The sequence below is a fragment of the Nicotiana tabacum genome, chromosome 3 (assembly GCF_000715075.1).
Source record: "Nicotiana tabacum cultivar K326 chromosome 3, ASM71507v2, whole genome shotgun sequence".
NCBI classification, from domain to species: domain Eukaryota; kingdom Viridiplantae; phylum Streptophyta; class Magnoliopsida; order Solanales; family Solanaceae; genus Nicotiana; species Nicotiana tabacum.
The window spans coordinates 160,947,323-161,019,411 of record NC_134082.1 but is presented as its reverse complement, the minus strand read 5'-3'; the positions used below and the strand labels follow the sequence as shown (position 1 = coordinate 161,019,411).

At 37.9% G+C, this 72,089-nt stretch overlaps 2 protein-coding genes across 2 annotated transcripts; both read left to right on the top strand.

The window, feature by feature from the left end:
- Nucleotides 1-28,212: 28,212 nt before the first annotated feature.
- LOC107775739 (protein ANTI-SILENCING 1-like) lies at nucleotides 28,213-49,672 on the top strand. The gene is made up of 17 exons (XM_016595499.2): nucleotides 28,213-28,530; nucleotides 28,787-28,832; nucleotides 29,770-30,162; nucleotides 30,256-30,424; nucleotides 37,161-37,310; nucleotides 37,405-37,566; nucleotides 37,648-37,716; nucleotides 37,818-37,949; nucleotides 38,027-38,103; nucleotides 38,521-38,547; nucleotides 41,609-41,701; nucleotides 46,722-46,800; nucleotides 46,893-46,983; nucleotides 48,806-48,914; nucleotides 49,001-49,117; nucleotides 49,245-49,324; nucleotides 49,438-49,672. The coding sequence occupies exons 1-16, from the start codon at nucleotides 28,460-28,462 to the stop codon at nucleotides 49,302-49,304; spliced, it is 1,845 nt and encodes a 614-aa protein (XP_016450985.2). The 5' UTR covers nucleotides 28,213-28,459; the 3' UTR covers nucleotides 49,305-49,324; nucleotides 49,438-49,672.
- A 10,963-nt stretch (nucleotides 49,673-60,635) lies between these two features.
- LOC107796457 (strigolactones hydrolase CXE15) lies at nucleotides 60,636-61,861 on the top strand. Its single transcript, XM_016619229.2, has one exon. The coding sequence runs from the start codon at nucleotides 60,715-60,717 to the stop codon at nucleotides 61,720-61,722; it is 1,008 nt and encodes a 335-aa protein (XP_016474715.2). The 5' UTR covers nucleotides 60,636-60,714; the 3' UTR covers nucleotides 61,723-61,861.
- The last annotated feature ends 10,228 nt before the right edge of the window (nucleotides 61,862-72,089 follow it).

Here is a 72,089-nt window from a genome sequence, read left to right as displayed (position 1 = left end):
ACAGCGAGCCCGGGAGGATTAGCGTTTGGCTCACATGCCTGATTATGTGGAGCCAGATCAGTACGAGCGAGGTCTTGGTGTGGTACGAGGTGGTGGTGCCCGACGAGGTGGGGGTGCCCGACGAGGTGGTGGTGCCCGACGAGGCGGGGGTGCCGGACGACGTGGTGGTGGGCGGAGAAGAGGTGGTCCCCAGCAAGGGGGAGTTGAGGCCCCTGCTGATTATGTTCCTACCGATATGTCGGGTGGCCTTGGGACGGATCTCACTCTAGGGACTTCGCAGGTGACCCCGTCAGGTTAATTATTGATCACGGGCATGCACCTTTTTGGAGTGGATTGGGTTACATACTTTCCAGGCCCGTCTACCATTGCTGAGGACCGGCCGACCCGAGATTTAAGTGGTGGGCGCCGGCTGAGTTATGGTTCATCATCATGTTCGCAGGTATGGTTTTCATAGCGTATTGAATTATAATTTGTCTTTTTTTTCATAACTTTGTTAATTTCCTTTTTAAGGCTGAAGGCGATGTTGACACGGTTGCCACTGATGATTACATTCAAGAGCCCTAAGAAATAGTGGTACGACAATTCAAATTGTTCTGACGAATTATATACTTTGCTATTCTGAGCTTTTGACTCTTATGTAGGTTTCTACTAGACTAACGACCTCTTCTACTGATCATGTCAGCACCACTGATGATCATGCAGCGGCGCATTCGGCTATAAGGCGGCGATTTGATGATGACGATTCTGATAGCATCCCTAGGCAGGATGCGATGCGCCTCAGGCCAGCGGCTGCATTGAGGCACACTGGATGCGGGATGCACTAATTTTATTCATTTTTATTTGGAATTATATGTACATTTAAAACAACTTTTATATAATATGTGAATTACTTTTTGATTTCTCCGTTAAGTAGCTAGTTTCGTACTGCAATAAAAACACAAGTCGTAAAGAAGTAAAATTCCATTACAATGACTGAAAGAAAAGTTCATTACTAAACACATAGCACAAACACAAACATAGCAGACCAACCTAATAAAAATACATGAAATATGAAAATTACACTAAACACATACATGCCAATGTTTACCCCTGGTTGCCATTTATTCTCCTCTCCAACCACTTAAATTGTTCTTCTAGTTGTTCTTTTTCTTCTTCTACCTCTTTTAGTTTCGCCTTCACCTCAGCAAGTTCCCATTAATATTTTTCTTTACGCTCCTTTTGTGCATCACAATTCCATTGTGTTTTCCATTTTTCTTCTCCCACCTCCTTCAGTTTCGCCCTCAAATCTGCAATAATTCTATCGCTTTCTTTTTGTACTTTCTGTTTTCTTAAACACATATTATGAAGAAACTACAGTTGTTCTCTGTAACAATCCTGATAACATGGTTCATCAACCCATTCCTCAAAATCACAAATAGGTTCATCGGTGACCTTGTAAAACTGATTCATACAAAGCCAGTAGCGGCGTCCAACCTCACCACCAACCCAACAGTTTTGCATCAAGCATGCTTTTCCACAATTGTACTTTGGTGGACGAAGAGGTTGAGCCATTTGGGAAATATTTTCTTTTAGTAAAAAAACCTTACTTTTAATGAAGTTTTTGCTTTTAGTAAATTTTGAGCACACAAAATAACTACAATGAACCCGTTATTTATAGGCGAGACAACACACATAACGTAGTGTTCAACCGCGCTAAATACATAACGTACTATGTAATAGCGTTATATTTTGCGTGTTAAATATCATGATATTGACAAGACAACTTTATGTCTTGTCAACTTTATTTCAGACAACTTTATGTCTTGTCAACTTTATTTCAGACAACTTTATGTCTCGTCAACTTTATTTCAGACAACTTTATTTCTTGTCAACTTTATGTTATTATGTTGACAAGACAATTTTAAATTAAATTATTATTTAAATAGGTAAAATGGAAAAGTACAAATCATAATTAATAAGCATAATTTTATTTCATAAATTATGCAACATAGGCATAACAACTAATTATTACAATATCAACTCATGGATAGTTAGGTACACTAGAAGAACACTCACCCCGAGCTTGATTACTGTTGCTACCCAAAGGACATTTTCTACGGTCGTGTCCTGTTTGCGAGCATATTCCACATCTGCGCGCATACACGGTTTCACTAACATCCATTTGGTTTCGTATACGCATTCTCTTCTTCACCTGTATTCGACGCAAATAGGACTTGTTACACACCATTTTAAATGGTTCAGGCGGCCAATAATGCTCAACACCCACTGGCTGCAACTGCCCACTATATGTGTTTAGGTACTTCGCAACACTATATTGTTGATCAACATAGTTGGTTACATCCAAACCAAATTGTTGAAAGCACTTGATGGCATGTGAGCAAGGCATGTGGTAGATGGACCATTTTCCACAAGAGCATAACCTTCTAGATTCATTTACAGTATGTACATTATTACCTCGATTTTGATGGATAGCGGTGCGAACTTCAAAAACATTTCTTTCGTTATCATACTGAAAAAATGAATGTCAATGCGCTCGTCATCTATATTTCTCAAATCTTTTCATAGGCACTAGCATAAATTCAACACCCTTTTCCATCAATGATGTTGCAGCTGCAGACCTTTCAACAAATCTCTTCGCCATATGCTTGAACGATAACCGCACCATGGCTGTGACATACAATCCTCTTGCAGACTTCAATAACCCGTTGAAAGACTCTGACACATTTGTAGTCAGAGTTCCCCATCGTCTACCACCATCCGTATGCATCATCCACTTTTCAGGGTCATGTCACATTAACCAACGATAGACTGCCTCATCTTCTTGCCTGATATATTCCATGTGCATCCGGAATTTATGTTGTTGGTGGTCTGTTGCTGCCATCCACATCAAATCATGGAGATCCTTGTTGGGATATGCATTCTGAAAATTAGCTTTAAAATGCCTAACACAGTAACGATGATAGACATAAGGTTCTTGCCATGCAGGCAAGTTTTCCACAGAACTTAAGATACCACCGTGCCTATCGGATATTAGTGTCGCACCTCCTTTTTACCGTACCCGCGGGGCGCGTGGGGAGTTTTCTCCAATTGAAGGACAGTTGAAACGGGATTTGTTTATTTGTTTTAAAGTCGCCACCTGGGAATTTTAAGGCGTCCCAAGTCACCAATTATAATCCCTGAATCGAGGAGAATATGACTCTGTTTATTATTCTGCGAACCAGAAATCCTGAGTAAGGAATTCTGTTAATCCGGAAGAAGGTGTTAGGCATTTCCAAATTCCGTGGTTCTAGAACAGTCGCTTAACTGTTTTTATTATTGGCTTAATTATCTTGATTTTTATTAAATACTTTTTGTTACGTGATTTTTCTACCGCTTTTACTTATTGTGATTAAGGACCCTTCTTTGAATCGAATTACGCGTACGTATACTCGTGTTATAAATTTTAAAAAAAAATGCGGAATTGTGTCACGCGTACGTGTACACAATAATTTTTTTGGTAATATATTTATTAAACAATCATTTTTCGAAATTATTGTCGAATCGAGAATATTTGTTTTTCTTGAATAGTGAACCGTACATCTCAGGTTTTTATGAAATTGATTTAACGCCTTTGGAAAAATCCTTTTATTAAATATTCGCTCGAAGTTGCGCGTACGCATAATCCGAATTATGCTTTTAAAAATATAATCAGGGTACGCGAACGTATCCCTAATTGCGCAAAATATTTGTAATGATATTATGGATTTTCCACAAATTGTTTATTATATCCATACATTTTATATGAAAATACTGAAAAATTCATATTCAAGGGGTGTCTTTAAATTCTTTTAAAAGAAATTCACAAATTTTGAATATTGCCCGTTGACTATAATTTCCGAGTATTAATTATGTTCATCCCAAGACTATTCAAACTCTCAATGAAAGGATAAAAATATGATTAATGCTTTTTTTTTTTTGACAATTATATGCTAAAGAATGAATTGTATATAAAACTGAAAATAAATTATAAAGGAAAGAATATTTTCAAGAACTTTTACTATTATTAATTAGTGCAAGTTCTATTCTAATTACCATTGATATAAAGTTTTGCAATTTGTATCTTACTCTTATATACTTGTTTTGATCCAATAGGCGAAATTAACTTAATTAATTATGCCTATGATTGAATTATATATGTAATCAAACCCATTTGATTCTAGATCTATATGAATTATTACAACCATTAACTTTCGCATCGTACAAGTTCATAAACCCTTTTATTATTAAGAACGAGAACAAGTCTAACTGACTAAATAAAAATGAATATTTCATACAATATTACTTACCATATTTGACATCATAAACATAATGGATTATACTAACTCGTCTTTCAACTATAGATTATGAACACAACCAATGTTATGCCAAAAGATAACTAATTGCAACCAATCATCATCTAGCTTTAAACAACACTTAATTAACTAACAAAATAAACTGATAGCATATTTTCCTTGATATTTCAGCATGTTCTATACCTGACTAACAATGTCATAAAACTTAACTAATAACCAACTTTCTGTCATATTCCTTACCTTAACAATTCAATCATAACTATACTTCAATGAAAATTTAGAAAATTAATCTTATTACAACACTTATACAGTCTTCAATGAAGGACATTTAACTTACAGTCATCCTATCAACATATATTTCTTATTTGATCAAGAAACAAAACTGAATTTTTAATTAAAGAGCTCCAATGAATAACAGACATTATTACAATTCAAACTTCATTTATCTGTCATGCTGAAACTCTTTCCAACATAGAATTTAAAAGGATATATATACCTGAAAATGAAGGTAGAAGGAGTAAATTTCAGCAGTAGCAGCAGTAACAAATTCAGCAGAATATACCAGTGTTCAACAGATTTGGTCAAACAGAACAAGGCCCGAGGAACTCAGAAACACAGTACAAGACTTCTTTAAAAGTTTCAGATTTTAAAACTGAACAATCTGTCTGATTCTAAAACTTTAGAAAAAGGAAAACTAAAAAGCTTTTAACTTCAAAAATCAGCCTTAATACTAGTGTCTGATGTAGAGTTCTTTTTTACTATTTCTGATTTTCTTTCTTTCCTTCTATCCTATATCTGATTCTGTTCTTCTCAATTTTCAGATTTCTATTTCTGATTTTTTTTCTCAATGTATATCTCTCAGTTTTTCTCTCAAAAGCTCCTTAAAAAACTCTCTTAAAAATTCTCTAAGGTCTGTCTGCAAAACTCTCTCTATCTTTTCAGGTCTGTCCCAATTCCCTTTCTTTATACAAGTTTTCCTCCCCTAATGCTGCCTGGACCCCTTCTTTCTTTTAAAATCAGAAAATCCCATTCAAAATCTGCTTTACTACTTTAAATCCCATTATGTAAAACCTTTTCCCTGATTTTCAGCACTCCCATTACCCTTTGTTTCCCATTATCCCATTAAATTATAGCCACTAACATTACATTATAATACACTAGCACTAACACCCTGTTTTTACTGTTTCATTCCCAGAAATGCCCCTGAAATCCTGATGTTATTACTGAAAAAATCAGAACCTACTACAAAACAGATTCTAAAATCTGTATAACTTAATTATCCTTCTGATTTACAGCTATAACCAATCCTATTAACCTCCTAATACAATTGTATTTGACCAACTTTTGTAAACTTGAATTCAAACTTGACATTACAGCAATATTACACTGAATTCAGAACTAACAACATATTACTGAAATTATCATAATAATTCAGACTGGACTTAACATTGAACCAGAATCAAACACACACAGGATCATTGTCAATACTGACAATGCCCTGAAACTTTAATGTTTAGATAATAACATATATACAACCCTTATTTTGACAGATTCATATAAACCAGGATGATTTAACTGACAAGTATTAGTTAAAAATGATTATCTACAATATCTGTCAACAAACAGTACATAATAATAGAAACAGATTGTTTCAATCAGTATTATGAGAATTCGTAATATAACTAATCGACGAACTTAATCGAGTCGATTACACACATTGTAACTAAGCACAATCAACAGAAACAATTCACATTTAAAATCAGGTAGACGGGTAGGAGACAGTATGATAATAAAAGATGGGAAAATTACACAGACTAAAACAAACACAAAAATACATGTATAATACACAAAATAAATAGAAAAAATACCTTTGAATCTTCAATTTTATTCCGACTCGAACTCAACTTGGATTTCGGATTTTTTGTTTGAAATCAAACTGACCTTAGTCGAAGTATTTTCCACTGAAAATACTTCGACTAAGGTCGATTAAACCTCAATCTTCATTTAATATGAACGGAATCCAAAAGTTTGGTATTTTTAGGGTTTCAGGTTCTTGGATCTTAAATCCGATCATTTCCGGGCAGATTCGAAGGGAACCAAACATGATATAAGGGTGAGGGTAGCCTAGGGGGTCATTTGGTGTTAGTTTGAAACGGATCTGAGTTTGTTCTTGTTTGGTCCGAATCTTCAAAAGAAGATTCGAGAAGTTCAGAACTGATTCGAGCCAAACTAACTTCAGATCCATACTCAGGATGACTAGGGGAAGCTGTGGTGTTGACTAGGTGCTGTTTGGTTTAGATCTGAACTTGGCTCGAATCTTCAAATGAAGATTCGAGAACCTTTAGGGAGATTCGAACCAAGCAGATAACATATTTGAATAGAGGGTGTTCAGGGGGTTCTGGGGTATTAAGTTGGTGACCGGCGGCGTTGATGCCGCCGGGTTTCAGGCGGTGGAATCCTAGGGCGGCTAGGGTTAGGAGTGGGGGTTTGGGGGACGATGATGAACAGTGTAGGAGGGGGGTGTTCAGTTAGGGGCCGGGGTAAGGGTTATGGGTTTATATAGGGGAATGGTGGGTGGATATTGACCGTTGGATTAGGCAGGATGGACGACTGAGATCTATTCACTTAACCAAACGGTGTCGTTTGGTTTAAGTTAGGGGGACGGGTTGAACCGGGTGTTGGATCGGGTAAAGGTCTCGGGTTAGGGTGATGAAATCTTGGCCGTTGGATGGACTTAATCCAACGGCCCTTGACGAGAGGTGACCAAACGTCGTCGTTTGGTTCTGGCTTTGAATTGGACCGGACAGGCTGTTTTGGATTGGGCTGGGGGGGGGAATTAGTTCACTTGGGCCTGGATTTTAATCCAGGTCCAATTTCCTTTCACAATTTATATATATATTTTCTAATTTTATTTAAATTATAAAAAATCCTAATAAAAATTATAAAACAATTTTTAACCTTACACAAAAATATTAATTACTTCATAACAATTATTTAACACATAGTCAAAACATTAATCACACAGTGGGATATTTAAAATAGAACTAACGCATATTTTTTTTATTTTATTTAAATTATCTTTTAAAATGCATAATTATATCCTATATGCATGCAACATGTATTTTATTTTATTTTTCATTTTATCATGACAAAGTAAACATTTACGGACATAAACAAATATTTAACACCACGCAAATTCAGAAATTACACAGTAAAATAAATTTATTTTATTTTTGATTTATTTTGGAGTAGTTTTTCGTAAGGCAAAAATCACGTGCTCACAGCTGCCCCTCTTTGTGCGGAAACTCGAAGAGTTTTCGTACAAAGATAAAGTGAGCGGACACGAGCGATTTTTGCCCGTTCGAATACTCCGTGGGAAAGATTTGACCGAACCTCTGCTTCGAAGGTTTCCTACATATCCTTGGCTATAAAGGAATCAGGTCAATGTAGTTCGGGTAGCTGGGACTACCGTGGGACTGTGATGTTACTGCTGCTTCGTGCTGTTTTTACTGCTTGTTGACCTCCTTATTACACCTTACTTTAAAGGAAATACAAAAAGCTAAACTAGACTACGGTACATGACTTATAAAAATCTTATCTAGATCATGCCCTTGCGTTTCTTGTTGTCTTGATATCTTGGTGACTCTTGGGCATTTGGCTTATTCCGTATTCCTTTTGGAACTCCTGTTGTTTCTTGCTGGGGATTCTGTTGGACTCCTCTGTTTTATCGGTTCTAAGTGTGCTCCTTTCTCATATGAGCGGGCTTTTGATTTCAATACTTCAATTTCATTCCCTCGTTCTTCAGGTGGGTGCCTTGACTGCTTCTTTTCTTTCTTCATCCTCATTCTCCAGGTGGACGCCTGACTTCTTTTTTTCTCATCCTCATTCTCCAGGTGGACGCCTAACTTCTTCAATTTTCTCATCCTCATTCTCCAGGTGGACGCCTGATTTCTTTAATTCTCATCCTCATTCTCCAGGTGGACGCCTGACTTCTTCTTTTTCTCATCCTCATTCTCCAGGTGGACGCCTGATTTCTTTAATTCTTCATCCTCATTCTCCAGGTGGACGCCTGACTTCTTCTTTTTCTCATCTTCATTCTCCAGGTGGACGCCTGATTTCTTTAATTCTTCATCCTCATTCTCCAGGTGGACGCCTGACTTCTTCTTTTTCTCATCCTCATTCTCCAGGTGGACGCCTGACTTCTTTTTCTCATCCTCATTCTCCAGGTGGACGCCTGACTTCTTCAATTCTTCATCCTCATTCTCCAGGTGGACGCCTGACTTCTTCTTAACTTCATTCTCCAGGTGGACACCTGATTTCTTTAATTCTTGATCCTCATTCTCCAGGTGGACGCCTGACTTCTTCAATTCTCATCCTCATTCTCCAGGTGGACGCCTGACTTCTTCAATTTTTCATCCTCATTCTCCAGGTGGACGCCTGACTTCTTCTTTTTCTCATCCTCATTCTCCAGGTGGACGCCTGACTTCTTCAATTTTCTCATCCTCATTCTCCAGGTGGACGCCTGACTTCTTTAATTCTTCATCCTCATTCTCCAGGTGGACGCCTGACTTCTTTTTCTCATCCTCATTCTCCAGGTGGACGCCTGACTTCTTTAATTCTTCATCCTCATTCTCCAGGTGGACGCCTGACTTCTTTTTCTCATCCTCATTCTCCAGGTGGACGCCTGACTTCTTTAATTCTCATCCTCATTCTCCAGGTGGACGCCTGACTTCTTTAATTCTCATCCTCATTCTCCAGGTGGACGCCTGACTTCTTCAATTCTCATCCTCATTCTCCAGGTGGACGCCTGACTTCTTCAATTTTCATCCTCATTCTCCAGGTGGACGCCTGACTTCTTCTTTTCTCATCCTCATTCTCCAGGTGGACGCCTGACTTCTTTTAATTCTTCATCCTCATTCTCCAGGTGGACGCCTGACTTCTTTAATTCTATCGGGTATTCCCTGACACAAATATTATACTTGCCCCTGTTTTAAATCAAAGAAAACTTCGTTAGTTTAAAGCAGGGTGGTTTGCTGTGGTATTCTTGCAGATGGTGATGCTTCTCTTTGTCTCTCTTTATTGCCTCGGAATGGTTGAAAAGACTGTTTTGTCTTTGTAATTGATCATTGACTATAGGATTCCTCTCTGTATGTTTTCCTTCAAAACCTTTTAACTGTAATCATATGCCCCTTCTGACTTTGCTGATCCATTTTTGATTTCACCTTTCTTATACCCATATTTTATCTCCCACCTTTCGTGGCTGTATCTTACAACCTTGAATCTTGGTAGTATACCTCGACATGCCTTCTTATTTGTTTGGAATAAAACTTATCTCAAAGCTTGGAGAAAGTAAGATTATTAGTAGCGAAATACGCTGATTTCGACAATTATAGAATGAAAAGAAAAATCCAATTTTTGGATGACTGTTGGAAAAGGAATAAAGGACTTATCTGATTGGAATTACTGGCACCAATGATCAGGGTATGCATTTCGGATTAATCAACCCAGTCTTTTAATCAATCTCTTTTCAATTGTCTCAAGGAGTTTTCATCGATAAATTTTCCTCATTTTCCACTTCTTCACTTCTTTTTCGCCTTATGGTGCCTGCGAAGGTTTTCACCAATAAGACTCTCTCATTTTACTTTTCTCTCAACTTCCTTCGCCTTATGGTGCCCGTGTGGGTTTTCACCTATAAGACTCTCTCATTTTACTTTCTTTTCTTGTTTGTAACGGAGTGTTATGAACCATCTTCATTTGCTTGCCTCAGCATTTTTCTAAGATTGATCGAAAGGTCTTTTTGGTATGGGGTTAGAAATGAAAGAGGTATTAAAAGCTAAATAGCTTTGGTATGGGTTTAAGATTACAACTCTTGGAATCTTTTCTTATTTCCAACACAATTCCTGCCCCATTTTCTTGATTGGGGTCTCTTAATGTTTCTTTTTGTGCACATTGTGTATGTTGTGCACCCTATGACCGAGCCGTGAGGCGCCTACGTATCCTTCTTTTGAGGAATCAGGTCAAACGTAGTTCACTAATAATAGTGATGATTTTTTTTTTTTTTAACACCAAGAGAGGGTAGGAAAGAAAAAGTATGGCTCAAAGGGGAAGCAAATGGTATAGTGTTTGGATAGCAGAATAAATTACCTTTATCATTTCAATCTTCGAAATAGTGCTAAATACAAACATTCAAAAAGTTATGCATAATATCTCTTTACCGCGTCAGAATTGATCGCCATATCTATGCATTTGCCTTCAATATCTGTTAAACATAGTGCACCATTCGATAATACTCTGGTCACAATGAATGGTCCTTGCCAATTCGGGGCAAATTTGCCTTTTGCTTCAACCTGATGTGGAAGAATACGTTTCAGCACATGCTGACCTACTTCAAACTTTCGGGGACGTACCTTTTTGTTGTATGCTCTTTCTATTCTTCTTTGATATAATTGACCATGGCATACTGCGGTCAATCGTTTTTCGTCAATCAAGTTTAACTGTTCTAGACGGGTTTTGACCCATTCATCATCATCAATCTTTGCTTCGGCGATGATCCGAAGGGAAGGAATCTCAATTTCTGCAGGAATTACTGCTTCAGTGCCGTATACCAACAAATAAGGAGTTGCTCCTACTGAAGTGCGAACAGTAGTGCGGTATCCCAATAATGCAAATGGTAATTTTTCATGCCATTGTTTTGAACCTTCTACCATTTTCCGAAGTATCTTCTTTATGTTTTTGTTGGCTGCTTCTACTGCTCCATTCGCCTTGGGCCGATATGGGGTAGAGTTACGATGTGTAATCTTAAACTGTTGACATACTTCTTTCATTAAGTTGCTGTTAAGATTAGCGCCGTTATCTGTGATGATCACCTTCGGGATTCCGAATCGACATATGATATTTGAGTGGACAAAATCGACCACAGCTTTCTTGGTCACTGATTTGAATGTCTTGGCCTCAACCCATTTGGTAAAATAATCAATAGCTACCAGAATGAATCTGTGTCCATTGGATGCTGCCGGCTCAATTGGTCCAATCACATCCATGCCCCAAGCAACGAAGGGCCATGGTGCTGACATTGTGTGCAACTCGGATGGTGGAGAATGAATCAAATCTCCGTGTATTTGGCATTGATGACACTTGCGCACAAAACTGATACAATCTCTCTCCATGGTAAGCCAATAGTAACCAGCTCGGAGGATTTTCTTCGCCAACACATATCCACTCATGTGGGGTCCGCAAACTCCTGAATGTACTTCAGACATGACAGTTGTAGCTTGTCTGGCATCTATGCATCTTAATAATCCAAGATCTGGTGTTCTTTTATACAAAACTCCTCCGCTTAAGAAGAATCCATTTGCCAATCGCCTAATGGTCCTCTTTTGATCTCCTGTGGCTTGTGCGGGATATATACCCATCCTGATATACTCCTTGATGTCATGGAACCATGGTTCACCATCAAATTCTTCTTCAACCATATTGCAATAAGCGTGCTGATCGTGGACTTGAATATGTATTGGATCTACATAAGCTTTGTCCGGATGGTGCAACATTGATGCTAGGGTAGCCAATGCATCGGCAACCTCATTATGGATTCTTGGAATATGTTGGAATTCCACTGATTGAAACCGCTGACAAAGATCATGTAGACATTGCCGGTATGGGATGAGCTTCAAGTCTCGGGTTTCCCATTCTCCTTGAATTTGATGTACCAAAAGATCTGAATCTCCCATGACTAAGATTTCTCGGATACCCATGTCTGCGGCTAGCCTTAACCCCAAAATGCAAGCTTCATATTCAGCCATATTATTGGTGCAATAAAATCGTAATTGAGCCGTAACAGGATAGTGATGCCCTGTTTCAGAAATGATTACAGCTCCTATTCCGACTCTTTTCATGTTAGCGGCTCCATCAAAGAAAAGTTTCCAGCCAGGCTTTTCAATTTGCTCCACCTCGTCGATATGCATTGTTTCTTCATCAGGAAAATAAGTCTTCAACGGCTCATATTCCTCATCGACCGGGTTTTCGGCTAAATGATCGGCCAGTGCTTGAGCCTTTATTGCAGTTCGAGTCACATAGATGATGTCAAATTCTGTGAGCAATATCTGCCACTTTGCAAGTCTTCCTGTTGGCATAGGCTTTTGAAAAATGTATTTCAATGGATCCAACCGAGAAATGAGGTAAGTAGTGTAGGATGACAAATAGTGTTTCAATTTTTGAGCTACCCATGTTAGGGCGCAACATGTCTTTTCCAGGTGAGTATACTTAACCTCATAAGCTGTGAACTTCTTGCTAAGGTAGTAGATGGCCTGTTCTTTTCTGCCAGTGAGGTCATGTTGCCCCAATACACAACCAAATGAATTTTCCAAAACCGTTAAGTAAAGAATCAAAGGTCTTCCTGGCTCTGGCGGGACCAACACGGGTGGGTTCGACAAGTACCCTTTTATTTTATCGAACGCTTCTTGACACTCATCGGTCCATTTGACCGCAGCATCCTTTTTCAACAATTTGAAAATTGGCTCACAAGTTGTTGTGAGCTGAGCAATAAACCTGCTAATATAATTCAATCTTCCCAACAAACTCATTACTTCAGTTTTGTTCCTGGGAGGTGGCAATTCTTGGATGGCTTTGATCTTTGATGGGTCTAGCTCGATGCCTCGTCGACTGACTATGAATCCCAGCAACTTTCGGATGGAACTCCAAATGCGCACTTGGCAGGGTTAAGCTTGAGGTTGTACCTGCGAAGTCTTAAGAAGAACTTCCTCAAATCCCCAACGTGGTTGGCCTGATGCTTTGATTTTATGATCACATCGTCCACGTATACCTCAATTTCCTTGTGTATCATATCATGAAACACTGTGGTCATTGCTCTCATATAGGTTGCTCCGGCGTTCTTTAGACCGAATGGCATTACCCGGTAGCAATAAGTTCCCCATGGTGTGATGAATGCCGTCTTTTCTGCATCTTCTTCATCCATTAGAATTTGATGATACCCGGCATAACAATCCACGAAAGACCCTATATCATGTTTGGCACAATTGTCGATCAAAATATGGATATTGGGTAATGGGAAATTATCCTTTGGACTTGCTTTGTTGAGATTGCGATAGTCGACGCATACTAATTTTGCCGTCTTTCTTTGGTACAGGAACGATATTAGCTAACCAAACAGGATATCGAGTGACTCGAATGACCTTTGCTTCCAATTGTTTGGTGATTTCTTCCTTAATTCTCACACTCATATCAGGCTTGAATTTTCTCAGCCTCTGCTTGACAGGAGGCATTGTTGGATTGGTGGGCAATTTGTGGACCACTAAATCAGTGCTCAAGCCCGGCATGTCGTCATACGACCATGCAAAAACATCTTTGAATTCCATGAGTGCTTTAATTAACTCCTCTTGGATCTTTGGTTCCAGATGGACACTTATTTTAGTTTCTCGGATATTACTCGTGTCCCCTATATTGATGTCCTTGGTATCACTCAAGTTAGGTTTGATTTTTTCCTCAAAGTGAATTAACTCTTTACTAATCTCTTCAAAAACCTCATCTTCATCATATTCTGATTCATAATCACAATATATTTCTTGAATTAATGTTTCGGAACCAGATTGATTTTTAAGACTGGGCTGAGGATTCCTCATGCATGTCATATCACTAGAGCCAGTGTAAAAGGAACTGTACAGGAAAGAAGAAAAAGAAAAGAAAACTATTAGGAATGATAATAAAAAGGAAACTGCTTTTTATTGGATGATGAAAGATAACAAGGTTTGCACACTTCAAACAAACTGTAAGATAAGCTTTGGGATTACAACCTTGAAATAACCCAAACAAACTGAAAGAAAATCAAAATAAACTACCAAGACTCCTTTCGAATTGGGAGAGGAGTGGCTTTCCAATTATTGAGCTTTGTCTCTGGTCCAACGAATTGAACTTCTGCGTTGCTACACCCTTCTCCGCCTTCCAGCATATTCACATCACTAAACAATTTCTCGAACCTTTCAATTAATTCCTCCTCAGGATTAACCCGGGATTTAGGAATTGTTGTTATCGGGCGATTTTTAGCACCGGTCTTGACAAAAGACTTTGACAGATGTGGTACTGGTTTTGGAAGAACCCATGCTTGGTGTTTCAACTTCCTGGCCCTTATCACGTCATTGGCGGTGGGTATGAACCCTAAACCGAATGTTCCCCAGTTCTCGGGGAGAGATACTGGTTGTACAATTCCTTGCAAAGATAAGCCCAGACCTTTGCCGGGTATAAAGCCATTCTTCAGCATTTCATAAGCTACCATGACTGATGCAGAGGATATATTTGGATTCGAAAGGTATTTCCCTTCTGGAATTTTCTCTACCGACACTGTGTCGGACACTTGGTATACCCATGGTCCTTGGTCAATTTCTGTTCCCTCGACCGGTACAATGGTATTGTTGTGAGCATTTAAACTTTCTTCTCTATGCACGACTATTTCTTGATGGTCCCATTCAAACTTGACAGCCTGATGTAGTGTTGACGGGACTGCTTTAGCAGCATGGATCCATGGTCGACCCAACAACAAGTTGTAAGAAACAGTTATGTCCAACACTTGGAATTCCATTGTGAATTCAACTGGCCCTATAGTTAGTTCCAACACTATGTCGCCAAATGAATCTCTGCTTCCACCGTCAAATCCTCGTACGCAGATACTATTCTTTTGGATCCTCTCCTCTTTAATTTTTAATTTGTTTAAAGTGGAGAGAGGGCATATGTTTGCACTGGACCCATTGTCAACCAATACCCGGGTTACTACGGAGTTTTCACATTTCACGGTGAGGTAAAGAGCTCTGTTGTGCTCGGTACCTTCCACAGGTAATTCATCATCAGCAAGTGTAATTCTGTTTGTCTCAAAGATTCTGTTGGCTATTTTTCCCAAATGATTTACAGATATCTTTTCAGGAACATGAGCTTCATTCAGGATTTTCATCAACGCCAGACGGTGTTCCTCTGAATGGATCAGTAATGACAACAATGAAATTTAAGCGGGGGTCTTCTTTAATTGATCCACCACAGAATAATCATGGAGTTTCATTTTTCTTAAAAACTCCTCCGCCTCTTCTTCCGTCACAGCTCTCTTTGTTGGCATTGGATTGTTTTTAGTTTTTCTCAGCTCTTCGGGAGTAAAACATCTTCTCGAACGAGTCAAGCCTTGCACCTCACACACTTCTTCCTTGATTTCTTTGACCTTGTACATTACGGTCACCCGTTCATAGTTCCATGGGATGGTTTTGTTGTTGATGATCGGCAGCTGGATTACAGGTGCAATAATAACCCGATCTGTACGTGCTCCTTCCACGAATACAACGGGTTTGTTAGCAACCCCTGGTACTATCACTTTCGGCCTTTCTTGTTTTGCGGCAACTTTGCTCGATGACCCCTCATCGACTATCATAGACGGTTCATCACCATTTTTGTTCTGTTTAGTCACCGGCTTCTCCTCCATCAACTGCTTATCTGGCTTGGTTTCATGAGACTTGATCATCATGACAGTTTGTGACGGCTTCTTTGTCTCTCCATCAGCTTGTATGATTTCTATCATGTTAGCCTCTTGATGGGCTGGCATTGGATTTCTATTGATATTTGGAGCTTCGGGGGTTTGAACCTCGATTTTATTAGTATCAATCAGCTCTTGTATTGCATTTTTCAAATGCCAACATTTCTCCGTATCATGGCCTGGTGCACCGGAGCAATATTCACAGCTAATGGTGTAATCCAAATTCTTTGGAGGAGGATTGGGTAGTTTGGATTGTATTGGTCTCAGCATGTCTAGCTATCTCAACCTGTGGAACAGACTAGTGTAAGACTCTCCCAATGGAGTGTAAGTTTTCTTTTTCTGTTCCCTTTCTCCCCTGAATGCTGGCCTAGGCCTGAAACCTGGTCCGGGATAAGCTCGGGGGTAAGTATTTGGTGTGACAGGAGCACGCCAATTGGTGTGAACAGGTGGCTGATTGTATGCTTGAGCATGGTTAATGGCAAAATGAGGCTCTGAAGGGTGATAGTAATGTTGGGATGAATCATGGTGGTAAGCTGATTGGCGAGGTCGTTGTTGAATTATAGTAAAGTGGTGAACCTCTGGGTCCCGGCCAAATTCCTGAATCAACTACTGCTGCTTCCTCCCTTTTCTTTCTTCCGATTCCTCCTACCCCGCCTTGAATAGCTTGAGTAGTTGCCTTAATTGCTGAATAGCTCATGATTTTATTTGTTTTGAGGCCTTCTTCTACCATACCTCCCATCTTTACTACCTCGTTGAATGATTTTCCAACCGCTGATACCAAGTGGGCATAGTAAGTTGGTTCCAAGGCTTGGAGGAAGTAATCTACCATTTCGCTCTCCTTCATAGGAGGATCCACTCTTGCTGCCTGTTCTCTCCACCGAAAACCATACTCTCTGAAACTTTCATTGTGTTTCTTCTCAAATTTGGTCAAAGATAATCGATCTGGGATGATTTCCAGATTGTATTGGAAATGGTATGCGAATGCCTGTGCCAGGTCATCCCAGGTGTACCATCTTCCATGGTCCTGGCGTGTATACCACTCCAAAGCTGATCCGCTTAAACTTTTACTGCAGTAAGCCATCAATAACTCATCCTTTCCCCCAGCTCCTCGCATTTTGCTACAGAAACCCCTTAAGTGGGCTACTGGGTCGCCGTGCCCGCTGTATAGGTCAAATTTGGGCATCTTGAAGCCAACTGGCAATTGTACATTAGGGAATAAGCATAAATCTTTGTATGCTACACTGACTTGCCCACCTAATCCCCGCATGTCTCGAAACGACTGTTCTAGACTTTTGACCTTCCTGAACATCTCTTCTTGTTCAGCATTTTTGGCTGGCTTGTCAATTTCGGTTGGGAGATCAAACCGAGGAGCAGTTGAATTGATTTCGGAGGCTTTGAAGGTGGGCTCCGGGGGTAATATTGGTTGTCTTGGGCCTGGAATGTAGGCTCACTAGGAGATTTGTGAAATGTAGCAGGGGGAGGTGCTACGAAAACAGGAGTCATAGGTGGAGGAAGGTACGGAACTGGTTTTGGAGGTGGAGACTGTGGTGTCTGAGAGGTGGTGCCTCGGTAGTGCTGATAAATGGGGAAACTTGGGGATAATTCAGTGGTGATATTATCCTGAGTTTGGGTCATTGATGGAACAGGGTTATTTGGGTAAGATGGGGGTAACTGTCCTGTAGACCAAGCTTGGTACATTTCAGCCATTTGCTGCTTGAGCTTAAACATCTCTTCTTTCATTTTTCCGACATCCATCTCTTCTATCTCCATACCTGTGTCAACATCTGGGATAGACATACTTTCGGGTATTGGTCCTTTTGATCTTGTGTGATAGTGATAATATGCCAGTATACTCTTTAGAGAAACTAACTGCTTGAATTCTGAAAATGAACAAACTTGTTAGTTTTGAGAGTTTAACACATATATAATCACACGTTGAGATGTAATGCTCCTAGACAAATAATCCCTTTCTATTATGCATTCGCTCGGTTGCTTGTGTCGTCCCAGCTTTCTTGAAATTGAAAAATTGTCATTCGCTTTTATTTACTATATATATCTTTATCGTGGTGGTCGAATCTTAGAGATTGCCTACGTATCATGCCAAACATGAATCAGACCTTGCGTAGTACGGACCAAAGTCAATCGTGTTTATTCATTACACAAAGATGGAATTACATTTGAAAACTTTAAGAAAATAGCTTGAAACACACACACTTAAATCAAAATAAAAGATACAATTCATAACATCTCACAACATGCCCCACTTTCCACTTTTGTTCTCTAATATTGGATTATCTGCTCAATGTGGGGCTTGACCTGGATGGCCTCCCAGCGTACGATACATCCTTTCCAACTCCATTGCTAGATGACGAGCAAAAGTGGGCGCATGCTCTGTAAACCTTTCATAATCCATTCCTTGGCAGTTTACATAACTTTGAGATGTGAAGACTGCCAGGTCGTGGATTTGTGCCCTGAAACCTTGGAGACGTTGGTCTTGGTCTTGCAATTGCTGCTGACGAGTGGTGGCTATATCTCTGACACGGTTTTCACGATCTAAAGCTGATTCTAATAGAGCTCGGAGTCTGGCCTGCTCTAATCTTGCTTGCGATCTTTCCCTGTCGAGGTCTGCTTGTTGATATTCTCTGTTGCATCTTCTTGCCTCTTCAAGTTGTGCACGAAGCTGGTCTTCTGATCGCATCCAATAGTCTTTTTCCTTCTTGAATTGAGCCTTGTCTTTTTCGGATTGCCTATCTTGGCGTTCCTTGTTAGATCTGGCTTCTTCGTTTAATTGTTGGATCCTTTCTTTTGCTTTGCTCAATGCCCTTTCGTTTTCCGCAAGAATGGAATCATAATCTTGCATTTTTTCGAAGAGATTGGCGATGGTTTTTTGATCCTTCCAGCTCCTCTTTGGCGTTTCAGAGATTCTTTTCATTTTTTGGAATCGAGCATGAAGATTTTCATTCTCACAAGCTAGACTCTTTTTCTCGCCTTCGGCTTCTTGTTCTTGCAAATCTTTCTCTAAACTGAGGCTTCTTAGATTTTCTTTTAGGGCATGGATAGTTGCTTTGTACCCTTTTTCTTTTTCTCCCCAGATCAACCGCTCTTGGATTTTATCATTGAAGTTTTGAACATGGGGTCTTTTTGTTGGCCTTTTTAGCTCTGGTTCTGGTACATCATCCACGCAAGACCGTTTTTCGAACCACCTTGCATATCCAGGATTTATCTCACCTTTGGTAGTGTCTAGGACTTGAGTATCACTTTTCAAGTATCGGCACCCGTTCCATATCTGCTGAAGTAGAGCTTCGGGAATAGTGGCTTCTGGGTGTAATTCGATTACTTGCATACTCAAATCTTCCTCATCAGGAACTATTTGATATCTCCCTAGTTGCCTTAGGACTCTTAGTGGTGCATATGGCTGAATGCTTCTCAATCCCAATAGTAGTAGATAACTATTTGAGGTTGACATATGTATTACTTCTCTCATCGGGAGCCAATTTGATTTGCCGTTAAAGTTGATTTTCCGTTAAAGCCTTTAGACGAGATACCCATGCTTATATCCCTTCTGGAGCTTGATAATTTTTTGTTCTTTCCTCATAGCTCTCGATGCAATTAGCTTTGTTCGACCCATACTGTATGATCTTGGGTTGTTGTTGGAGATGTTCAATCACCCACATTTGCAACAAAATTTTGCATCCTTCGAAAACTTTCGCTCCTGATTTGCATAAAGTCAAAGCCCGATAAATATCTGATAGAATGATGGGGACAAGGGTGTGATTTTCTTTAGTGGTGAGGATTTGCACAACTTTTGCGGTGCGAATATCAATTGTTCGCTCTTTATTTGGGAAGACCATGACTCCTAGAAAAGCCACCATGAAAGCAAATCGACGGTGCATCTGCCAAGTGTCTTTGTTTTGCTTATTAGTAAGGCCTTTCTCATGAATTTCGAACCCATCTGACTTTCCAAACCTGGAATACAAAAAGTTGAAGGAACAACATCCATTGATGACATTGCTTTTCCTGATTTGACTGCTGATGTTCAGAAGACTGAAGAATCGATGTATTGAAGGAGCCTTTGTGAATATCAAGATTTGATTTCTTAAACTTCCGTCAAAACCAACATAGCCAGCTATCTCCTCTAATGTAGGAGTAAGCTCGAAGTCAGAGAAACGAAAAACATTGTGAACAGGATCCCAGAAAGTTACTAATGCCGTAATCAGATCATCACGAGGTTCAACTTTCATAATGTCCGTGAGATTTCCCAAATGCTTGACGACCCATTTTTGACCGTCTTCGCCTAAATCATACCACCACATTTGAAGCTGACATAGAAATTCTTCCGTACTTGTGGATGAGGGACTTTGTGTGGTGCTCATTTTGTATCTGAAATTTAATTTTAATGAAGTCAAAATTCATTTTGGAAAATTTATACTAAAAATCATTTCGAATTTTTTTAAAAACAACCCATTTTATTCCCTTCTTCTTACCATGATTTTATTTAAGCTGGTCAACAAGCATGTTCGAGGCGAATGAATGCACAAATAACAAGTAGGATGCATCATGATGGTCTTTTAATTTTGGGTTCACCTGTCCTAGACAGACCCAACCCCTGTGTTGAGTCTCCAAGGCCAAATGCATATGATGCAAATATTCGTTCCTACTAGGGATCCGGTACATGGCTGAGTTATTCTAAGTGTAAAACCTTAGGTTGATTGTTCTAAACCTGGCTTACCCAAACGGACAGTTTGAGCCGAAGCGGGGGTAACGTACCGGGAGCACGAAAGTCTGCCCGACCTAGTTACTTGTCCCAACTCCGTCTTATTTGGTATGACTTTAACAGAAAGGTGGGTCACGCGCACGTGTACACCATAAATTCAGAAGACTCAGAAAGAAGGGGGTTTCGTAGCAATTATATATATTCACAATTTAAATAATATTAAAGCGGTAAAAAAAACATTTAGCATATTAGCATATAAACAGTTGAAAATCATATAGTAAATAAAGCCAATTAACACAGATATTCAAGCTCGAATTCTTTAAACCCTGAACCAATGGTTCTGGGTTACAATAACAGTGTCCCCAACAGAGTCGCCAGAGCTGTCGCACCTCCTTTTTACCGTGCCCGCGGGGCGCGTGGGGAGTTTTCTCCAATTGAAGGACAGTTGAAACGGGATTTGTTTATTTGTTTTAAAGTCGCCACCTGGGAATTTTAAGGCGTCCCAAGTCACCAATTATAATCCCTGAATCGAGGAGAATATGACTCTGTTTATTATTCTGCGAACCAGAAATCCTGAGTAAGGAATTCTGTTAATCCGGAAGAAGGTGTTAGGCATTTCCGAATTCCGTGGTTCTAGCACGGTCGCTTAACTGTTTTTATTATTGGCTTAATTATCTTGATTTTTATTAAATACTTTTTGTTACGTGATTTTTCTACCGCTTTTACTTATTGTGATTAAGGACCCTTCTTTGAATCGAATTACGCGTACGTATACTCGTGTTATAAATTTTAAAAAAAAATGCGGAATTGTGTCACGCGTACGTGTACACAATAATTTTTTTGGTAATATATTTATTAAACAATCATTTTTCGAAATTATTGTCGAATCGAGAATATTTGTTTTTCTTGAATAGTGAACCGTACATCTCAGGTTTTTATGAAATTGATTTAACGCCTTTGGAAAAATCCTTTTATTAAATATTCACTCGAAGTTGCGCGTACGCATAATCCGAATTTTGCTTTTAAAAATATAATCAGGGTACGCGAACGTATCCCTAATTGCGCAAAATATTTGTAATGATATTATGGATTTTCCACAAATTGTTTATTATATCCATACATTTTATATGAAAATACTGAGAAATTCATATTCAAGGGGTGTCTTTAAATTCTTTTAAAAGAAATTCACAAATTTTGAATATTGCCCGTTGACTATAATTTCCGAGTATTAATTATGTTCATCCCAAGACTATTCAAACTCTCAATGAAAGGATAAATATATGATTAATGCTATTTTTTTTTGACAATTATATGCTAAAGAATGAATTGTATATAAAACTGAAAATAAATTATAAAGGAAAGAATATTTTCAAGAACTTTTATTATTATTAATTAGTGCAAGTTCTATTCTAATTACCATTGATATAAAGTTTTGCAATTTGTATCTTACTCTTATATACTTGTTTTGATCCAATAGGCGAAATTAACTTAATTAATTATGCCTATGATTGAATTATATATGTAATCAAATCCATTTGATTCTAGATCTATATGAATTATTACAACCATTAACTTTCGCATCGTACAAGTTCATAAACCCTTTTATTATTAAGAACGAGAACAAGTCTAACTGACTAAATAAAAATGAATATTGCATACAATATTACTTACCATATTTGACATCATAAACATAATGGATTATACGAACTCGTCTTTCAACTATAGATTATGAACACAACCAATATTATGCCAAAAGATAACTAATTGCAACCAATCATCATCTAGCTTTAAACAACACTTAATTAACTAACAAAATAAACTGATAGCATATTTTCCTTGATATTTCAGAATGTTCTATACCTGACTAACAATGTCATAGAACTTAACTAATAACCAACTTTCTGTCATATTCCTTACCTTAACAATTCAATCATAACTATACTTCAATGAAAATTTAGAAAATTAATCTTATTACAACACTTATACAGTCTTCAATGAAGGATATTTAACTTACAGTCATCCTATCAACATATATTTCTTATTTGATCAAGAAACAAAACTGAATTTTTAATTAAAGAGCTCCAATGAATAACATACATTATTACAATTCAAACTTCATTTATATGTCATGCTGAAACTCTTTCCAACATAGAATTTAAAAGGATATATATACCTGAAAATGAAGGTAGAAGGAGTAAATTTCAGCAGTAGCAGCAGTAACAAATTCAGCAGAATATACCAGTGTTCAACAGATTTGGTCAAACAGAACAAGGCCCGAGGAACTCAGAAACACAGTACAAGACTTCTTTAAAAGTTTCAGATTTTAAAACTGAACAATCTGTCTGATTCTAAAACTTTAGAAAAAGGAAAACTAAAAAGCTTTTAACTTCAAAAATCAGCCTTAATACTAGTGTCTGATGTAGAGTTCTTTTTTACTATTTCTGATTTTCTTTCTTTCCTTCTATCCTATATCTGATTCTGTTCTTCTCAATTTTCAGATTTCTATTTCTGATTTTTTTTTTCTCAATGTATCTCTCTCAGTTTTTCTCTCAAAAGCTCCTTAAAAAACTCTCTTAAAGATTCTCTAAGGTCTGTCTGCAAAACTCTCTCTATCTTTTCAGGTCTGTCCCAATTCCCCTTCTTTATACAAGTTTTCCTCCCCTAATGCTGCCTGGACCCCTTCTTTCTTTTAAAATCAGAAAATCCCATTCAAAATCTGCTTTACTACTTTAAATCCCATTATGTAAAACCTTTTCCCTGATTTTCAGCACTCCCATTACCCTTTGTTTCCCATTATCCCATTAAATTATAGCCACTAACATTACATTATAATACACTAGCACTAACACCCTGTTTTTACTGTTTCATTCCCAGAAATGCCTCTGAAATCCTGATGTTATTACTGAAAAAATCAGAACCTACTACAAAACAGATTCTAAAATCTGTATAACTTAATTATCCTTCTGATTTACAGCTATAACCAATCCTATTAACCTCCTAATACAATTGTATTTGACCAACTTTTGTAAACTTGAATTCAAACTTGACATTACAGCAATATTACACTGAATTCAGAACTAACAACATATTACTGAAATTATCATAACAATTCAGACTGGACTTAACATTGAACCAGAATCAAACACACACAGGATCATTGTCAATACTGACAATGCCCTAAAACTTTAATGTTCAGATAATAACATATATACAACCCTTATTTTGACAGATTCATATAAACCAGGATGATTTAACTGACAAGTATTAGTTAAAAATGATTATCTACAATATCTGTCAACAAACAGTACATAATAATAGAAACAGATTGTTTCAATCAGTATTATGAGAATTCGTAATATAACTAATCGACGAACTTAATCGAGTCGATTACACACATTGTAACTAAGCACAATCAACAGAAACAATTCACATTTAAAATCAGGTAGACGGGTAGGAGACAGTATGATAATAAAAGATGGGAAAATTACACAGACTAAAACAAACACAAAAATACATGTATAATACACAAAATAAATAGAAAAAATACCTTTGAATCTTCAATTTTATTCCGACTCGAACTCAACTTGGATTTCGGATTTTTTGTTTGAAATCAAACTGACCTTAGTCGAAGTATTTTCCACTGAAAATACTTCGACTAAGGTCGATTAAACCTCAATCTTCATTTAATATGAACGGAATCCAAAAGTTTGGTATTTTTAGGGTTTCAGGTTCTTGGATCTTAAATCCGATCATTTCTGGGCAGATTCGAAGGGAACCAAACATGATATAAGGGTGAGGGTAGCCTAGGGGTCATTTGGTGTTAGTTTGAAACGGATCTGAGTTTGTTCTTGTTTGGTCCGAATCTTCAAAAGAAGATTCGAGAAGTTCAGAACTGATTCGAGCCAAACTAACTTCAGATCCATACTCAGGATGACTAGGGGAAGCTGTGGTGTTGACTAGGTGCTGCTTGGTTTAGATCTGAACTTGGCTCGAATCTTCAAATGAAGATTCGAGAACCTTTAGGGAGATTCGAACCAAGCAGATAACATATTTGAATAGAGGGTGTTCAGGGGGTTCTGGGGTGTTAAGTTGGTGACCGGCGGCGTTGATGCCGCCGGGTTTCAGGCGGTGGAATCCTAGGGCGGCTAGGGTTAGGAGTGGGGGTTTGGGGGACGATGATGAATAGTGTAGGAGGGGGGGGGTGTTCAGTTAGGGGTCGGGGTAAGGGCTTGGGATTTATATAGGGGAATAGTGGGTGGATATTGACCGTTGGATTAGGCAGGATGGACGATTGAGATCTATTCACTTAACCAAACGGTGTCGTTTGGTTTAAGTTAGGGGGACGGGTTGAACCGGGTGTTGGATCGGGTAAAGGTCTCGGGTTAGGGTGATGAAATCTTGGCCGTTGGATGGACTTAATCCAACGGCCCTTGACGAGAGGTGACCAAACGTCGTCGTTTGGTTCTGGCTTTGAATTGGACCGGACAGGCTGTTTTGGATTGGGCTGGGGGGGGGGGAATTAGTTCACTTGGGCCTGGATTTTAATCCAGGTCCAATTTCCTTTCACAATTTATATATATATTTTCTAATTTTATTTAAATTATAAAAAATCCTAATAAAAATTATAAAACAATTTTTAACCTTACACAAAAATATTAATTACTTCATAACAATTATTTAACACATAGTCAAAACATTAATCACACAGTGGGATATTTAAAATAGAACTAACACATATTTTTTTTTATTTAAATTATCTTTTAAAATGCATAATTATATCCTATATGCATGCAACATGTATTTTATTTTATTTTTCATTTTATCATGACAAAGTAAATATTTACGGACATAAACAAATATTTAACACCACGCAAATTCAGAAATTACACGGTAAAATAAATTTATTTTATTTTTGATTTATTTTGGAGTAGTTTTTCGTAAGGCAAAAATCACGTGCTCACAATTAGACAGATATCAGAACACTATTTCACAACGTGCTCTTTTAAGTGGTTCAAAAACAGCGTCCACGTCTCTTGGCTTTCATTGGCACAAATAGCAAAGGCTAGAGGAAATATCTATCCATTAGCATCTACTGCCATGGCTATCAACAGTTTGATATCGTACTTTCCATAGACATAAGTGCCGTCTATGGATATTAAGGGCCGACAATGTGAAAGACCATCAACTGCTGGTTTAAACGCCCAGAAAACGTAATTGAACATATATTCTGGTTTACCTGGAATACACTCAAGCTTCCATTCAACAACCGTCCCGGGGTTAAACTGCTGCAGTGCAGCCATGTACCTAGGGAGATCTGCAAATGACTTATCCCAGTTACCATAGACTATTTAAAACGCTCTTTTTTGCCCGAGATATGCCTTTATTTTAGTAATTGTATGGCCATGTTCCTGGTGGACTGCTGTAATGCACTATTTGATTTTATACCTTATGGTTGCTTCGATGTATGGAATAGGAACAAGAGAAATCAAGTCAATATCCAAGTTGAAATGATTCCCGTTGAATGTGTCCATTTCGCATGTATGGGTGGGAATGTATTTACCCACTTTCCACATACCTGTCTTCTTCTTAATCGCACGCAACATCCAATGACATGACCAAAACCACCTGTGACAAACAACCTTGTATACAACCGGACTTGACTCCCATACCTCATCTCACGACACTCTTTTATGTTGTGCATTTTACAAGCCCTGCTTAGGCGCGCTTTATCAGGAAAAAGCATGCCCTTTTCCAGCACCGTTGGTCTAGACTCATCCCACATTGCTGTCCGAATTTTATCAAAATCCCTTGTTATAGCTTCCACATCCGGCATGTTTGTCAAGTTATCAAGGTAAGGAACCTCCCTTGAATGAAATGACACTTGGGACTCATGCACTCTTCGTCTAGGGGATGGAACATACTCTCTCGTCAAATCAGGTCCTTCCTTCTCATCCTCCTCATCACCATCCTCACGATGAAATGGTGTATCGTCTCCAGATTCATCAGCATTATTGTCGTAATCACTGTTCTCTTCTTAACTCTGTGCATCTGCGAGATCCCGATTTAATACGTCATCTTCGGGCAATTGAGTGAGTACATTTGCTTCAACTTGATCGTTTTCACTGCACAATCAACAAATTAATAAGATGCTAAATTTACAAAATATTTTTCATATAGCCGTATCACTTCACTTACAAGTCGTAATGTGATGAAATTCCATGATGGACATTTTCATGTCGGTGATAGTACCCGGATGGACCACTTTGATCCAACACACCAAAACTATGCTTGGGTTCATTATTTATAAAACTCATATCCGACCTGTACCCCTTGTTAAATATATGAGCGTTAATACAAATTGAATACAACAAAATTGTACATCGTACCACAAAGAAAAATTGAAGCTTACCACTCGTCTTGTGAATTATGTAAAGTAGGCAAGGATGAGTTTAAATCAAGGAAAACTCTTTAATCAGGAACATGTCCGGCAAAAACTCCTCCAGAATAGCCAGCCGATGATTGGGGGTTATCCTGAACATGTCCAGCCATCTCATTATTTGGAACATCTTCGACCTTGACGTACATATCCAACATATTTATTACAAGATATTCCCGGTATTCATCCGGAGTCCTCATATAATCCCTCAAAGTTTCATCATCGTAGATGTTTAACACCGAGTAAAAAGCAGCCCCTTGCGGAGTGACGGAATACGAATATCTTCCAGTTACTTTAAGTATCACTGAACGTTTCCTCTTTCCCATTTTTTTACATAACAACGATATCAATTTATCGTACTCTAGTGTAAGTGGTAATTTAACATGACCCTGTGGAGATAAACTATACCTCACAGAGTTATTCTCCGTCACAACCTCACCCCCCCAATATAATGAAACTCTTATTCTACGCTCTTCAGACATTGCGAAAAAAATGCTTCAGAGTTTAACAATAAGAAAATATTGAAGAGAATTAGAATTGTATGTGAACGATTTTTCCAAATACTCTGACCACTTTATATAGGAAATGGCTAGTCCGGGAGGTAGAAAATTTTGGATATATAGTGTTTCTAAACACACGCTATACATTGAAATAATTGTGATTGTGAGTTCACTTATTGGTGGGGCCAAAATCAGAGGATATTGTTTTCTGTTTGTGCGCTATACATATAGCGTGTAACAACAACACGCTATACTTAACGGCAGACGTTACCGTTAATATATAGCGTGTTGTTATTGCACGCTATATATAGAAATGTCGTTTTTTTAATACACTTATTTGTGTGTTTTGAGTCCAAACACATATTATTTAGGTTCCGGACTCTATTAAGGAGCACATGTTGGTGTGTGTATGATCTAATTTTGGCTATATCATAAATTAAGGAGAGATAACCATAAAGAGGTAAAAAGATAGTGGGATCGGAAGTAGGAGCGTAGTGCCAAATGGAAATAAACACGTAATTACGGTTTTTAACCATTATCTTTTTCTTGATAAAGAATTAGTTATGACTTCTAAAAATTGAGTTAATATGCTAATGAAATTAAAAACATGATTATTATTGGGAAGAAACAAGACAAACCAGATTTTTATTTAACCAAAAATCTCACATACTACACTAGTTAAGGGAGCACATGAGAAAATGGTTGGAGTTAAGCTCAAAATATAATTTCTGGTCTATTGGTACAGATATGTGTGTTAGTATCATTTATAGTAAAACTGCAGCTCACCGCCTGTGCAAATTAGCAGTGTACCATTCTGCAAAAAGGATCATAACAGAGAGAACACTATACGCTAATCCACTCCTGTAACCCTCTCTGTATTTCTGCTTTTGTTGCAGTGAGAGAGAAAGAAAGAGAGAGAGAGAGAGAGAGAGAGAGAGAGAGAGAGAGAGAGAGAGTATGTGTGTTTGTGTCTCTTTGCATTTCGTTCCTTTTCATTTCTCCTTGTTTGATGCAAACTTAACTCGGAGGTTTGACTCTAAACGCCATTTTTCGTCGTTCTGTTTATATATTTATTTGTATTCTCCGTCATTAGCAAATATAGACTCTGAACGTTTTCTTTTTCTTTTTCTTTTTTCTGTTTAGGTGTGTGAATGTTCACATTGTATTTGTGGGTTATTGTCATTTTTCTGCCAGAAACTTCTATATGGTTCTATATATTTTTGAGAAATGTTCTACAGGGTTTTAGGATTATGAGGTTTTTTGATCATTTTTCATCTCGTACAGGGCTTATTTTGCTGCTGGCTGCATACTTCAGTGTACACAGTTTAAAGTACTCTCTCTCTCTCTCTCTCTCTCTCTCTCAAACTCCTTCCTCTTCAGGTATGTATGCAATATGTTGGTCTAATAGGGTTTATGGATCTTTGCGTTTTTATCACGATTGTGTATGAATGCTACCTTATCGTATGGCTGTATTGTTCAACATTTTTAGATAAATGCGAAAAAAATTGTACCGTTTTATATTTCGAGATAAAAATGGTCTACAGGGCTTTTTGAATGATCGGATTTGGCCATCTTCCTCTGTGCATTTTCTATGCTTTTTTGGTTCTTCTTTTCTTTATTTCCTTTTGTTTCATTGTGTATAACTTTTTTCCCCCTTTGTAGCAATGTTTATGCTTTTTTATTTTCTCCTTGTTTTTCTGATTGCGTTGTGTATATTTTGTTGGTTGTATAGCTTTTATTGTCATTTTATTGATCATCTTTGTGTATACGTAGTACTTTTTAATGAATTGTCTGTTTCAGTGAACCTGCATTCAGAGCAACCCACAAAAATAGACATGATTGAATCCCTATTTCAAACTGAAAAAGAAACTTAAGAGGTGAACAAGAATGTTTTTGCTTTGCACCCAAGGTTGTGTCCTAGTCGTCAATGAAGTGAGTTGAGAACCATGAGGTCTCAGGTTTAAATCCCAGTGGAGGCAATTCCTATCTGTCCAAGTCTTGGTCGAACATCACTTATATAAAGAAAAAAGAATGTTTTTGCTTTGAATGGTTTGTTCTTTTGGAGTCTACCTTTGTTTGCTCTTTTTTCTTGTAAAAGCGAAGCCTCAATATGTGGGTTTCTATGGATTCTCCATGAATTTTGGGCCATATGTGTAATGATTCTGTTTTTAGGAATTTTTGGCAGTCAACAATTGTTAGAATGTGCACTTCTATTTTCTTTTAGATGGTTATCAGTTTTTAATGACAAGCATGTCTTCCCTTTTCAGGCCTTTGAAAAGTTAACACCACATTGTGATAAGTATCAAATGTTGCCCTTTCGAGAAGCAGAGGAAGACAGTAGTCCTAATTTTAGTTGGGGTGTCAAGAAGGGAAAGGGTGCCCTTAACAAGGGTGTCCAATTTTACAAATCATTCACTTATGAGGGGGTTGATATCTCCTTATATGATTGTGTGTACATGTGTCGTCCTGATGAAGATGAGCCAGACATCGGTAAGGTTGTCAAGATATGGGAGACAGCCCAAAAGAAAAGGATGGTTAAAGTTGTATGGTTTTTCCGTCCCACCGAGGTAATTCATTGGTTGGGTAATATCAAGCTGCTTGACAATGAGTTACTCTTGGCTTCAGGAGAAGGCATAGGGCTTTCAAATTGTAATCCTGTGGTAACTGTTTCACTCATCCTTTTAGAAAAATATATTTTAAATATAATCTGTTTTCAGATGTTATGGCATGACCTCTTTGAGATTTTATTGCAGGAAGCCATCACTGGTAAATGCAATGTTGTCTGCATATCAACTGATACGAGGAACCCTCAGCCAAAAGACGAAGATTTGGACACAGCTGACTTTGTCTTTTGTCGCACCTTTGATGTCAGAACTCGCGAGATATCTGAGGAATTTCCAAATTCAATCGCACAAATTGAAGGTAGTAACTATAATTCTGTTGCTTGGTTTCATCCAGTTCTACAGCATTGTGCATTCATGGTTGGATGAAACAGCATTTTAGATGCTTGAACCTAGAACTTATCCATTTAGTAGTGTTCCTGCTTCTTAGATTGTTATGTCGTGTATTTGGATTTATTTCTATAGAACTACTTTAACATGTGATACTATCTTTCAGAATTTTGTTTTCTCAAACTTCTGTGTAACTTATTCGAAGACAATTGTTTAACTTTCTGGGAACCTCAGTTTTATAGTTGCTTTAGATTATGTTATACATTCGACGACATGGTCTGAATGAAGAAAAAAACGAGTACAAGGGAGAGTTACTAGCATACCACAAAGAATTTCTCACAACATTTCTGTTGAAAGGGGTAGGATTCTAATATAACTGACTCAGGCACTCATTGGCTTTTCTTTGCTCTCCCCCATGAACATTCTTGTTTCAGGAAGTTTTCATCTCTTGATATTTTTTTTCGTTTGATAAGACGAAAGAATACTGGACAGGAAAGATGATTTGTGCAATAGATAGCAGAGCTTCTTAATATACCACTTCACTCCAGTGTTTTTTGTCAAATTGTGGCATGTGAATACAGTATTGCTAGCATTCAGGTTGCGTCTTATGTAGAGGTGGGAAATGGGAAGAATAGCAACAGATGATGCTGGGTTCTTGGTGCATCCCATTCATAGACATTTGGTTTTAGCTTATTTTTGGTCACCCATTCACGCATCAGTGCTGCCTTTAATCTGATGCATATCTGGATGAGTTGGTTTTCCTAGGACTCTCTTAGCTGTATGACCTTCTGATGTGGTATTTCTTCAATATTCAAGGAATTTAGAGCAAGGTCATATTTCTTTCACTTTTTGCCTTGCACTCTGGCTGCTTTTAGTCATGGTTCTAGTGCTTACATTTAAGGTGCTCTAGTGATGGACATAGTGGTATAAGTTCCTTGCAAGTTTTTATTGGGCAGAATAGTTCGGGATCCCCTTGAACTTGACAACTTTTGTTTAGTTCCCACTTAAACTTCACGTGGTCTTTAGTACCCTCTGAACTTGGCAATTTCATAGCCTCGACCCCCTAGACGCTGACAATCCATGGGAGTGTGACACGCACATCCATGTGGCATTTTTTACTATAATATATATATTTTTTAAGTCCACCAACTATCTAAATCATTTTTTTGCGTGCCATAATTTGTTAAAAAAAACCTTGAAACAACGTTATTTTAACTATAGTTTTTTATTTGACTAAAGGTATTAATATTTTAATCAAGTTACTTTTACATATTTGGTCAGGAAAAGAAGGAATACACAATTAGAACATATTATAATTGCATCTAAAAAAATAAAAATAAAAAATACGTTATTGAAACTCCATGTATTGGCTAAGTAAATAGTTGAGCTAAAAATAGTAAAATTCGGACCAAATATTTGCGAATTTGACTCGAAAAAAATGCATAGTCTAAATAAATAGTTACTGCATGAAAATAAAAATACACAATATTTTTTTCTTTTTGTAGAAAATACATTGTTTGAACTTCATTACTTTGGCTAAATCTTCTTTTTATTTGGCTAAAATAAATGGAGTTTCAACTAACTTTTGTAGATTTGGACCGGAAAAAAAAGATAAGAAATACATAGTTGAAACATATATTCATTGTATCTAAAAAAATACAATTGGGATAAAATATTTATTAAAAAGCAACAACGAGAAATACATTTGAAACAAATAAATCATTATATTTGATTATGTGGCAATTAATATTTAAAAAATATCCTACTTGGAAGCTGATTTTTTTATTTTTCTTCTCTCCCATGCGCCTAAAAGAGAGTGTATTCATGTTCTTTGCCACATCAGCATCTGGGGGGGTCAAGACTTTCAATTTTCCAAGTTAAGGTGGGTATTAAAGACCACGTGAAGTTTAAGGAGAACTAAACAAAAGTTGCCAAGTTCAGGGGCTCCCGAACTATTCTGCCTTTTTATTGTGCTGAAGGTTTCCTTTGAATGAAGGGGCTGGATTGATATGGTGTCCATCTCATTCAAATGATTTGGTAGCCAATTTTGTTGACTTGGTTTGGTTTGGTAGCCAACCTTGTTGAATTTGTATAATTTGGTAGCCAATTTTATTGACTTGGTTTGGTTTGGTAGCCAACCTTGTTGAAATTGTGAAAAGGGTGTGTAAATTGTCAAATATTGTAGGCTTTAGAGAGTGAGGTTTTGGCTATAAAAGGAGAGCTTTAACTCTCATTTCTACGCACCAACAAAGAGAGAAAAGAGAGAGCAAGGTATTCCATAAACTATAAGAAATAGTTTGTGAAGAAAAATAGAGTGTGAGAGATATTGTAGTGAGGTGGAAAAAGCAAAAGAGTGTTTATTTCTTTTGAGGGTGTAGTGGTCTTAGGAGTATTTTTTACTCGTTACTACACAGTGTAAAATTCCTCGCTATAGTGATATCAGTTGCTCTTCTTGGCCGTGGTTTTTTCCCTTATTCAGAAGGGTTTCCACGTAAAATCTTGGTGTCATTATTGCTGCATTTCTATTCTTGCTGATTTAACCATAACTTAGTGTTCTGCGTTTATCACTAATACCGTGAATACTATTTTTACGGGGTTTATTCCCAACAAGTGGTATCAGAGCCAAGATTCTATCTGAGTATGCTCTGTGGTTGCAGCACAGTCTGAACTTCCACATCAGAAAAGAATTACTTTGGTCTCCTAATAAATAGTATTTGTATTTGTGATAAACGATGGAAGCCAACACTAGTAAAATGGTTACCTTGAATGACACAAATTATGCCATTTGGAAGGGCAAAATGGAAGATTTGCTCTATGTCAAGAATTTTCATCAACCTGTCTTCGCCACTGTAAAGCCTGATAATAAATCAGATGAAGAGTGGAATTTGTTACACAGGCAGGTTTGCGGCTTTATTAGACAATGGGTTGACGATAATGTTTTGAATCATATTTCTGGGGAGACACATGCTCGGACCCTATGGGAGCACCTTGAAAGTTTGTATGCTCGGAAAACTGGAAACAACAAGATGTTTCTGATAAAGCAGATGTTGGGTTTAAAATACCACGATGGTTCCGCGATGACAGATCATCTGAATAATTTTCAGGGGATCATGAACCAGTTATCTGCTATGAGCATTAAATTTGATGAAGAAATTCAAGACTTGTTTCTACTTGGTTCCCTACCAGATTCTTGGGAAATTCTTAGAACTTCATTATCAAATTCTGCTCCGGATGGTGTGATCTCTATGGATTTTGCCAAGAGTAGCCTTCTAAATGAAGAGATGAGAAGAAAATCTCAGGGTTCCTCCTCATCAGATGTCTTGGTGACTGACTCTAGGGGGAGAAGCAAGAATCGGGGTTCTCAAAATAGAGAACATAATAGAAGCAAATCCAGAAGCAGACTTAAAGATATTGAGTGCTATCATTGCGAGAAGAAAGGGCACACAAAGAAGTTCTGCCGGATTTTGAAAAAGGAGAATAGAGACAAGGAAGAACAGAAAGAAGATGGCAATCGTGTGGCCACCGTCACTACAGAAGATCTTGTTACAGTCCTTGATGCGGATCTGATAAATATTGCTTGTGATGAGTCAAGATGGGTTGTGGACAGTGGTGCCGCATCTCATGTGACATCAAGGAAGGAATTTTTCTCATCATATACTCAGGGTGACTTTGGAACTCTGAGTATGGGTAATGAGACTGTATCTAGGGTGGCTGGTGTTGGAACGATTTGTTTGGAAACTAGTATTGGAACTAAACTAGTTTTAAACAATGTAAAACATGCACCTGATGTTCGTTTGCACTTGATCTCTGTTGGTGTTTTGGATGATGAGGGATATGTCAGTACCAATGGTGCTGGAAAGTGGAAGCTCACTAAGGGCTCCATGATTGTGGCTCGTGGGGAAAAGCGTCGTGGTCTATATTGGACTACGGCCTCTACCTGTGTTGATATGGTGAATGCCGTTGAGAGCCATAACTCTTCAACGTTATGGCATAAGAGGCTTAGCCACATTAGCGAGAAAGGACTAAATGTTCTGGCCAAGAAGAAATTGTTGTCAAATTTTGAAAGTGCAAAATTAGAAAAATGTGAGCACTGCTTGGATTGAAGCCATGCAAGATGAGATGAAATCTCTGCATGAGAACCATACTTATGAGTTGGTGAAATTGCCTAAGGGCATGAGAGCTTTGAAGAACAAGTGGGTGTTCAAAGTTAAAGCTGAAGAACATAGTTTGAAGCCCAGATACAAAGCTAGATTGGTTGTCAAGGGATTTGGTCAAAGGAAAGGTATTGACTTTGACGAAATATTTTCTCCTGTCGTAAAAATGTCCTCCATTCGGACAGTTTTTGGTTTGACTGCCAGTCTTGATTTGGAGATTGAGCAGATGGATGTGAAGACTGCTTTTCTTCACGGTGACTTAGAAGAGGAGATTTATATGGAACAACCTGAAGGCTTCAAGGCAAAAGGTAAAGAAAATCTTGTATGCAAACTTAAGAAGAGTCTATATGGATTGAAACAAGCTCCCAGACAGTGGTACAAGAAGTTTGAGTCTGTTATGGGGGAGCAAGGCTACAAGAAGACTTCTTCAGATCACTGTGTGTTTGTACAAAGATTTTCTGATGACGATTTTATCATCCTCTTGCTATATGTGGATGATATGTTGATTGTGGGCAGGAATTCTTCTAAGATTGACGAGTTGAAGAAACAGTTGAATAAGTCTTTTGCAATGAAAGACTTGGGTCATGCTAAGCAGATTTTGGGCATGAGAATTACTCGTTCGAGAAACGAAAGGAAGCTTTACTTGTCACAGGAGAAGTACATAGAACGTGTACTGGAGCGCTTCAATATGAAAAGTGCTAAGTTGGTTCGCACACCTCTTCCTGGTCATCTGAAGTTAAGCAAGAAGATGTGTCCAACAACAACGGAGGAAAAAGAGAGAATGACTAAGATTCCTTATTCCTCTGCCGTTGGAAGTTTGATGTATGCAATGGTATGCACTCGACCAGATATTGCTCATGTAGTCGGTGTTGTTAGCAGATTTCTCGAAAATCCAGGAAAAGAGCATTGGGAAGCTGTAAAGTGGATACTCAGGTATCTAAGAGGAAGCTCACATGAATGCTTATGTTTTGGAGGATCAAATCCAATTTTGAAGGGCTATACAGATTCTGATATGCAGGTGACCTTGATAACAGAAAATCCACTACTGGATATTTGTTTACTTTTTCAGGGGAGCTATATCATGGCAGTCGAAGTTGCAGAAGTGTGTCGCACTATCTACAACTGAAGCGGAGTATATTGCGGTTACTGAAGTTGGCAAAGAGATGATATGGCTCAAGAGATTTCTTCAAGAACTTGGATTGCGACAGATGGAGTATGTTGTCTATTGCGACAGTCAGAGTGCAATAGACCTGAGCAAAAATTCCATGTACCATGCGAGAACAAAACACATTGACGTCAGATATCATTGGATTCGTGAGCAAGTGGAGAACGAATCACTTCAAGTCAAAAAGATTCACACGAGTGAAAATCCTGCAGATATGTTGACCAAGGTGGTACCAAGAGACAAGTTCGAGCTATGCAAAGAACTTGTCGGCATGCACTCAAACTAGAAGATAGTGCTACCTCCTCTAGATGAATGAGACTGGAGGGGGAGATTGATATGGTGTCCATCTCATTCAAATGATTTGGTAGCCAATTTTGTTGACTTGGTTTGGTTTGGTAGCCAACCTTGTTGAATTTGTATAATTTGGTAGCCAATTTTATTGACTTGGTTTGGTTTGGTAGCCAACCTTGTTGAAATTGTGAAAAGGGTGTGTAAATTGTCAAATATTGTAGGCTTTAGAGAGTGAGGTTTTGGCTATAAAAGGAGAGCTTTAACTCTCATTTCTACACACCAACAAAGAGAGAAAAGAGAGAGCAAGGTATTCCATAAACTATAAGAAAATAGTTTGTGAAGAAAAATAGAGTGTGAGAGATATTGTAGTGAGGTGGAAAAAGCAAAAGAGTGTTTATTTCTTTTGAGGGTGTAGTGGTCTTAGGAGTATTTTTTACTCGTTACTACACAGTGTAAAATTCCTCGCTATAGTGATATCAGTTGCTCTTCTTGGCCGTGGTTTTTTCCCTTATTCAGAAGGGTTTCCACGTAAAATCTTGGTGTCATTATTGCTGCATTTCTATTCTTGCTGATTTAACCATAACTTAGTGTTCTACTTTTATCACTAATACCGTGAATACTATTTTTACGGGGTTTATTCCCAACATGGATAAATTACTAACAAATAACTCTAGCATTGGACATATCTGATGAGATGCATGTCTATGATAATTTCGATGTTTCATGATAAAGAAGAAACATCTTCCAGTGACTCGATGTGAGTGGCTGTTGTGACTTGTGAATTGTCACTTGTCAGCTTAAGGAAAGTGCTGGCATTAGCCGAAGTGGACTTGTGCTCTTGTTGTTCAGTATCACACTACTTGCTTGGCCAGATAAGTGAGGTGTATGACGTGAATTTCCTTGGGAAGAGCCTAAATATCTATTGCTTTTTTGCTTAGCCTACTTGTATGCATGAAGGCTTATATCTTAAAGAAAGTAGTCTCTGAGCTCTTGATAAGTTTGTGATAAAATCTGTTTCTTCAGTTTTCACATTCTTCCTCTGAGGCATTTAGATATTGAAAATCAATGATTGAATCATTACCTCACTCCTGCTGCAGTGGAGCACTACTTCAATAAGGAGACAGATCAGAAGCAGCCTCTTCATCATGGAGGAAAAGGAAGTCTTGAAAAGCCACAATCATCATCTTCATTTGTAGGAACAACAACTAAAACAGTGGTGAAAGATGGCCAGTCAGGAAGAAACACTCGTAAGTACTTGTAGTATGTGGGGTAAATTTTTAGTGGTAATGGCCAATGACCCGTGGTTATTTTCATTTTAACTGTTAATCTGGTCATTCCCAGAACTGAAGAAAGCCACCAGTAGCTCACGGGAAAGACACGGAAATATTTCTGTGACAAACGGCACTGTTGCCAGAACTGAAGTAAAGTATTCTTGTTGTATTTCTCCTACTAGCCTATCTGATTCTCATGCTTTGAAGAAGAGGAAGCTTCTAGACTCTTCAGGTTTCTTTCTTACCTGTAACAAGCTCTTAGAATCAGATGGCAAGTATTATGGATGTTGACTGTTTGAGGATGATGCTGCAGGTACTGCACCGTTTGAACAACATAAGGTCATGCAATCTAAGAGTCAGGTTACAAAAGTGGTAGAAAAAGGTGATTAATCGCAAAGATAATGGGTTCTTGTAAATTCATATATTTGAGCTTAACTGTTAATCATGTCATTCCCGAACTGATAAATTCATCAATTAATTTAGGTGGACAAGGCAATATTTCTGTGACAGACAAGACTGTTGCTGGAACTGAAGTAAAGCATTCATATTGTACCTCACCTACTAGCTTATCGAATATCCATGCTTTGAAGAAGAGAAACCTTCAAGATTCTTTAGGTTTCTTTCTTACCTGTAACTTTCTCTTCGAAACAAATCATTATGGATGTTGTCTGATTGGGGATATGATCATACAGGTACTGCACCATTTGAACAACGTAAGGTCATGAAATCTACGAGTCAGGTGATCGAAATAACAGCATGGGTGAAGGAGGCAATTCCCTTTTCCTTTTCTTTTTTTTTGAGTATTAGGTCCAGTGAAGTATTTGATTTACATAGAAAACACTTTTCCTCCTTTCATTTTATAAACATTTCAAAGAAAATCAAATATTGAGGTATTTGAAATCTCTGATTGCTCATATCCATATTGCACAGTATTTCTCTTTTAGTTCCCGATTATTGATGTACTGCATCCTGCTTTTATGAGCATGGACATTGGTTGTTTGGTTTGTAATAAAGTTATAACTTGATTATTTGTTCTTGTTTATATCTGATGGCGTTTGCTGGCCTCATCTGTTGTGTAACTAAGCCTCAGGTCGATTCCTGATATGAGTGATTGGATACATTAAAGGAGCTTTTCACCTGTTTTGAATTTGGAAATTTTCCTGATATGATCTCTTTTATCTTGCAGGGTGCTAGCACATGGTTCAAGGAGCAGGTCAGTTTCCTGTTCCCATTGTTATATTTATGAGGAAGTGTTGCTTTCAGTATGAGAGAAAAGGTGTAAGTTGTTTGGAAAGGTGCTATATGCTTCATCTGTTTAGGGAAAAGTAGAAATAGTTAATTTGTAACTCCCGGTGTAGCTTTTACGTTTACTTTTTAATTGGTGAGTTGGGAAGGAGAGAAGAAACACGTGTCCTTCCAGGAAAAAGAGATTTTCTGTTATTGGGAGTCTCCAAAGTAACGGATGCCTGCATTTGTGCTGGTAACCTTGCAACTCACACTTGTACTCCTCAAAAATGAATCCCTGCATTTGTAGGACTAGGTCACCTTTCTTGAAGAATGCTCTTAGTATCCAGAAAGGGAACTCTATTCCCTAGGCCTAGAATTATAAGTAAGAAGGAATATCTTATTTTTCTTTAGAATTTTCGCTTTTCATGTTCTATTTGACATCTGCAATATAGAATATGGACTCCTTTCATCTCTTATAAGTCTTTGATAAGGGTATTGCTTGGTGATACAATGGCCCCTTCATACAAGAGTTATTGGCTATATGCAAAATTTTGAAAGAATAACTAAAATTGAGTATTTGAAGTCTGAAATTCATACATAACTACTCTATGGAATGACATTAGGAAGTCTATTTCCATCCCAAAAAAAAATTGAAAATAAGAAGTCTTACAAGTTAGAGTTTTTACATTATAAAAAAGGCAAATTAGAGCATTTACATGTAGTCAATTATCAATGCAAATTTTGGTATCCAACTGCAGAAGTCAATTATCAAACAAATATAGCTTACTAGCGAAGCTTGAGCGCTGTTCAAAGTTTTTGCGTTTTTCTTTAGTATTCATGGATTTTGATAAGAACTTGACTGCAATGTCTGTAACGCAATAATCTGCTTCTGGGAAGGGACTGCATTTGTTACTGGTGATGGGTGCCTGTTTTCCTGTAGACCACATTGTTTATGACTTCGTGCTCCATTCTCTTCATATTTTTCCTTTTTATTCCCATAAAAATACCATGTAGCAGGTACTATCATATAATCAAGTTAAAGGAGTGGTCGGCAAAAAAAAAAAATTATTAGATGCTTGTTTTCTTACTTCACTAGTCGCAGTCACTTAAATTGTTTCGTGTGAAAGAATATGAGTTTCTGTAACAACTCAACTCATATCCTTTATAAAGAAAAGAACCCTTTTCTCTTGTTTGATTTTAGTTCCAAGAGCCTTTTGTTTGACCTCTTTCATTTGGGAGGTGGCTTCTTTTCTCCATAACATTTACAATGGGCTTTGTGGTCTTGGATGGTTAAATGCTAATGAGATCTTGGAAGCATAATAAGGAAAATGTTAATGGTCTCTGGGTCCTTGTTTTCCTTGTGACCACATTATTCTCAACTTCGTGCTCCACTCCCTTCATATCTTTCTTTTTGTCAATACCATGTGGCTGTGGCAGGTTGTCATAAAATTAAGTTAAAAGAGTGGTTTGGTAAAAAATGTCTTAGGTACCTATTGTCTTACACTCTTACTCACTGCACATATCCACTTGATCTTTTTGTGTAAAAGAATCCTGGGCTTCCTTGACAAATCCACTAATGTCTTTTAATAAGAAGATAATTCCTCTTTCTTGTTTAATGTTTAATTCTATGATATTTTTCTTTGAGCTCTTTCATTTGAGAGGTGGGCTTTCTTATCAGAAACATTTACATGAGCCTTATTATTCTTGGATGATTTAATGCTAGTGACATCCAGGCATAAAAAAGGCACAATGAATGCTCTCCTGTGCTTCAATTGAGAACGTTTGTATTCTATTGATGGTGTGGGGGGAGACATGGTCAAATGTGTCTTTTCAGATATCAAGGGGTTGATAAAAGATTTATGGAACTTTTCTTTTGCAAAGTGTTAGTTCCTCTTTGGAACGTCTGATATGGTCGGAATGTTGGATACTTAGATATCTGAAAACCACTTCATGTTCTTCCTTTATCAGTGGTGGACCTTTTCGCTCCACCAGGAGTCAAGTGGTTAGTGGGTCAATTTTTGGATCCATTCTGAACTCAAAAGAAATTTGAAAGCCGTATTTTGGAATCTGTTACATATTGTTGATGCTCTACTTGGGAAAACCTCAAATGCTACATGAATCTGGTGCCTCTGTAGATCTCTCTCCTGGCCTTTTTTCTTTGGGTGGTTGGTGGGAAAGCAGGAGTTGCTAATTCGCCTATATTGAGTGGGAGAAGAGTTGGAGAGAGATTTTGAAGTTTCTTTTTTTTTTCCCCACATAACTTTTTGAAAATCTGAGAAGTTTTTTCTTGAAAAAAATGATGCAGAAGTTAAGGTTACTTCTGTTGACATCTCTTAATTGTTGTTATATTATGTTAACTTCTTTTCAGAGAAGTAATTGTACTCTTTAATTCTTGTTTAGCTCCCTTCAACTTCTCCTCACTGGGCAAAGTAAGCCAATATGGGCAATCCAATTTTGACTTGATTAAACTAACCAACACTTGGAATAGCAAAAGTAAATTGATGTAGCGTCTGAAGTTGCTGTGAACCCAGCCTGTCCAAAAATGACTAAAAAGAAAAAAAATCATGCGAAGTTTCTGTTATTTTTGAATATTACTACTACAATTTGTTGGTTTAGTTGGGTCTTAGACTGTGGAAGCATTCTGCTCTATACTGGACGAAGTATAGGAGTAGACATTGTTCCGTCACCTATGTTTTGGCTGTTATGTGGTCATTTTGGATAGGGAAGAGAAATAGGGTACTCTAAAGATTAAAAGACTTTAAATCATGCTCTTTTGTGTAGTTCCATGTGGCATTTTTAGTTTCATTTTACAATGAACTTTTGAATAGCTGATCAGGGAGTAGGCACCTATTTGTTGTTTTCCTCATTTCCTTTTTGTCTTTGACTACTTTGTCAACTGCTCCTTTCGATTCTCTAAACTTTACTGGGACTTCCTCGAAGTGCTGCTTCTGTTCTCATGAATATGTATACATTGATAATTTTTTAGCCTCAAAGCAGTTATTTACTCTATATTTTGTGATTTGCATATGCTATTTTGTTCCATCCAGCCATGGAATGAAAGACTCCATGTAGCTCAAGAGCGAGGCACACTTGTGTTGCTTGAGAATCTTGATCCTTCATATACATCAGCAGAAGTGGAGGTACATACTAAACTATTTTCAAGTTGACTATGTGCTTTATTTTGCCCATTTGAGTAATGAAAATTGAAATAGAAATGTTTCTTTATGTCACGACCCTGAAACCGACCCGGTTGTGATGACGCCTATCGTAAAACTAGGCCAGCCGACAGAAATTCCAAATCTAATCAGTATTTCATAAAGTCATTTTTTAAGCTATGAATTAACAGAATCTCATAACATAAGTCTAAATAACTAGTGCGGAAGAAAATAATACAAACTCGACATCGGGATGTCACAAGTCACGAGCAACTACAAGATTTGTCTAAGTACAAGAACAGTCTGTGTAAAATAACATACTAAGAACAGTCTGAATAAGGTAAGAAGGAGAAGTGCAGTACTGCGAACACCAAACAGCTACCTTGCCAACTCTGAAGACTTGTTGGAAGAACGATCAACACTCACTATCGTGACCCGCAACTCCTGGATCTGCACACAAGGTGCAGGGAGTAATGTGAGTACGCCAACTCAGTAAGTAATAAAAGTAAATGAAAGCTGAGTAGTAAAAAAACAAATAATTCCGTGTCATAGCACTACAACAAATACAGTATGTTCCCAAATCAGTACAGAAATCAATTAACTCGTAAAACAACTCAGTTTTAATAAAACCTTTTCTTTTAAAGACATCTTTCAATAGTTAACAAGTGATGAAATAGAGAGTAAAAATGATAGAAATGTAAACAGCACCTCGGGCAAGACATGTACCATAAACGGCCCCTCAGGCAAAATATCAACAGAACCAGCCCTTTGGGCTACCTCACAATCGCTCGTAAACATGTCCTCAGGCAATATCACATCACTCACACTGGGTACCCGCGCTCACTGGGAGTGTTCAGACTCCGGAGGGGTTCCTACAACCGAAGTGCTATAACAAGCCATTTCGTGGCATAATAAATCAGGCCCTCGACCTCTTATATATCACAAATCAGTACAACATGCTGCGGCGCGCAACCCGATCCCATGATATCCTCACAACACAGGCCCTCGACCTTACTCAGTCAGAAACCTCTCAAGCCACTCGGGCTAACAATGAAAACGGGGTGCTCAGCCCAAAAATATCATTTATAATATCAAAATGGAGTAAATAAGGCTGAGTTATGAAATCAGTAAAAACACAGCATAACTGAGTACAGATATTAAGTCAAAACAGTGAGGAATAGTAGTAAAAAGCCCCTAAGGGTCCAAATAGATTGGCACGAGGCCAAAATATGGCATTAAGCCCAAAACATAGTAATACTTTCCAAAACACAATGATATCAACTGCTCTCTCCGTTCAAATTTATGTGAACTTGTTTGATTGGGACACGAAGTTTAAGAAAAAACGAAGACTTTTGGAATTTGTGGTCCTAAACAAGTCAAAAAGGGGCCTAGAATATTTGTGTGGCTATAAAAGCTTCTCATTAAGGGTAGAATTGTAAGTTTAAGCTAAATTGTTTCCAAATTTAGAAAGGGTTGATTCTTTTTGGAACTGACCAAAAAGGAAATAAGTTCCATAAACTGGAACGGAGGGAGTAGTTTTCAGCCAAATATGCGACTTATTAGTCATACGGGACGGACCAAGTCACAATCCCCAACAGTGCACGCCCCCACGCTCGTCATCTAGTGTGTGCGTCACCTCAAAGTAGTGAAACGATGTGAAATCCGGGGTTTCATACCCTCAGGACAATATTTACAATCATTACTTACCTCAAATTGATCCAAACTCTAACCTGCGATGCCCTTGCCTCTCGAATCGGCCTCCAAATGCTTTGAATCTAACCAAAATCAGTATTACATCATTAATACACTCTAAAGGAACAAAGCCCAAGCGAAAATAATCAAATTAACTCAAAATCCCGAAATTGGCCAAACCCGACCCCGGTCCCACGCCTCGGAATCCGATAAAAATCACAAAACTGGAAAACCCATTCGCTCACGAGTCTACCCATATCAAATCACCAAAATCCGACATCAAATGGCTATTCAAATCCCCAAAATCAACTCTCCAAATTTTTCTTCCGTTTTTCCCAATTTTCACCCCAAATTCCCAAATTAAATGATAAAAATCAAGACATAATCATGGGATTTAACCAAATTTGAGTGAAGAACACTTGCCCCAATCACTCCTTTGAAAATCCCCTCCAAAATCGCCTTCTACCGAGCTCTCTAATGAATTTGAAATTATGGACCAAAACCCTCGTTTTTGAACTTAAACATTCTGCCCAGATGTTTTCTTCTTCGCGAACGCGGTAGCTCCCTCGCGTTCGCAAAGCACAACTGCCTCTGACCTGGAAATCCTTCTATGCGAACGTGATGCCCCACTCGCGAACGCGTACCTTAACCAGCTCAACCATCGTGAACGCGACGCCCTCCTCGCGAACGCGATCCATACTCAGATCAAACCTTCGCGTTCGCGGCCTCCCCTTCGCGAGCACGTAGAACAAAATTCCTCTGCTCTCAATAACCCTTCGCGAACGTGATAGCCTCCTCGCGTACGCGAAGATGGAATTCTTTGCAACAAAATACCAGAAATCTGCCAACTTCTAAAGTCAAGAATTGGTCCGTTAACCACCCGAAACACACCCGAGGCCCTCGGGACCTTAACCAAACATGCCAACATATCCCATAACATCATTCAAACTTGTTCCAACCTTTGGAACATTCAAAACAACATCAAATCACCCTTAGATTCAAGCCTACGGATTTCCAATCTTCCGAATTCCGCAAACGATGCAAAAACCTATCAAACCTCATCCGGATTACCTAACATTTTGCACACGCATCACAAATGACACAACGGACCTACTCCAATTTCCAGAATCCCAATCCGACCCCGATATCAAGACTTCCACTGCCGACCAGAAAACGCAAAAATTCCAATTTCGCCAATTCGCCTAAACCTACCGCGGACCTTCAAATTACATTCCGAACACGCTCCTAAGTCCAAAATCACCTAACGGAGCTATCCGAACCATTAGAATTTACATCCGAGACCTTCTACACATAAGTCAACATCCGGTTAACTTTTCCAACTTAAACTTATTTAAAAGAGATTAAGTGTCTCATTTCAGTCACTCCAAACACATAACAACCAATACGATATGATGAAATACAGCTGAACAACACATAACAAAGTAGAAATGAGAGAAACGGAGCTGTAACTCATGAAATGACCGGCCGGGTCGTTACACTCTAGGTGTCACTCTTACGTTAATTCATTATTTAGACATTCATATTTTTCCATTTTTTATTCGGGAGTATTGTTTCTAAAGCTCTTGTAAGTCCAGATGTATGCGGTAAATGCTTGTGTTCCCTTTTCTTTCTATTTTCTTCTTTATTTTTGGATGAAAATATAAATTTTACCTGAATTACATTTCTTGTATTCTACATGAACTTTTCTTTTAAATTATTGCTATTCCTTTGGAAAATTTCAAGAGCAAACTTTTGAATATCCTTACATCAACTTAGGTTAACCAAGATTACTGCATCTAGCTTCAGATTTGTTATACAAATTTGTTTCACTTAACTTTGTTTTGCCAGCCCTTTAACACATGTTAATTTTCATCTTCAATCCACTATCGTTAGTGAGTCTATTAGTGGGGAGGGTAGTCTTATCCCTAAAAAAACATAGTGAACCACGGCTCTGTCAGAGGAGGAAAAAGTGAAAAGCTTAGAAAATGAAATTATAACATTACGGAATTATTCAAATATTTTATTTAAGTTGATATCTACTGGAGCTCGGTAGACTTTGAAGCTTGTTTGGACCGGAGAAGTTACTTTCTCCTTTTAAAAAATCATTATTTTGGTGAGTTAACCTACGCGGTTAAGCTTCTGAGAAGAAGGGGATTACTAGCTTGTTTGACTAAGCTTTTGGGAAGCCAAAAGTGTTTTTTTAGTGTTTATTTTTTTAAAAGTGCTTATTTTAGAGAATTAAGTGTTTGACCAAGCTTTTAGGAGAAAAAAGGGCTTTACAGTAGTGGCATCAACAGTTTTTCAGAAGTTGAAAAAAGTAGTTTTTTCATGAAGCACTTTTGGAACTTTGGCCATTCACAAATTGTTGTCATAATATTGGCAAAATGATTTTCAAGTTAATTAGCCAACACAAACTGCTACTCTCCAAATACTTTTTGAAAAACACTTGTGACAGAGCACTTTTCAAAATAAGCAAATCTTGAAAGTTTGGCCGAACGAGCTAATATGAGTAGGAGTAGAAGCAATTTTTTGTTGTTGTTGCATAAAGCAGAAATTTGTGGTTTCCTTGAAGCCAATAGTTTTTATCATGATCAAAAATACCTTATCAAAATTTTATATTATCAAACCGTCCCTCCTTAATTTAATCGATGTCTCTCACACTCTCGTTTCTTGCATGCCTCTGAGATAAAATTGAAAAACTTAATACTCCCTTTGTTCTATTTAATGTGATATTGCTTGCTTATTAATTTGTTCCAAAAAGAATGACATACACTATATAACAGCTATTCACTATAAAAGTCGAGTTATTGTCGAAATCGAATATTATATTATGTTATAATATATGTTCACTATAACAACACTTCACTATAGCAGTCAAACAATTTCGGAACAAACGAGGCTGTTATAGTGAGGTTCTGTATTTCTATATTAGGAAATCATGTAACTTTAAACTTTCCTTTATCCTGAATGAGAAGCCTTTATAGCCACACTATGTTTAAAATTATAAGTTCCAAAAGGTTTATAGCCGAACAAATGTTATGGCATATTTAAGGACACATGTTTCAAAAAATCTTTAGTTCTTTTCAAAATCTCGTATCGAGTTAAACTACCTCAGATAAATTTGAACATAGGAAATCCTACTTTACATGTAATTTGACAACTAAAGATACTCTTTGGAATGATTGGTCAAACATGTTGTTTTTCTAATATTGACAAAAATGTTTGTCAAATGATTTAGCCAAACACAAATTGCTACTCTTTTAAAATACTTCTGAAACGCTCTGAAATTTGCTACTCATCAACTGCCCTCCAGGATATTGTCGGGCGTGCCTTGGAACAAAAGGTTAGTGCAAAAATGGTGCAACATAATACCTTCTCAAATTCACTGAATGGTAGGCCATCATGTATCTTCTTCTTTAAGTCGTGGAGCACAAAAAAAAATCTCAGCGAACTCGATGTTGCTTATTAGAATAAACACTTGCAGGGAAAGCATTTGTTATCTTCAAATCAAGTGAGCATGCAGAGACTGCCATTTCTAAATTGAAAAAGAGATGCCTTATGTTAGGTGATGGAAGGTACTAGATCTATTTAACAAGTTTTATATCACTTGTGCTTGTCTTGTTGATTAGATGTTTCTATGCACTGTTTCTACATCCATCTTGCTAGTTGGCATCTGTTTCTTGACAAACTATGCTATGGTCATGGTCTTCAAAGCCCTTGATGACATGAGGTTGATGATATAATAAATGTAGTATTTTAAAGGGCACGGGCGTGAGGTAATGCGCAAGCCTCGATGGAGCATAAGTCCCATAGATATTTATTGTTTACCATTTTTATAAATTAATAAAATAAGCATATAAATCACAAAAAAAATTGTAAAAAATTCAAAAATATTGTAAAATTAGTGAAATATATATAAACATGCTAATATGTGCACAAACTTTACAAAAGAATTTTTTTTTTATACTTGGAAAAGTGAAAGATGCCTCTCTACCTTCTCAATGTAGGGGTAAGGTCTGCATACACACTGCGCTCCCCAGACTCCACATGTGGGATTACACTTAGCTTTTTATTGTTGACTTGGAAATGTGAAAGACGGTAAGATGCATTAAATGTAAAATGATAGTTCCTAACGATTTACCAAAAAAAGACTATTATAAAGATTGTGTGAATGCCTAAAGCCAAAAAAAAATTACAAATACTCATCACAACACAGATAGAACATCTTTTGAATAAAGTCTCCATAGCAATATCTAAAGCTAGAGTAATACCAACATGGAATTCCAAAATAAAACTAACTTGAAAAGAATAAAAAGAGAATGAATAAGAACTTTGAAGACAAGCGTGGAATTAGAGCAAATGTTGGAGGACAAAGCTTTTGCTTTGTTGTTTGCACTTTACAGACAAAGAGAAAGAATTATGAAATTAGGGTAAACAATTAAAAGAGACCTTTGACTTTTGAGTTATTTTAGTTTGAGAATTTAAAATTAGCTAACTTCTTAGTATTATAAGTTTTAAAAAAAGAAAATTTTAAGTAATTTTGATTCTGATTTGGGAAAGTTTTTTGGGCTTATGCCCCAAATCAGTCCACCTCAATATGTTTTTAGCTAGCCTCGCCTAGAAAATGTTTTTGAAACATTTGATAAATTAGTAATATCAAGAAGTCTAGAGGTCACTTATGATGGTGTAATCTTAACTTTGTTCTTTCTTAGAGAATTAGCGACAAGCCTCAAGGTTAATTGTGATATTTAATATCAGCTCTGTCTGTGTTATCCATTTGATGATTGTCATGGTAGAAGTCATACATGTTATTTATACTTAACCATCTCATGGAACTAGGTTTTGTGATTTGTAATTGTTGAAGTGCGTGATCATCTCATCTAAAAATTTTAAGTTGTTAGAGAGCACACTTTTAATTACGTAATCAAGTTTTCAACATGTCCACTTACATGTGGGCTTGATTCTTTTTAATGAGCCAAACACATAAAAATTATTGTTGATGATGTGTGGTGGTGAGACTCGAATCAAGAACTTTTGCTTGCTCTTATACCATGTTAAAGTGTGTAACCATCTCATGTAACAGCTTAAGTTGTTAGAGAGACCACACTTATAATTACTTAACTAAGCCTTCAACAGTCATCTAGAGAAACAATTTGCGAGAATAGCTTCTCAAGGGTAATAAAATTAGTCAGTCTGTACTTGACATCATGAACCGATGTCATGAAAACAAGCTTTCGTTGAGTTGTTGCTTGTGCTTCTTGTTGGTAATATTTATTTGAAATTTGTCTTGGATTTAGGAACTTTTGTGATTACACTTTTAATGGAAATAGCTGAATGAAACGTGAAAAATATTTATGGTGAGGGAGATGATGTCACCATTGTTTATGTATTGTTAAGGCCAGTTGTTGCTCGGAGAGGAACTATAGAGGAGCCAGTGAAATGTAGTGGCCTTCCTGGCCATCTGTCCATTGGTAGAATCAAATTTCAAAAGCTAGGAGAAGAAATGGTATGCATTTCACTGCACAAATGACCTCGTCTCCCTTAATTTGCGATTTGTTGATCCAATTTGATAGTTCAATTTCTCTTGTAAAGAGAAAAGCAGTATCAACATCACACCACTCTCAGAGTAACACAATCGAACATGAGATGGCCGTCGAATGGCGTGCACTACAGGAAAAGTCAAGCCTTTGGTGGAAAGCTTTACATGAGGTGATTATGAAGAGCTTATTTTCTATCTCTCCCTCTTCTGTCTTTTCCCTTCTGCCTATATAGCTCCTCCCCTGCTTGCTGCCATTTGCCTGTCCTTTCTAAGTCTATCCGCTTTTCTTGTTGCAAGAAACAAGCAGCAGAGATTGAACTACTTAGGGGCAAGTTGAAGAGCCCTATTTGGAACTAAGCCCTGTATAGGATCTAACCGTAAGTTTAATCCACTTTTCACCCTTTTAGTCTTTTTTTTCAACCTTTGCTGTGATTATTCTTTTTCTCGTCCCTGTAGTGTTAAGAGGATTGACATCATTTCTTTTCCACAGGGACTCTTTTTGTTGGTTTCCTTGTGTACAAGCGGTATACAGAGGTGCCCCCTTTTTGGATATGGGATTGCACCTAAGCATAGAGTAGTACAGAGATTACAGATTAGTATTATCTGATGATAGAATGCAATTCTTTTTGTGCAGCACAACACTGCATTGCTGTGAATTCGAAAGTTGTACACAGTTAGTCAGTTATAGGAAATTGGTGCGGTTTGACTTTCTTTCCACATCATAACAACCAGATTCTTTTTTCTTCAAAAAACCAACATTAAGTCCCTAATCATATATCTACTTAAGAAAAACATATATCTACTTAAAATTCGTACAGCATCGCATGTTTACAACTCAAATGATAAGCCAGCTTGTGTTAAGGAGTAATCTCTTTACTCATTTGAATATAGGTAGTTTTAGAAAACTTTGAACTCCCCCTGTTTTCTCAATATGATGTACTCCCTCCGTCTCATAATATATGTCATGATTCTCTTGTGCACGCCCTTAAGAAAGAATAGTTTTGACTACTCTACCCTTATTAAATGTTTTCTCAATTTATGTGTCATCTCTATTAATGAAGTTATTCATATTTTTACTAAACGTGAATGCAATTGATTATTAAGGGTTAAAAAGGAAAAATATAATTAATTTTGTCTTGAACTTCTAAAATGATAAATAATTTGAGACAATTATTTTTAGCAACCATGACACATATTATGAGAAGGATGAAGTATTACTTTTACCTTTAAAATGACTTTGACCAAAGTCTTCTCTATAAATAAATATTCCCAATGTGGACGAAAAGCTTTGGATGGAAAAAAATATATAACGGCTTTGACCAACGTCCTTTTAATATTTTTTAATTCATGTATGTCAATAATGTACGTACATGCCATATTGCCATTTTTCGCCAGATTCGTGATCTATAACTCTATAACTAACAAAAGAACAAGGAAAATCCCCGATTTACTACCTTTAAAAACTACTAGTGTCATTACCCGCATACAAAATATTAATCTTATAAAATTATGAACTAATATATTTTATTATTTTAATAAATATTAGTTTTTATTTTCTTATTTAATGTAGCATGCGGAAATATAACAAATCTATACAAAATCAAAGGATACACATCATATAGTAATCAAATAAATCATTGTCCCTTTTTTTTTTTTGTTAAATTAGCAAGTATTTAGTATTATCTATTTACTAATGTGATTTTTATAATCTTGTCAATTGACTTAATATTTTGATACTACTTCTCTTTTAATATAACATGGATATATATTTTCTTACTCTAGAAATATTTTTATTCTTAAAACTTGTGTTATACTGTTCAAAATTCTCTAAATTTATCAATAATATTTTTGAGAGTTATTTATTTATCTTTTATTTTTTAATTAATTCAAAATATAACTATCATAAAATTATCCTTATCCCCCTCTTTTCGTCATTTTTTTTACTATAATATTTGATTAATTTTCTCAATTTGTAAGTTACTGATAACTTAAATAATGTAATATTTTTTTTACTAAATTAAAATTTTAAATTCATCAAAATTATAAAGAGATAAGCCTTTTATTATCTATATAAAAAACCTACCAATATTTTTAAGAATTATTAATTTATGTTATATATATAATATGCTTATTTTATATATAGATGTAGATTTGAATGAACAGTTTTTTTAATTTATGTTTTTTATTATTAAATATTTTTTTATTTTATAGATATTTAAATTCAAAAACAATAATCAATAACTAATTATTAACTATTTATGCCATGTGACTTTTTTGTAGGCTGCCACTTGACTTAAGGACGGAGCTTATAATACTTACATCTTTATCTTTAAAATTAGTTAAAATAGGGGTATTATTTTTATCTTTAAACTCAATTTTTTATTAAAAAAATTTATTAGTTAAAATAGGGCAGTAGGTCGTATCTTTAGAAAAATCTTATTACTCTCTTCCCATTTAAATTTAAAAAAATCTTACCTTTCAATTTAAATTAAATGTTATTGTACATATTGTTCTAAATTGCCAGATGGCTTTATAATAACTTGACACCTTGCTTAACCACAATGCAAACATTATTTCTTTAATTAATTTTCATCCTTCTTTCCATTAATTATTAAAGGAAAGAAAGGTAGGGGCATTTGTATCTATACCCGCTTTTTGTGTCACGTTTTAACTTGTGCCCGCTATGCAAAAAAAATTGCAAGCGTACCCGCTTTTTCGCATAACTTCAGCATACGGGGCTGAAGTAGCAAAGGCAATCACGCAAAACTTCAGCATTCTAGTAGCCGGGCCTGAAGTTCAGCTCTAGAGCTAAAGTTTTTTTTTTGTAACTGTTGAACTTCAGCTCTAGAGCTGAAGTTTTTGTTTGTTAGCTTCAGCTCTAGAGCTCAAGTTTTTGTTTGTAAGTTTCAGCTCTAGAGCTGAAGATTTTGTTTGTAAGCTTCAGCTCTAGAGCTAAAGTTTTTGTTTTGTAACTGTCGAACTTTAGCTCTAGAGCTGAAGTTTTTGTTTTTGTAACTGGCGAACGTCAGCTCTAGAGCTGAAGTTTTTGTTTTTGTAACTGGCGAAAGTTTTTGTTATTATTATTATTATTTGTATTTGTGAGAAAGTAGTATATGCATATGTCCCTGCTTTTCCAGTTTTTGCACTGATTTCTTAAGTGCATTGGCGAAAAAGCTTAAGAAGAATAGCCTGCTTTGGAGAATCATCATCGAATTTATGTCCCTCCAGGTGTTGCCTTAAAACGTGAGAAGGATGAACCGCTTCGAGTCAATATACTCTTCAAGCACATCCAGGTAAATATGAATTGTGATTAACACAGAGCACTTTAGAACTGAAGTGTAAATTCCATTATCGATTGACAGTATAAGAGATTTCATGACGCTACATACAATAGAATGAAGGAGGAATTCTTATATTCCCTGGAGGTTTTAATTTGTTCCCATTGCTTTTTCGTTCACAGGAAATGCTTAGTGGCAACATTGCGGTGATTGCAGAAACAGGGGATTCATGGTTTAATTGTCAGAAGTTGCATGTTCCTGAAAATTGCGGGTAAGCTAGACTCGACTTTATTCTGAATTGTGCTTGTGATAAGACGTATATGCATATGTCCCTGCTTTTCCAGTATTATGAACTAAATTCTTGTGTTTATAATAATAAGAAGCACCAACAACAGCAGAAGAAAAAAGAAGAAGAAGAAGATAACGAAGGAGGAGAAATAGGCAGAGAAAGGGGCTGAAGTTATTTAAAATGTGGGTACAAGTTAAAAGTTTTTAGAAAAAATGGGTATAGGTTAAATGGGGGCGACCAAATAGGGCGCCCCATGCAATTTTTACAGAAAGGTAAATTAAAATTTGAATTAATTTGTTTCCATTTTGATTTCAGTAATTAGTCATCTCTTTGTTCTAAGTTTGCCAAATGGCTTCTTAAGAGCTAGCCACTTGGCTTAATCACAATGCAAACTTTATTCCTTTAATATATATGTATATACTAGTATCTACAAACGTGCGTTGCACGTTAATAATGATACGTGATGATTTAAATATTTATTTATATGAAAGAACAATAAAATTTAATTAATGAGAGAAATATGTATAATAATACATCAATCATGTGAATGCCGAAAAATATTATTACATTAGCTAATACATGAATTTAAAATAAAAGGGCATCATCAAAACTTACACAAATGATCGATTTTGTCATATTAGTTGGATAATTATATATTATAGTTTAAAAGTATTTAATGTGATGGTATCTTAACGAACATTTCGTTGTGGACAATATTTTTGTGTGTATGTTTCCTGCTAATGCTTTGGCTACTCTACCTTAAGCAGAACTCTTGTTGTCGATCTTGATATCTCTCTTAAAAGTGAAACTTATCGTTGTTCGTGCAAGAAAATATATTGCAATAAATATAGTCCAATATTTAGGATGTTTGTCCTTGTGCTTTATTTATTATATTTGCAAAATATAAACATGCTAAATATTATTTTCACACAAATTTAAAAGGATATCCTTAGTTTCAGAAGACGAAAGTTGAATTCAGGTATAAGAATATACTTAGAAGCACATTAACCAGTATCATAGTTTTTGCATGTATCACGTTATTGTCAAAACTTCTATATATTATCTGTGTGCTATTACATAAGCTATTTAGCGTATCTAAGTTTTTAGTAGCATGACAGACATATTTTTCTTCAAAATTAACCTATATACAATGGAAGATCAATTTTAACTTAGTCGATTATATAAACGGTACTAACATACGTAAGAAATAATAAACTTAACAACAAACATGTATGGTAGAAGACCATTTGGTATTAATGTATTTAAGTATCCTTCTTGGTAGTAATTATTGATATCATTTTTTGCTGAGTCAAAAATAGAAAAATATTTTGTTTCTACTATAAAATTTGGCAATCAATCTTTTATTTAGTTGATCAGTATATTCATTTCTGCTAGCTAAGATATCTTTTTAATTCTATCATGCGATTCACACAAATTAGCTTTTAATCTAATAATAAAAATATTTCTCTTATTAAATGCACTACTATTACCATTTGGATTGATAACCAAGTGTACATGAAGAACTAAATCATCTTTTATTGGATGCTCTTCTTCGTTTCTGACACGAAGCAAGAAGACACAAAATACTGGATCTGTTCTTCCTTTATATTTCTTGTTAGTTGAATCCTTTTCATTTGAGACCAGAAGCATAACTTTGGCAAGTAGCTTTTACAGTCTCTGTTTTTGTCAATTTTGGAACTACTGGTAGTACTTGACATGCACATCCCAAACCATTAATTTTTCATCAAACGGTTCATTAATATCCAATACATCTCTATAAGTTCGGGCAATTATTTCGATCGTTTGACACTTAGCCGTAAGTGTTTCACCCCATATTATCAATTTTGCTTTCCTTATAAATTTAGCACTATTACTCTGCTTTGATATATTTGTGATAGTTGTCACACCTCATTTTTCACCCGCGCCCCCGGGAAGGGCGCAGAGGGAGTTTTTCCAATTTAAAGGACAATCAAAACGGGATTTATTATTTAATTCAAAGTCGCCACTTGGGAGATTTATGGTGTCCCAAGTCACCGGTTGAGTCCCGAATCGAGGAAAAGATTGACTCTGTATTACGGTCCGCGAACCAGAAATCTGAGTAAGGAATTCTGTTAACCCGGGAGAAGGTATTAGGCATTCCCAAGTTCCGTGGTTCTAGCACGGTTGCTCAACTGTCATATTCGTTTTATTTATCTGGTTTTAATACATGTTGAACCTATGTGCAAATTTTAACTGTTTACCATTTTTTTATTTTTTTTAACGAGAATTGCAACGTCGTGAAAATACACCTCGAACCACGTCACATCAATGCACCCGTAGTTATTGACACATTTCAATTCTGTTGAGATTTGGATTTGGGTCACATAAATGTGCACCCGAGTTTAAGAAAGTAAATTATTAAAGGCGTGCCTAAAGCGACTAGCGTATCATTATTTTGGGTAGGACCGTGAAATTTGCTAAACAATCCATCCCGAAGTCTAAGTAATTTTACCAACACGTATAGAGGGCCCCACAACTTGTGTATTTTTGTTTGTCGAGGCTCGTCTCATTCATTATTTTTTAAAAGAAATTTGCAACGTCGTGAAAATGCATATCGAACCACATCACAATCAATGTACCCGTGATTAACGACACATTTCAACTTCGTTGAGATTTGGATATGGGTCACATAAATGTGCACCCGGGTTTAAGAAAGTAAATTATTAAAATGCGCACCTAAAGCGATTAGCGTATTATTATTTTGGGGAAGCCCGTGAAATTTTGCTAAACGGCCTATCCCGAAGTCTAAGTATTTAAAATAACTATTTATTGAGGGCCCCGCCGTTTGTACGTTTTATTTGGCGAGGCTCATCTCATATTTTATTTAAAGGATATCCTAAAGCGACTAAGATTTTTCTATTTTTTCTCTAAAGATAAAGAAAAGGTCCTAATTAGTTAATATTATAAAAGCGGGCTTCGAGTTCAAATTCGAGTCCAAACAAAAGGACGGACCTTTTAATTTGAACCCTCTACCTAACTCAAAGCCTCAAACTTATATTGTGTTAACTATATACTGAAACCTTTAAATCAGGCCCAAATTAAATGGGCCAACTAATTCTACTTGTGAACGAACAACAACAGGTGGGCCTTGAGGCAAGCCCAAAACCGAATGGGGCGTGCCAAGCTGCGTAGGAGAGATCGAGGGATCGAGCCCCTGAAGTCAAGCGTTTACTTATTCATTTGCATGTCATTAGGTAAGCATCCTGATTTTATAGTGAAAGCAGTACATCGTTCTACTTGGAACAACTTGAACAAAATAACCACAACACTCTTTATGGGCCAATTTTAACATGCCATGATGTAGCAAATAAACAGTCTTATTTTAATACAAAACACATGACGACCATTACTAAAGGTTTATTGCAATGTGAATCGCTTTCAAATGACTTCACGAAACAAATTATCAAAACTGGAATTAATCTAACTATCCTATTAACCTAACATAAAACTAAATACAACCACTGCTCGAGATCACAAACTTATATATATTCAAGACATATCGAGTGATAATCTAGCTAATAAAAACAGTTTCAGTTTATTTATACAGTCATGTCAAATAGAACTAACAGCTGCATTTCCATTTCATCTCAACTTCAACTCCAAATTCGAGCTTACATCAACACATGTTTTTTAGAATGTGTACCTGGAAATGGAATACAATGGAGAAGAAGAAGGAGTGATCAACACAACAGATAGCACAACACAACAACAACAGTAACATATATCCAGCAGCAACTCAGGAAATCAATTAAAATTCCCAGGAATACCAACAGCAACACAAACACCCAGTAACTGACCCCAAAACAGCTTGATAACAACCAAATATCAATCAAAACACAAGCAGAAACACCCCTAGAATTCAGTAATCAAGAAAAACTCGAAAATACAACTCCACAGTTAAAGCTGAAGCTCTTTTTAGTTTCAATGGGATAGAACTAGTTGAACTAGACTAACTCTTAAAACTCTCTTCTAGTTTTCAGAATGTTCAACACCCTTAAGATTTCCAGAATGTTCTCTTCCTAAGGTCTGCCCAAAAGAAAAGCCAGATCAGACTCCAAGGATCCTCCCCTAATTCTGTCCAGACCCCTATTTATACCCAAACCTCAACCCCTTCCCGCTCTAAGGAGCACTTAGCTCATTAAAAAAGTATTTCTGCCCACTACTACATGTTTTGTTCTCTTTTTAATTCACTTGTTCCCCACTACCCTTGTCTTTTTTTTATTTAAATTCAAATAGGTATGGGCACCTATTTCTTAATCCATTTCCTCTAAACCTTCCCCTACCATTATGTTTTGTTCCCCATTAGCACTTAAACAATTCATTAGTTTAATGGTATTTCAGTACCCTAATGTCAGACCATTCAACTTAAACTACTTTCAAACCTTTTTGATCCCAAAATACCCTCCTAAAGTCCCTAAAATTACTGCCCTGCCCTAAACCTCTTAATCTGATGGTAGAACTCTATAAGTTATAACATTAACAACTGATTTCTAACTGATCACTAAAGTACTACAGTTATAACCAATTCACAACCAAATTCAAACAATGATTCAATCAGAAGTGAAGTAGTATGAATCAAATTATTATCAGGTTATTCTAACATTCAAGCATGTAAAACTAATCGACGACACTTATCCAATCGACTACACGAATTACAACACATACAATCAGTAGCAAATCAGAATCGAACAGGCACACAGGTGGTTCGAGTCGTATTGATAGAAACATGGAATTATAATAAAACTTAACTAATCGACGAAACTCATTCAAATCGATTATATAGTTTATCATATACTTGACCATGACCAGAAAAGGTTCGACCAAATAAAAGGTCATTGAAGAAGGACAGAATCAATCGACAAAAAAGAATTGAAAAATCAATAAAACTAAACTAAATAAATAAACAGATATAAACAAATACAAAATGGAACAAACAGGAAAGGAAAAATACCTCAAGAACTCGGAAACATGACGACCCTGACTTGGACTCTGACTCGGACTCTTTGAGGTTGAACGGACCTTAATCGAGTGTTCTCAACTGAGAACACTTCGACTAAGGTCGATTAGACCCCAAATCATCCTTTAATTTGGACAGATTTCAACCTTTGGTTTTCTAGGGTTCTTGGGGGTTCGATTTGGGGTTCGAACGGTTCTGGTCTGATTTAAACCAAACCAACGGTGGTTTGGTGACGAGGGAGGTCAGAGAGATGTCCGGTATGAGTTTGGGACTGGTTGGGGTAGGTTTAGGTTCTGCTCGAATCTTCGATTGAAGATTCGAGAAGCTGGAGGTTGATGCGAGGCAAACGGTTAGCGGATTTGTAACGAGGGTGGTCAGATGGCTTAGGGGTGTTAATTTGGTGACCGGCGGCGTTGTTGCCGCCGGGTTCAGGCGGAGGTGCAACAATGGCGGCTAGGGTTTGGGTCTAGTCCATCTCTGAGCTTGAGAGAGACGATGGGGTGAGGAGGGGTTTGGTTTGGGGTGTGGGGTAAGGGATTAGGGTTATATACGGGAGGGGGCATTTGATCTTGGCCGTTGGATCAATCACGATCAACGGCCTGGATCATTTTACTAATAGGCACGGTGTCGTTTGGAGTAGTACTGGGGCGGTCCGGGTTGGGTCAAAAACGGGTTATGGGAGGAGTGGTCTGGACCGTTCGATCAAAACAAATCACCGGTCCAGATTGAGCGTGACAGAAACGACGTCGTTTGAGAGATCGTTTTTCCAGATCAATTGGACCGGGTACATGGGTGAAATTTGGGCCTGGTTTTGGTCAAAATAAAACGGCCCAGTTCCGATTTCTTTGGATTTTTCATTTCTTCCTTTCCTTTTAACTTCTTTTTAATTCCTAATTACCAAAAATTAAATTCCAAAAAATCTTAAATTAAATTATAGAACTTAAATTAACTTGTTAAAAACACAAATTAACTTCTATTACAACTATTAACACAATTAAATATCAATTACAAACAAAATCACACAATTGAACTACAATACATATTTTTGTGATTTTCGCTCTTTTAAAAACCAAATATGGTTCAATTAATTCCTAATTGCAAAATTAAATCCTAAATGTGAATGCAATATATATTTTGTATTTTTTCTTTAATAAAATGAAAACAAACATGCACAGACAAATACAGATAATTAACAACATGCCACAAAAAAAAACTCTCAAAATTTCGTATAAAGGAAAAATTATGTTATCTTGATTTCTTTTGGAGTAGTTCTTTGTGAAGCAAAAAATCACGTGCTCACAATAGTTATTTAAGTTGTTTGAAAAGGTATATCAAATCTAAAGTGGGTTGCCTCATAATAAAATCGTTGTTGGTACACCACTTGTTATTGCTAACAGTGTCATATCACTTGATATGATATTTGGAAGTAATGCATGATATGAAAATATTATTTCGATTCACCCGAAGGCATCTACAAAGAATAATCCCGTTATAGCAGAGTCGATTCTTTATGATATAGCCTTGAAATCTTGTTCTTGTTTAGGATTTAGCTTTGATTGTGCTTCCTATAGCATTTTGATTCTTAATAATATACTAACTTTTTTACTTTGTGTTCTAACGCTCTTTTAATGGAATAAAATTATGTGCCCTAAGTTGTTTTTTATTTGAATAAGAATTTTACTCATATGATGAATTTAAACAGTAATTGAATTGGATTCTCTTGCTAAATAATTAATTAAATGATTTTATTATTTTATTTTAACATAAAAAATAATTTATTCTATGCTGATTCAGATCTTAATGTTAGTTTATCTCTTGTTTTGAATATTTGATCTTAATTATAATTTATCCACCATAAATTTTATTTTCAAAGATCAAACTATTGATATGACATTTCACTTTTTTATCTTTATGTTTGTAGAATCATTAGTGGTATTGACTCTTACCAATCATTTTTTTTTCTTTCTCACACATTTATATTCTTAAATTTTCTTAGTTATTGTTTAATAATTGGGTATTTTTTAATATTACACGAAAAATTGATTAAAAAAATATTATTTGAGTAGAAAAATAGTTCAAATATAATATAAACATATATTATCGTGGGAGTATTTTTTTCTCAATTTCAACTCTTTATGCAGTCCACTTAATATTACTTTTATTTTTTCTTGGTATTAGACATTATGGAGTGGTAATGTATTGCCAATACGGCTGATTCTTATGAAATTGATTTTATTAAACCTTCCTACATTTTTAATAATAATTTAATAGACAAAATTTTATTAATTTTAAATATTAAATATTAAAAATTAGTAGCATATAAGGTATTATAGTCCAAAAAATAGCTTATTACAGTTACGTACTCTTCCTATGAGTTCTTTCGTTTAATAATGTAGGGCTATTTTGATATATTAATATTGTATTTATGCTTTTATAATAATATAGGCTCTCTTTTTTCTATATGAATTTGGACAATATAATACATTTTCAAATTAAATTAGTATCAAATAATTGTATTTTTGCTTTTTTAATAATTTATACGCATGAATTTCATAATCCAGCATATTATGCTAGAACTTTTCGTGTTTCAACTAAAATAATGACTATTTTTCAATGACGTTACAAACACTGACTAATTTTTGATTGCAGTCCGAAAACTATCTAGTCTATGCTATTTTCACTTTTCTAAACTCCCTGCCACTGTATGCTTTCATTGGATTAACCTTTAACCACACAAATATTTTAAAGAGTAATGTTTGACAGCGTAATTTGAAACATCTACTATGCCTCTGTATATAATATCTAATGTTTGTTCGTAGACCAATATTCTAATTCCTCTCTTGTAGACTAAACGGGGCTGTAACTAACTAACCACCATAGTTATCTAAATTAGTGACCCTAGCGACCATTGATAATTTGATACTGATCATTGACTTCCACCAAATCTACTTTCTAAATGTGGACTGACTCATTATGAATTTGTGAGGAAAATACTTTCCTAATGCTAGTGCTCTTCCCATTATCTAAACTCCAAAATTTTGTAAAATTCTTTGAACCTTCCTTTAAACTACCACAAATTTTCTTATCCTTTCCTATCTCACCATTATAAATAGCCACGCACATGCAAACCAAAGGTACACACTAAACAAACTTCATTCTTCAAATTACTGATTACTCGAAAAAAACACTTCAAACTTTGCCAAAATGGTTCATGAAAAGCAAGTGATAGAGGAAGTATCCGGCTGGCTTAGAGTTTTCGAAGACGGTTCAGTAGACCGGACTTGGACCGGTCCACCCGAAGTCAAATTCATGGCCGAGCCAGTCCCACCCCATGACTACTTCATCGACGGCGTTGCCGTCAAAGATGTAGTCGCCGACGAAAAATCCGGCAGCCGTCTCCGCATCTACTTACCTGAACGAAACGACAATTCCGCCAGCAAGCTTCCCGTCATTCTTCACTTCCAAGGCGGCGGCTTTTGTGTCAGCCATGCTGATTGGTTCATGTACTACACTGTCTACACGCGCCTAGCGCGCGCGGCCAAAGCTATCATTGTCTCCGTCTTCCTCCCCCTCGCGCCGGAGCACCGCCTCCCAGCTGCCTGCGATGCCGGTTTCGCCGCTCTCCTCTGGCTCCGGGACCTCTCCCGGCAGCAAGGACACGAGCCCTGGCTCAACGATTACGCAGATTTCAACCGAGTATTCCTCATCGGAGACAGCTCCGGCGGGAACATAGTCCACCAAGTTGCCGTCAAAGCCGGCGAGGAAAACTTATCTCCAATGCGACTGGCCGGCGCAATTCCGATCCATCCAGGTTTCGTGCGGTCCTATCGGAGCAAATCGGAGCTAGAACAAGAGCAAACCCCGTTTTTAACATTAGATATGGTGGATAAATTTCTAGGGTTAGCTTTACCAGTAGGGAGCAACAAGGATCATCAAATAACATGTCCGATGGGAGAGGCGGCGCCGGCAGTGGAGGAGCTTAAATTACCGCCTTATTTGTACTGTGTGGCGGAGAAAGATCTGATAAAGGACACTGAAATGGAGTTTTACGAAGCTATGAAAAAGGGGGAAAAGGATGTAGAGCTGTTTATTAACAATGGAGTGGGACATAGCTTTTATCTTAACAAAATTGCTGTTAGAATGGACCCTGTAACTGGTTCTGAAACTGAAAAACTTTATGAAGCCGTTGCAGAGTTCATCAACAAGCATTAAAAGGAGAAAATTTGTGGTTTTGCAGAATATTTGTTTGTTGCATGCATGTTCAAGATTTTGATGTACCGTCTTGATTGTCACGTTCTAATGGTTTTGTAATTATAATTATGAGGAGTAAATTTCTATTGTTGCGTAGAAATGTTTTTTCTTTGGTAGTAAATGTTTATTTGTAATACTTTAAAAAGTGGACAAATTTCTTTTGAGATTCATGAAATAATATCTTTAAATTTCGAATGTCAATAAGTCCAGAAATTGAAATGTACTGTACCGTCAATGAAGTCTCCTTGAGGCTTTTTTTCACATGATATTCGTCTATTACCACCAAAAAGTTTGATAAGCTATACAATATGAGATTCTCGTTGGTCTCGATTAGGGCAGCTATAGCAAAATAGATAGGGGCGGTGTCAGTGCTATGGCTACGGGTTCGGCAAACCCAGCAATGTAACTTTGGTTTAAATATGTATTTGTCTTGAATAATTTATTAATTTATTAACAATTAATAATTTAGAACCCAATAACTTATAATGCTTAGAATTTCGAATCTATAAGCTTGAATCCTAATTTCGCTTCTGATTAAATAGAGCTATAGCAAAAATGGAGTCACATGCCGGTCCTTAGTTGGAGCTATATATAGTGAAACGGAGAAAATTTTGATAAAAAGTGTTTATTCCTTTAATGAATCCGTGATACGAATTTGAACTAGTCAGTAGTCAAGCAAGTCTTTGGAGTGCTTTTGAAGATGAGCTTAGTTATAGGAACGACACTGTGAAAGAAGTTTCTTTGAAGAGTTGGGTAAAATTTTACTAGAAGTTTTCAAGTGCGTTTTACGTGGTTCATAATAGAAATAATTGTTGGGGAAGGAAGGAAATAGACTTGATAATTTGAAGCAATCTTGGCCTACCACATTTGCTAGTGCTAGTGATATACGTTTTAGATGTCACGTTTTTTTGTTGCAGCAGTTTGAAAAGGATTGGTCTGCAAGGTGATCCTCATAAAAGTTGGTGAACTAAATTGGAAATTAAAAGAAAGAAAATGAAGTTGACATTTTTGAAGCAGACTTGCCCCTACCATAGTTGTTGGTCGGATATGCACACTGTTTCCTTTTTGGCAAATTGTACACTTTTCTTTTTACCAAATTGTTCATGAAAAGCAAGTAATAAACTTGGCCCTCTACCACATTAAATGGAAGAGCTGTTTGAGAAAATGCCAATGTAGCCTTCTTCTTTGTTTTGTTAGTGGAAACATGTTGAAGTAGAAGACATCCATAACTACACAATATATAGTCAAAGTCACATGAGAGCAAATTCTAACTACCATAAAGAAACCCCAAGAATATCAGACAGAAAAACTATCACTACTAAAAATCCGATAATTAGCGACCACAGAAAACGATCAATGTTGGTCGTTTTTGGCAAATTACCGACCAAAACGCGTCCAAACACGCTTGGTCGTTATTTTGGTGGTCGTTTTAGTATACCAACCAAGATTGGTCGCTAATTACCGAATAAGGTTGGTCGCAAAGGTAAAAGAACCAACGGTACAATTTAAAGCACATACCGACCAACTTTGGTCGGTAACATATTTTAATAATTTAATTTTACCGACCAAAGTTGGTCGGTGTATTTAAATTACGTTATTTTATTAATTATTAAAATTTAAAAATTAGCGACCAAAGTTGGTTGGTAAAATAAAAAATATATATATTTTTAAAAAAGTTAAAATTTAACCATACCAACCAAAGTTGGTCGGTATAGTTGAAATCTGGGTAATTTTTGTTCATTAACCGACCAACTTTGGTCGGTAATTTTTAATTTGTTTTAAACTTAAGCGACAACCTTGGTCGCTAATCAGCAGATTTTTTTTTTAAAAAATTAGAAATCGACCAACTTTGATCGGTTTCTTGGGTTTTAATTTTTGCACAAAATGCCTGTTTTGGCAGCTATACCACATGCCAGCATACCAAAATCCCTAAATAACACCACCACCACCACCACCACCACAACAACAACAACAACGACAACAACAACAACAACAACATCATCATCATAATTCAATAAATACATTAAAACTGACAAATTAAAGTTCAATAGAACTAAAAAATCCAAAACCAAGTTAAAACTTATTAAAACTAATTCAAAATCGGTTCTATTTGTCTAGTTCAAAGTATATAAAAGTCAAGGAATGTTTTGTACAACATCATCATCACCGTCTGATGGACTTTCAACTAAAAGATGGTGTCGAGAAGGGTCTTGTGGAGGACGGGAAGAACGACCACTGGGAGGACGGGAGGAACGATCACGGGGAGGACGGAAGGAACGCCCACGTTCAAGTCGAGCCTTTGGAGATGACTCACGAGACTGGGGCAATGGAAAAGCTCTAGTAGATAGGAGAGTTCTGATCTGAGCTTGCATGCCAAGGAACTGAGCATCTCTAACCCTTCTCTTTTCTTGGCTGCTTCTAGCTCGGTGTGAGCTTTGTCACAATCTCCCGCATAGCGGATAGGTTCTCCCCATCAAGTTGCTCGCCTTGCGAGGAAGTCCCTATTTCTTGCGTTCCACACTTATAGCGATGGAATTTCTTAGTAGGAAGCCCATATACCTTCCCCCATTTTGGACCGCCAGTAGACTCCATCTATATTCTTTTAGTTGGGTTGGCTCGCCCGAGTCATTACGTGGCTAGGTGCGGATAAATTCCTCCACGTTAGTTTGGTAGCGACCCTATACGAAAATTTACATTGAATTAGTATTTCAAAATTCATATAAAAGTAAATTAAAATACTTAAAGAAAAGTGAAAACTTACATATACAGTCGAGGCCCGGTCCTCGACCCACCTTTTGTGATCCGTCTTTTTCTTCTTCTTTATAATATATGTTTCATTGAATAGCTCATCATGGTTCATTGGACGCCCCAACTTTTTTTCCTAAAAACAAATTAATTTAGTTAGTAAACAGAATAGATATACTTTGAAATTAAAATAATTTAAGCAATTACGTACCAATGTTCTTTTTATTGTCCCTAGGTTGATCACACCTCCAGTGTGCAAGGAGCTTCCCTTCTCAGATGCGCGAGCTTCTTTCCTTTTTCTCTCTTCTCTAAGAACTTTGCGGTAATCCATTGCCTTAGCAAATCATCTGTGACGACCCAAAGGGTCATCACCGTAATTCTTCCTAGTTCCGTGCTTCCGAGGCCCTGAAAACCTCGCTTTTAGTTGCCTCGATTTGCATGCGCAGTTCGGGCACGTAGCCGGAAAGTTTTTATGTTAGAATATGCGAATTTTGTGAAAAATTTGATGAATTTTGATATTAATATGCATAATATTGACTTCGGTCAATATTTTGGGTAAAACGGACCCGGACCTGTGATTCGACGGTCCCGGAGGGTCCGTAGAAAAACAAGGGACTTGGGCATGTACTCGGAATCAAATTTCGAGGTCCCAAACCCGAGAAATAAATTTTTGTGTGAAATTATTTTCTGAAATTAATTAAGGAAAATGAAGAAGAAAATTGATCAGAAAACTATGGTATCGGGCTCGTATTTTGGTTCCGACGCCCGGTACGAGTCTTAAATATGTTTTAAGCACTATCTGTAAAGTTTGGCTAAAAACGGACGTCATATGATGTGTTTCAGACTTAAAATGGGGAATTTGAGTTTTTTTTTTATGAAAGTTGAAAGAAAATCATGTATTTTGAGGCTTGATCCTATGTATAAATGTTATTTTGGCGATTTGATCGCACGAGTAAGTCCGTAAGGTGTTTTCGAGATCATATGAATGTTTGGTTTGGAGCCCCGAGGGCTCGGGTGAGTTTTGAGTAGGGCCCGGGAGGTCTTAGACTTAGAAAAATATACAGGTTCAGATGTTGTAGGCCCAGCGCGGCCGCGACCATTTCTGCGCGGTCCGCGCTGGCAGTCACGCGACCGCGGTGCTTTTCTGTGTGGTCCGCGTGGTGGGGTTCAGAGGGTCGACCAGCGCGGCCACACACCAAATCAGTGCGGTCCGCGCTGGGTGGGTTCAGATAGAGCACACTTCTCCCCTCCCTCGGCGCGACCGCGGTGCATTTCTGTGCGGTCCGCGCCAGCCCCCAACAAAATGTATAAATTCGGGATTTTCAGTCATTTTTCCACCTTTTAAGAACCCAAAACCTAAGAGGCGATTTTCCAAACAACTTTTCTTCTTCAAAACGATTGGTAAGTGATTTCTAACTCATTTTTTTCACTTCTTAACATCTTTTAACATGATATCAACTTCAAAACAAAGATTTTTCATGGAGCAAATTGGGTGTTTTGGGTAGAACCTAGGTTTTCCACAAATTGAGGAGTTAGACCTCAATTTGAGGTCCGATTTCTAAACAAATCATATATTTGGATTCGTGGGAGAATGGGTAACCAGGTTTTGGTCCGAACCTCGAGTTTCGACCACGTGGGTCCGGGGGTGTTTTTGACCTTTTTGGGAAAAACCTTGTAAAAATTATTTTCATGCATTGGGATTGATTCATTTAGTAATTATTAATGGGATTAGGTAACTTATGACTAGATTCGAGCGGTTTGGTGGTGGAATCAAGAGGTAAAGCTATACTAGATATGTGAGTTGAGTTTGGAGCATTCGAGGTAAGTGTTTGTTCTAACTTTGACTCGAGGGAATAGGATTAGGATGATATTTGCTACTTGCTAATGTGGAGTACGGTGTATAGGCATGGTGACGGTTATCTATGCACCGGAGTCTAGCATGACCGTGAGTCTTGATTGCTTTTATTTCGAATAATGTGACACAAGCTCCTTGTTTATTTGATGAGTTTCATATGATGTGAACGGTTGAGGTAGAATTGTGATTGGTGTACTCTTGGAGCGTTAGCTCGAACATGAATGTGTTAGTTGAGGAAGAAGTGATTTAAAAAGAGAATGTGTTGTGATTACTCCCCTGCCGGGATGTGTAGACTGATATATATACTCTCCCTTGTCGGGATATTTTGGGCTGTTAGCTGTACCCTTGCCGGGTTAAAGGTATTGAGATGTTATTCTCCCCTGAAGGGGTCTACTATATGAAGTCAAATATTATGAACTATATTATGGGATCGTGTGGCACGCCGTTCACTTATATATGATATTATGGGATCTTGTGGCACGCTGTCCACCTATATATTGTTAAAAGGGATCGTGTGGCACGCCGTCCACTTATATACTATATTATGGGATCGTGTGACACGCCGTCCACTTACATACTATAATACGGGATCGTGTGGCACGCCGTCCACTTATATATGATAATATGGGATCGTGTGGCACACCGTCCACTATATATATATATATATATCATGGAAATCGGAGTTTCTTCTGTTTATTTCCGATATTTTATTTTTATCTGTTACTCCCCGATAGCATGTCCCCTCCCAGCTTTACTTTGTATTATCTTGTTATTGTTTTTCTTGTAGTCGTTATATCTATCTGTACAGGTTAATTGTGGTAGGTCCTGTCTAGCCTCGTCACTACTTCGCCGGGGTCAGGCCAGGCACTTACCAGCACATGGGGTCGGTTGTGCTGATGCTACACTCTGTGCATTTTTGTGCACAGATCAGGGAGCAGCTTACAGACCGCAGCAGTAGGACTTCTAGGAGCTATCTTCAGTCCAGGGACTCTCGAAGTAGCCTAGCTGGCGTTCGCATGCCGAAATCCCTTTCCATGTTTCTTGTTTGTTCATCTTGTACCAGACAAACATGATGTATTTCCTTTCAAACATTGTTTGTAGTATTCCGTAGTAGTCCGTGAGCTAGTGACACCAGACCTTGGGTAGTGATGTGTGTTAAACTCCCACACTTTTGTTTTTTTTTCCAGTTGCTTTAGATTTAAAGTCTTCTGCTTAAATTTTTGTCTCGTTTATTTATATTGTTTGAAAGAAAGCAGGAAAGGTGTTTTAAATATTTGGCTTGCCTAGCTCCGATAGTAGGCGCCATCATGACACCCGATGATGGAAAATCCGGGTCGTGACAAGTTGGTATCAGAGCACTAGGTTACTTAGGTCTCACAACCCACGGACAGCTCGGTAGAGTCTGAGGGATCGGTACGGAGACGTCTGTATTTATCCCGCAGAGGCTACTGAGTTAGGAAAACTTTACCTTGTTCATTCTTGTCATGCGATTTTGTTTCTCAAGTACTGATTGTCTTTCCACTCTGTTCTTTCACAGATGGAGAGGACACGTGCTTCCTCTTCTACCGCGCAGCAGCCTGAGCCCCCAGCAGCAGCTTCTATCAGGGGCAGGGGGCGAGGCCGAGGCCGTGCCATAGGCCAAGGCCGGGGCAGAGCTCAGCCCCAAACGGCAGCCCCAGAGGTGGAGCCTCATGTTGACTATGACGAGGAGGTTCCAGCTCCAGCAGCTCCAGTCGGCCCAGCTCAGGTCCCAGAGGGTTTCATAGCCACTCCGGTGCTTCAGGACGCTTTGGTCCGATTTGTAGGCTTTATGGAGGGCATTTCTAGAGTGGGTTTGCTTCCCGTAGTACCAGCCACATCTCAGGATGGGGGAGGAGTTCAGACTCCTGCTACTCATACTCTAGAGCCGGTAGCTCCTCCGGCCCAGGCTCCAACAGTTCAGCCAACTGTGGCAGTTCAGCCAGTTGCAGCCCAGCCAGGTATTGCGGCTCAGTCCAGTGATGGTGCGGCCATGTCCGCGGATGCTTTGTGGAGGTTAGATCGGTTCACCAAGCTCTTCACAACCATATATAGTGGCACCCCCTCAGAGGATGCTCAGGATTTCATATTTAGCTGTCATGAGGTTCTACGGACTATGGGCATTGTAGAGACCAATGGGGTCGACTTTGCCACTTTTCGCTTGGCAAGATCCGCTAAGACTTGGTGGAGGGATTTCTGCTTAGCCAGGCCAGCGGGGTCGCCATCATTGACCTAGGATCAGTTTTCAGAGTTAGTTCTAGGGAAGTTTCTTCCAGTTACTCAGCGAGATGCTCTTCGCAGGTAGTTTGAGTGTCTCCAGCAGGGTCCTATGACGGTCACCTAGTATGAGACCCGGTTCATTGATCTTGCTCGTCATTCCATTGTGATACTCCCCACCGATAGAGAGAGGGTGCAGAGGTTTATTGATGGGTTGGCCCAGCCGATCCGTGTTCAGATGGCCATGAGTGCCGGTAGTGAGATTTCATTTCAGGAGGCGGCAGATGGTGCCCGCCGGATAGAGATGGCACTTGCTCAGGGAGGTGGTCATGGGTCTGATAAGAGGCCCCGTCATTCTGGTAGATTCAGTGGTACCTCGTCTGGAGGTAGGGATTCTTATGGTAGAGGCCATCCTTCGAGGCCCTTTCAGTCAGCTCTCCAGGCTTCTCATGGTACACCAGGTGGTCGTGGTTCTCAGCCGCAGCATTCTGACCAGCAGCTCTTCAGTTCACCATCAACACCTATAAGTGCACCACCCCTTCGTTATGCTCAGCAGCCGAGGGCTTGTTATACTTGCAGCGATGTGAGTCTCATTGCCAGATATTGCCCTCGAGCTTCCAGCAGCTCGCAGCAGCAGGGTCCTCGCCCGATGATCCAGACACCAGTTGCCCTACATCCTGCCCAGCCAGCTAGAGGCGGGGGTAGGGGACATAGAGGTGGAAGTAGAGGTCTTAGAGGTGGAGCTCAGACGGCTAGAGGTAGGGGTCAGCCAGCAGCAGATCGTCCCAGGGATATGAATCAGGGAGGTGGCGCCCAGCCCCGTTGTTATGCCTTGCCAACCAGGCCAGAGGCTGAGTCATCAGATGTTGTGATTACAGGTACTATTCTGGTCTGTGATAGGGATGCTTCTGTGCTATTTGATCGCGGATCTACGTATTCATATGTGTCGTCCTATTTTGCACCCTATTTGGTTATGCCTAGTGACTCGTTGAGTATTCCTGTTTATGTGTCAATACCGGTGGGTGATTCTATTGTGGTCGACCAAGTTCATCGTTCTTGTATCGTAGTGTTTTGGGGTCTTGATACACGTGTTGATTTGTTGCTTTTGGACATGGTCGACTTCGATGTTATATTGGGGATGGATTGGTTATCCCCGTACCATGCTATCTTGGATTGCCATGCCAAGACCGTGACCTTAGCCTTACCGAATTTACCCCGTTTAGAGTGGAGAGAGACTTCTGGTCATTGTACCTGCAGTGTTATCTCGTATGTGAAAGCTCGGCGTATGGTCGAGAAGGGATGTTTGGCCTACTTGGTGTATGGAGTTGATGAACCGAGTGTTCAGACCTTATTTGGACTCGTTCGTGATAGTCTTCATTGACGATATTCTTATATACTCCCGCAGTCAGGAGGAGCATGAGCAGCACCTCAGAGTGGTCCTTCAAACCCTAAAGGATAGTCAGTTGTATGCTAAGTTCTCAAAGTGAGAGTTTTGGTTGAGTTTGGTCGCATTCCTGGGTCATGTCGTATCAGCAGCAGGTATTCAGGTAGACCCAAAGAAGATAGAGGCAGTCAAGAACTGGCCTCGACCAGCTTCAGCTACGGATATTTGGAGTTTCCTGGGGTTAGCAAGTTACTACTGCCAGTTCGTGGAGGGGTTTTCATCCATTGCAGCCCCTATGACCAGATTGACCCAGAAAGGTGCCCAGTTCAGATGGTCAGATGAGTGTGAGGCGAGCTTTCAGAGGCTCAAGGCAGCTCTGACCACGACACCGGTGTTGGTTTTGCCCATAGGTTCAGGGCCCTATACAGTCTATTGTGATGCATCTCGTATTGGACTTGGTGCAGTGTTGATGCAGGATGGCAAGGTCATTGCCTATGCCTCGAGGTAGTTGAAGGTTCATGAGAAGAACTATCAAGTGCATGATTTGGAGTTGGCAGCCATTGTTCAAGCATTAAAGATTTGGAGGCACTATCTGTATGGTGTGGTGTGTGAGGTGTTCACGAATCATAAGAGTCTTCAGTATTTGTTCAAGCAAAAGGAGTTGAATTTGAGGCAGAGGAGGTGGTAGGAATTGTTGAAAGATTATGACATCACTATCTTATATCACCCGGGAAAGGCCAATGTGGTGGCCGATGCCTTGAGTAGGAAGTCAGCCAGTATGGGCAGTCTGGCTTATATTCCGGTCGGTGAGAGACCGCTTGCTTTGGACGTTTAGGCTTTGGCCAATCAGTTTGTGAGGTTGGACATTTCTGAGCCTAGTCGAGTATTAGCTTGTGCGGTCACTCGTTCTTCGCTATTGGAGCGTATCCATGATCGACAATTCGATGATCCCCATTTGTGTGTCTTGAGAGACACGGTGCAGTGTGGAGGGGCCAAGAAAGTAACCTTAGATGATGATGGCGTATTGAGATTGCAGGGGCGAGTTTGTGTGCCCAATGTTGATGGGATTCGAGAGTTGATCTTAGCGGAGGCCCACAGTTCTCGGTATTCTATTCACCCGGGCACCGCGAAGATGTATCAAGATCTGAGGCAGCACTATTGGTGGCATAAGATGAAGAAAAACATCGTTGCGCATGTGGCTCGGTGTTTGAATTGTCAGCAGGTTAACGAGCATCAAATACCTGGTGGTCTATTTCAGAGGATTGCACTTCCCGAGTGGAAGTGGGAGAGGATTACGATGGATTTCGTTACTGGACTTCCGATGACTCGGAAGAAGTTTGATGCAGTTTGGGTCATTATTGATAGGCTGACCAAGTTAGCGCATTTTGTTCCTGTTGCAGCCATCTATTCGTCCGAAAGGTTAGCCGAGATTTATATTAGGGAGATTGTTCACCTTCATGGGGTGCCGCTATCTATCATCTCGGATCGGGGTACACAGTTCACCTCGCATTTTTGGAGAGCGGTTCAGCGAGAGTTGGACACCCAGGTTGAGTTGAGTACAACATTTCATCCCCAGAAGGACGGTCAGTCCGAGAGGACTATTCAGATTCTTGAAGATATGCTCCGAGCCTGTGTTATTCATTTTGGAGGCTCGTGGGACCAGTTTTTGCCTTTAGCAGAGTTCGCCTACAACAACAGCTACCAGTCCAACATCCAGATGGCTCCGTATGAGGCGTTGTATGGTAGGCGATGTCGGTCTCCAGTTGGATGGTTTGAGCCGGGAGAGGCTCGATTATTGGGTACTGATTTGGTTCAGGAGGCCTTGGACAAGGTTAGGATTATTGAGGATAGACTTCGTATAGCTCAGTCCAGGAAGAAGAGTTATGCAGACCGCAAGGTCAGAGATGTTGCTTTCATGGTTGGGGAGCGGTTATTGCTCCGTGTATCGCCTATGAAGGGCGTGATGAGATTTGGGAAGAAGGGCAAGCTCAGCCCTAGGTTCATCGGTCAATTTGAGATTCTTGATCGTGTGGGAGAGGTGGCTTATAGACTTGCCTTGCCACCTATCTTGTCAGCTGTGCATCCCGTGTTTCATGTATCTATGCTCCG

Bases quoted from the DNA above. Each gene is read 5' to 3' on its own strand.
- LOC107775739 (XM_016595499.2), top strand. From the start codon at position 28,460: ATGTGTGTTTGTGTCTCTTTGCATTTCGTTCCTTTTCATTTCTCCTTG. The intron at 37,567-37,647 runs GTTTCTTTCTTA...ATGATGCTGCAG, and splicing joins GAAGCTTCTAGACTCTTCAG to GTACTGCACCGTTTGAACAA. The intron at 49,118-49,244 runs GTGATTATGAAG...TCTTGTTGCAAG, and splicing joins GGTGGAAAGCTTTACATGAG to AAACAAGCAGCAGAGATTGA.
- LOC107796457 (XM_016619229.2), top strand. From the start codon at position 60,715: ATGGTTCATGAAAAGCAAGTGATAGAGGAAGTATCCGGCTGGCTTAGA.